Source organism: Polyodon spathula, chromosome 4 (genome assembly GCF_017654505.1).
Source record: "Polyodon spathula isolate WHYD16114869_AA chromosome 4, ASM1765450v1, whole genome shotgun sequence".
Classification (NCBI taxonomy): Eukaryota; Metazoa; Chordata; class Actinopteri; order Acipenseriformes; family Polyodontidae; genus Polyodon; species Polyodon spathula.
In genome coordinates, this window is record NC_054537.1 from 39,984,211 (window position 1) to 40,048,678 (window position 64,468).

General features: G+C 36.4%; 2 protein-coding genes across 5 annotated transcripts; one reads left to right on the forward strand and one right to left on the reverse strand.

Moving 5' to 3' along the window:
• Nucleotides 1-6,685: 6,685 nt before the first annotated feature.
• Nucleotides 6,686-43,309, forward strand: LOC121314531 (serine/threonine-protein kinase MAK-like). Of its 4 annotated transcripts, none has more exons than XM_041247914.1 (15): nucleotides 6,686-6,769; nucleotides 9,438-9,766; nucleotides 15,926-15,980; nucleotides 21,348-21,469; nucleotides 22,041-22,120; nucleotides 23,549-23,681; nucleotides 24,271-24,442; nucleotides 27,060-27,227; nucleotides 28,719-29,018; nucleotides 30,012-30,199; nucleotides 30,674-30,816; nucleotides 30,912-31,049; nucleotides 32,312-32,374; nucleotides 36,387-36,503; nucleotides 42,527-43,309. In XM_041247914.1, exons 2-15 carry the CDS (start codon nucleotides 9,666-9,668, stop codon nucleotides 42,685-42,687), a joined length of 1,941 nt encoding a protein of 646 aa, XP_041103848.1. In that variant the 5' UTR covers nucleotides 6,686-6,769; nucleotides 9,438-9,665; the 3' UTR covers nucleotides 42,688-43,309. The 4 variants fall into 4 exon arrangements, with proteins under 4 accessions (XP_041103848.1, XP_041103847.1, XP_041103850.1 ...); XM_041247913.1 differs by lacking the exon at nucleotides 22,041-22,120 and adding an exon at nucleotides 22,770-22,852; XM_041247916.1 differs by lacking the exon at nucleotides 32,312-32,374.
• Nucleotides 43,310-45,579: 2,270 nt separating this feature from the next.
• On the reverse strand, nucleotides 45,580-55,232 carry tmem14ca (transmembrane protein 14Ca). Its single transcript, XM_041247917.1, has 5 exons — nucleotides 55,130-55,232; nucleotides 50,097-50,181; nucleotides 48,807-48,908; nucleotides 45,951-46,038; nucleotides 45,580-45,864 (listed from the first exon to the last, which is right to left on the reverse strand). Exons 2-5 carry the CDS (start codon nucleotides 50,170-50,172, stop codon nucleotides 45,807-45,809), a joined length of 324 nt encoding a protein of 107 aa, XP_041103851.1. The 5' UTR covers nucleotides 50,173-50,181; nucleotides 55,130-55,232; the 3' UTR covers nucleotides 45,580-45,806.
• Between the last annotated feature and the right edge of the window lie 9,236 nt (nucleotides 55,233-64,468).

Consider the following 64,468-nt stretch of genomic DNA (forward strand, 5'->3'; position numbering starts at 1 on the left):
AATGGGAAAATGTGTGTCTTTTTGTTCACATAAAGTCCGAAAAAAACAACATATGAATCCAAATTAACATGTATTTATACTAAAGTAATACAAAGATGACTACAAAAGATTTAGAAGCGAGTAGTTTTTCGAGATTTACAATTATACTGTAAATACAGTATAATTGTAAATCTCGAAAACAACTCACAAAAGCAAAGTTTGTGGGGAATAATAGCCATGTTCTATACTTTTGAGGCATAAGCAATTAGGAAATAATACTTACTACCCAGGAACAAAAATTGTGTTACATAGTGTAATCATTGTGCTCCACCTGCTGGTCATTGAACATACTGAGGACTGACTTCCCTTTTAGAAGGCTCACAGCTTATCAAATTAGATTTCTGTACGTTCATTTACACAAACCTGGAAAAGAGTAATTTGCTGGTCTAATATGTACAGAATGATTCGGTTAGTATGGGCTTGCTTAATGCAGGGTTTCCCAATCCTGATCCTCAGGATCCCCTGTGTCTGCTGGTTTTCATTTCAACTGAGGTCTCAATTACTTAATCAAACCCTTAATTTAACTAACAATGTGCTTAACTGGACCTTTTTAATTGTTAATGCAAAAACATTAATTATTTAAAAATATCCTTGTATATTTTGTAAACAATTAAATTCTATACCATGTCATTATCACATACCAGATCAATTTATTAATTTTTTTTAAATCATTTTTTGGTAAGGAAAATCAGAGGTGATTCATGGAGTGGACTAGAGGAAGACTATGAAGAAAGGAATCCGAGTTGGTTGACATGAAAGGAAAGGTGTCAATGCTTTATTTCAGAAGATCATGAATGTCTTATATATTTTCGTTTATTCGTTTTTTTGTTTTGTTTTGTTTTTACATGTCAAGGGAGTGGGAAAATACAACTTACGTTAGTGAGACACACCAAGAATAACATAAAGCAATGAGTTTATGTTTTTTTTTTTTTTGGGTGGTGGGAGGGGAGGAGTGTCAGCATTAAGACGTAATTCCCCGAAAATGGACCCTAATCCACGTCGAGACGCGTCACATGAACGGACAGTATATATATATATATATATATATTACACCGTTCATACCCCTGACCAATTCTCTCATATTATCGAATTACAAATGGTATGTTGAAATTTCGTTCCATTTGATATTTTATTTTTAAACACTGAAACTCAGAATCAATTATTGTAAGGTGACATTGGTTTTATGTTGGGAAATATTTTTAAGAAAAATAAAAAACTGAAATATCTTGCTTGCATAAGTATTCAACCCCTGTGCTGTGAAAGCTCCCAGTTTGCACCGATGAAAAAAACTGCCCTAACGAGGACACAATTACCTTACCATTGGCCTCCACTTGTGAACCATTAAAGTTGCTGTCACATTTTCTGGATAAAAAGGAAAATGAAGACCAAAAAGCATTCTACAGAAGTTAGAGATGAAGTAATACAAATGCATAGATTAGGGAAAGGGTACAAAATAATATCCGTGTTTGGATATCCCAGTGAGCACAGTTGGATCAATAATCAGGAAGTGGAAGCTGCATCACACCACCCAGGCACTGCCAAGAAAAGGTCGTCCCTCAAAACTCAGTGCTCAAACAAGGAGACTTGTGAGAGAAGCCACAGAGAGGCCAACAATCACTTTGAAGGAGCTACAGAGTTCAGTGGCTGGGAGTGGAGTAATGGTACACCAATCAACCATATCAAGAGCTCTGCATAACACTGGCCTGTATGGGCGGGTGGCAAGAAAGAAGCCGTTACTCAAAAAGTACCATCTGAAAGTACGTCTGGAGTTTGCCAGAAAGCATGAGAGTGACCCAGCTGTGATGTGGGAAAAGGTTTTGTGGTCAGATGAGACCAAGATAGAGCTTTTTGGCCAAAACTCAAAGCGCTCAAACCTAAAACTGCCCATGCCTCAAGACACACCATCCCTACAGTGAAGTATGGTGGTGGCAGCATCATGCTGTGGGGATGCTTCTCATCAGCAGGGACGGGGCATCTTGTTACAATTGAAGGAAGAATGGATGGAGCAAAATACAGGAAAATACTGCAAGAGAATCTGCTTCAGTCCGCTAAAAAACTGAAGCTTGGGAGGAAATTCATCTTTCAGCAGGACAATGATCCCAAGCACAAGGCCAAAGCAACATTGGAGTGGCTCAAGAACAACAAGGTGAATGTCCTACAGTGGCCTAGTCAAAGTCCTGATCTCAACCCCATTGAGAATCTGTGGCACTATTTGAAAATTGCGGTCCACAAGTGTCGTCCAACCAACCTGAACAACCTGGAGCAAATCTGCCAAGAAGAATGGGCCAAAATCACTCCGACAATGTGTGCAAAGCTGGTGCATACTTACCCCAAAAGACTTAAAGCTGTTATTGCAGCGAAAGGTGGCTCTACCAAATATTAATGTGTGGGGGTTGAATACTTATGCAAGCAAGATATTTCAGTTTTTTATTTTTCTTAAAAATATTTCCCAACATAAAACCAATGTCACCTTACAATAATTGATTTAGAGTTTGAGTGTTTTAAAATAAAATATTGAACAGAACGAAATTTCAATGCACCATTTGTAATTCAATAATGAGAGAATTGGTCGGAGGTCTGAATACTTTTGCAAGCCACTGTGTATATATATATATATACACATACACACACACACAGCCGCAAAAAAAAATAATTTTGTGGAAGATCACTAGATGCCGCTTGCACTCACTTTTTGTCTTTGTTTGTTGGTGTGGTTGATAAATCTTTATGTTGTTTGTATAGAAATAACAGTAGCTTAAACACTGTTTTTGTACACATTTTTAACTTGTGTTAAACATTCCAAGAGTGCTACCTGCAAGACACAGTGAAGAGTTCAGTCCACTAACATTTGTTGGTTGTATACAGAAAAACAATGCAAATGCCCTAGGGTACAAATATCCAGTCCTCATTCTGAATCAATCCAGTATAGTCTAACTCCAGTGCCATTAGTTACAAACAAACAAAAAACACTTTAACTTGGCTTAGTGTCATAATTGATCTAAACACTAAGGTGAGTCATGGTCAGGAGCAACAAATGAAAAACAGGCCCCTTTGTCATCATTTGTATATACCAATATAATACCAAAAAGGTAATTGTGGGTATTCACAGTCTCTTTAGTCACAGTCTTCTTGTGAGCTACATAACTGTAATGCAACAGCCTCCTAACACAACAGTGTACAAAGTAAACATGTGTATGCTTTCTCCAATTTTAAGACAAGCTTTTCAAGAATTTCCTTTAACCTAGCAAGCCTCCTTTAAAGAATCTGGGTTCTCAGTTCTAAGCAAAAAATGTGTTGACTAGATACCCAGAATCTCCCTCTGCTGGTCAAGTTGGAAAGCAGCTGCAGAACCTTAGAAGCACAAAAGCTGTGAGCAAAATTAGCCACTGAACTCTCTATCAATCAACAATATCAAATGTCTCTACCAATATCAAAATCTAGTCTACTGTATTTTTTTTGGCTTGCATGAATGCTTCTTAGAAAGCAGGCAATTTTTCTGTTATCTCTTTTTGATGTTGTGAAGAGCTCTAAACAATAGAACATGAAGAGGGCTTTACAGTCTGGTAAGGCCCACCTTGTGCCATGTAACTCTTGAGGCTTCTATTGCTATTAGCAAATGGATACATTAAGAAATATTCCACAAGTAATGGTTTGCTCAGAATTCCTTCTGTGGTCTGGCAGCCTTCAGGCTTCAGTATCCTAGCGGTATACAATGTTGTGGGTATTTGCACTACCTTAAATAATAACTGAGTACTAAAAATAAATTAAAAAATGTGTTCCCGAGTGACGCATCCAGTAAAGGCGCTCTGTCATTGCCAACAGTGACCGGGGGTTCCTAGGGGGTGGCGCACAATTGGCCGAGTGCCGCCTGGATAGGGAGGTCTTAGGTCGGCATGGCAATCCACGGTTCACCACGCATCAGCGACTCCTGTGGCTGACAGGGCGCCTGCGGGTCTACAGTGGAGCCATTCAGATCTGTGTTGTCCTCTGTCACTATAGATCTGGTGGCTTTGCTGTGGATCCGCAGTGCGAAAAATGAAGGATTTACAGGAACACGTTTCAGAGGGCGCGTGTTTCAGTCTGTTTCCATAGTTGCGGGGGGGGGGGGGGGGGGGGTTGGGGGGGGGGGGGGGGGGGGGGGGGGGGGGGGGGGGGGGGGGGGGGGGGGTCATTGCAGTGGTGAACAGGGATAAAAATAATAATTGGGCATTCAAATTGGGAGGAAAACTGGGGTAAAAACCATTGGCGACGACAATTTTTTAAAAAAGTAAAACAATATCTTTTTTTTTTTTTAAATAATGTGCTCACTTTCATTTTAGAGTAGCATAATCAACATTTTTTATATTTATTTTTTTTATTTTCTATTTCTTCATAACATTACTCTGATCTCAGGCTGTATACAAATTTGACAGCAGGGGTATTTAAACTTCACGCCACACAGACATGTTCGCTTCTCATTGGTTAGTTTCCCTATTTACGTCACGTGTAGCTCCAGAATTAAATATAAAAGTTTATAACATTGCTTACCAGTTTTTTGGGGGTTTTAAAATAAATATAGCACTTATTTATGCTTTTGTAATAATATGAAATCTTAAAAGCAAGATCAGTCATTTATTCCAAACCCCAGGTCTCTGACCGATATATAAAGTAGCTTTAAACCCATGTTTATGGCCACAGTCACAGCATGCATTTTGGAAAAACATGTTTAATATAACATGAAAATAAAATTATTTATAATAAAAATTTAAAAAATAAATTTAAAAATCTATGTTTTTAGTGATTTTTAATTAGCTTTCAACCCAGAACTGTTTTACTACTTTTCAAATTGGGAGCACATGCACAAATTTGTTACTGGGCATTTCATATGAGAGTTTAATGTGTCATATTACATTCTAATACTTTACATTCCACAAAAATTTCAAAAAGCACAGTTTATGTGTAGATTTATTTTGGTAGCAAAAAATCAACATCAGCATCATTCGGCGTTGAATTCCAATATGTATCTCAATATATCGCAATATTATCTTCAGTATTGCAATACAGATCCTCAGTCCCAATACCCACCCGTTATTTAGTGGAAGGTTCAGTACTGTACATACTCAAAGGTGAAAGGAAGAAACCAATCTTTCTTTCAAAAGCCAACTCTAGGTAAGAATGTTCTGTGGTTTTATTTGTATATTAATATTGTTTTCAGTGCCGATACATTGATACATTTTTCCTGAGCAACAGCAAACCCTTCTCCCTCCCAAATATAACGATTTATAGCGGTTAGTTTTTTTTTCATGTACTGCATTTTTGTGCGACAGCCCCAGTGTGGTGGGCTAGAAGAACTGGAGGTAATTCTAGCCATAAATTAACTATTTGGCGACAGCTTTATTTATATGGGTTTATTTAGTTCTCATCACTTTAACTGCACACTGATGCAGTGTCCAAGTATTGGCCTACCTGCCATACGTTTATAGCATTACAATACAGTCTACTGGCTAATGGGCCATGTGTATTTAGCTATTCCATTCAGTTTTATTCTGATTCCGTGATTTCTTACATTATTTACTGTCATTTCATAAGAAATTGCAACACTATAAGAGAAAAAAGGTTCAGGCATAGCTAGGTTAATATTGTGGTTCATGACACACAAAGATTTTAACTGAGTGCATCGTTTCAATATGTTTGATTGGTCTCGCAGCAGTCTGTGTGAAAATAGACTGAATGGCCTTGTCCTGACATATGCCCACAGAGACAAGGAGGTGTCCCATGCGGAAGTGTTACAGCATTTCCAGTAAAGCCTATATTTAAAGTAAAGCCTTCTAAATCAGTGTACTTAATCGTGGCATTATAGTCCCAGCAGACCTATCAGTCTTAGCACTAGCATTAGCAATCTTACCAGTCTTACCAGTCCTAGCAGTAGCAACACAAGGCTTCAGTAGCAGTGAACCAAACCTATGTCTCAATGAAGGTATAAACCTATTCAAAACTATTATCATATTTATAAGTTCTATGGGTGAAGAAATTTCAAACATCATCCAAAGGTGGGTCACTGGCTAAAATGAGTTAACAAAAATTCGTTTTTTGTTTTGACAAAAATGTGATTTTTACCTCAGTAAAAATCTATACCTAGCTATGCCCTTGTACAGTATATTAAAAAGCTAAAACTAGATACTATAAAGAAAATTGTATTATAAAACTAAAATTATACACCAAAACTCCCCAGACATGTAAAGCATCTTATAATATATATATCTATATAGTATATATATATAATATATATATATATATATATATATATATATATAGCCGGTTATTTCTAACGATTGCAGAATATTTTATATTTTTCGGGACGAAATTTTTTGTTGTTTGACTGATACTAGTCAAGTTATGTTAAGAACATTTAAAAATAGACTAGGTACAGTGTTCTGCCGTTATTTGCTAACCGTCACGTTTGCCAACTTCCAATATTTTTTATGTACTATATATTTAAAATATAATCAAAATCTCGCCCCTGTGTCAAGTATACTGTATTCTATGTTTGGCCGCGTTTTCACTAAACTTCTTCCGTGTTTACAGTTATCCCACAAGGCAGCGCGATAAGTCTGAAATACCGTTGCCCATCTGTGGAGGAGTGCCCCGTTGTCAAGGAGAGAGTCACAGCAATTAGAAACGGGGAAGTGTAACACACAATAATTAAGAGCTGCAGTATACAGGCATTGACACGAGTTAATAAAGCTGAAAGGTAAGCGTGCAATATAAATTATATAAAAATAATCTAATAGCTGGAATTCTAAGAAAAAAAAAAAAAGATAGATTTGATACAACAGCGCTGTTCTACTGGCAGGATGTGTAGGTAGTATGTGACAAAATAGTGACCTGTCTGAACAAACAGCTTTCCAGGAAAAAACAAAACAAAGCATGAATAATGACATATGTGCATATTATTATTATTATTATTATTATTATTATTATTATTATTATTATTATTATTATTATTATTAAAAACACTCGTGTAAATTTCGTTATCATCGTAATTTAATTCAATCGAGTTACAACTGAGCAAGAGGAACATACTGTAAATTTAAATAATATAAAACTATTTTGTATTTGTTAATTGTAGGTTCATTTTTTTTTCTATTTGTATTTATTTAAATGGGCATTTTCTGTGAGTCATTTACCAGATTTATGCGGACTGCTTTTGAAATGCTTGTACTGGTAGGTAGCTTTATGTTATTTAAAAGTAATAATAATTATGGATTTATACTGTATTGTTGTGTGTAAGTGTGAGCCCATTCTAAATTTCCTCTGGTAATCATCACAAAAACGTATCAGTTAAAAGAAAAAGGAAAGATAACACCTCCAAGTCTGTAGGCATAATATGATATCAGTAGATTTATTGTCATAAAGCTCTCAAAAACATACTTACTTTCCCTATTCAAAAGTGAGTTAATAGGACTTCACATTTCACAATTTAGAATTACATTTAAACACAAAATGAATATAAACATTCCTGTGTTTTTGTTAGTGTACTGTATGCAGTGACCTTGTGTAAATAATTTGTCCTCAGCTCACTGTTAATTCTAATTCTCCCTAAACCATGGCCAAGCCGATTACAGCTCATAGGGTATTAGTGCTGGTTAGCAATTATTAAATTTTTTCGTCGTCTTTCATTAAAGGAAGGAGTTAACACCATGTAGCTATGTTCATCCATAGTATGTCAGTTGTTAGTTTCATAGTTTCAGCAAATATTTGAAAAATAATGGCATGAAGATAATTCCTTCTCTAATTTACATAATTTGACATACATGTTAATTATTGTATTTTTTTGTGAAAAGACTTACTAATTTGTTAAATGAAGGGTTAGAAAATAACCTTAACCTTCTTGTCTTGAAATAGATCTAGAGAAGGAAGAACTAGTACATTAACAAATGTCAAATCTTTTAAGAATACTTAAAAAATAAGTTGTAACATTTGATTCAAGCATGTAATCAAAAATAAATAAATAAATAAATAAAATTGTGCACAATAAAAGGGATATATTTTAATGATCAGTAGTGAATCTAAATACCGCACCCTAAAATGTGTAAACCTGGCATTATTTAAGCCTCTTTCCACTGTAATTTTTATTGTGTTTTGTAACATTAATAAGGTGATCAATAAATCATCCAAGGGAGAAAAACACCAGCAAGATTAACACAGATGTAAAGGCGGTGGTATGTATACCTGACACACTTAAATGCAGTAATTAAAACACTACTCAGTCTTACAAATGGATGATACATTAGATACAAGGCCATTGTGTCATGTTTCTCTGGTTTTAAACTGCAATACTTAATGTAACATATTCGTTATTGCTCTTCTTACTCATTTTAGAATAATTTTTAGCAAGGTTTACACATAGTTTTTTAGCAATAATGCGTCGACCCAGACTGGCGATAATTGAGATAAGGGACAATCTTCCTGCTGTCATTAGTGATGTCACTGGGACAGAATTGATCAAATAAAATGTTGAAATGTTCTCTTGAAATGCTTAAGCATAAGGTTGTATTATGTTCTGTTTATTTGCCATGCATTAAAAAAAGTGGTATTAGACAAGGAATGTAAACATTATAGTTATTATTGCATTAAAATGTTCTACAGTTGTTAAATAAAATTAACAGTGTAGGTCCTTATCAAACTGTATTTCTTTCATCAAACAAACAGCCCAATTTATTTATTTTTCTTCAAATCTGGTTCAGATATTTATGCCAGTATCATTTCATATATTGTTGCTGCAGGAATACACAACAGATACATTGCTTATAGTACGTCATAGTCTTGTTTTAAACAAGCCTTTGTATTTAAATTTGTTATAAGCATTTTCTTATGAATGGGAGACGGCACTAATTACACAAATAAGAAAAAAAAAAACTGTATACTACTTACACAGTAGGATCACCTAGGTTAAATTAGGCGTCCATGATTAGTTTCACTAGTGTTCACCATTAGTTTGTTTTCTGGATTGATAACTAAATTGAGTGTGTTTTCCTAATAATGCCATTATTTTTACTACCCTTCCAAAACGTTTCCCACTATTTGTTTGTGGTTTATGTGGGAGAGATTATTTTGTTTGTTTTTGGCAACAATTGGTGATCAGGGGATTCTTCAAAAAAAAAAAATAGTGTATTATTTGTGTATTGTTAATTTGAGCTAATTAAAAAGACTGCTAATTGTGTGTTGTACATAAATCAAAGCAACTATTTTACTGTTTGTGTCTTTTAAAATTGATTGCATATAATTTTAAGTAAAGGGGTTACAGGTTACCGTTGTTGCTTTTAACTAAATCTTTTGGCCATTTTATAATATTTTATTCTATGTTAATTATGTAACAGGTCTTGTTGTAACAGTTTTTGCTCTTTTTCATTTGGTAGGAGATTGACAATGGAAAGAGATTCTTCACTCGATCTTCCTAGTCTCTGGATACTATAACTGGGAGAAAAAGTTTCCTCAGCTTGGGGATGATTCACTTGTCAACATTATACCTATTGTAACAACACCATTTATTTTATGACACCTGTGAATGGTAGCTTTTTTTTGGAAAAAAAGGACAAAAAGACATTTCACTTATTTTTATATTGATAACTTTTTTGTGTTGAAAAATGAATCGATACACAACTCTGAAACAACTGGGAGATGGAACATATGGTAGTGTTCTAATGGGAAAAAGCAATGAGTCTGGAGAGTTAGTTGCTATCAAAAGGTATGTGTGTGACCATTACTTATTACTTCTTGTTGTGCAATTTTTTATGTAATATGTAATTTAAACCAGTTGTAAAAAATGCCTTTTTCATGGTTCATAACTTCAAATGGCATTATTCAAAATAGTTTGAACCAGGGGTTAATTTGTGCCAGATTGCACCTGATCCCAGATTTTTTTACCCATATTTTTTTTGCAGTTTTCAAATGATGAACCATATGTAAAACCAGGAATTCCAAAATAGCAAAACTCCTAAAAATTAGCGCTCTCAACAACAACAGTGTTGTTGAGCCTGTTCATAAGATTAGTCGTCCGCGACTGGTATTGTTTAAACTTTAAGATTATGTAAAAACATGGCTAGGCAAAGATCGGCATGCAGCTACCAACACCAACAATAAGGCACAGGAACAAAATCAACTCACTACATTAAGTCTAGAAACAAACATGTTATCCCTTTCTTTTAGGTTTAAGATCTGGTACCTTTTTTTTTTTTTTTTTTTTTTTTACAAATTAACTCCTGGGGTCAGCCAATGCAATTATTTTGCGTTCATAGAAGTTTATAAGGAATGGGAATGATCAAGGTTGCTTGATGTCTGAAAACCGTAATTATGGTTTCTGAAGTTGCTTTCTAAATACCTTTTTGCCATGGAAACCATGTTATTTCCTTATTATAGCATGTTAAGCAATTCAGCAAATATAAATACATTATATTAACATACCAGTTTGATATATGTAAAGACAGCCTTTGTGTTTTGTAATAGTGGACTACTGTATTATGTAATATGATGAAGACAAATCAGAAGAGCTATCAGTAATTTGCATGAATAATAAGGAGTCACTAATAGGGATATTAACTAAATCTATAATTAGTCAAAACAATAATTGTACCAAATACATTTAGGTACTTTATTTGTAAGTTAATATACCTACATATTCTTGCAGCCTTCTGAGCTAATTACACAGTGCATTTCATGGTCTATAGACTGAAATTCTTTACACATTCATTCACTGTGCTATAGAATACCCTGGAATAGATATGGTTTCCATCAATGATTGTAAATAATGCAGAGTTTTCCTGGCACTGTTTTTAAATGAAAGGTTGTTGTGCAAAATAGTACCTTTGATGGAAAAAAAAAAACAGTGAATGCTTACAGTGTAGTGTTGCTGCCATGCTGTGCAAAAATGTAAATTAAATAATAACTTTAAAAAAAGGTTAGTTACTACAGATATTTCACTAGTACCAGTAGTGTAAGTCCAAATGTGTAATTTAAACTTTTTGGAACCCTTCCAGATGTTCTTAGTGAACATAGAAAGTGATTCATTTTGACAACTTCTAGGCCACCGCTGTCATGGTACACTTTGAATTAAATATCCGTTATACACTACCTAAGCTTGTATGTTATTAGGGTGATTACTTTACATGAAAACAGGCAATTTGGCTTGTGTCGTATTGTGGAAATACAGCACTGTAGCTTGTAAATAAGGTTGACCCCAGTCCAGTTGTTATTGTGGCTGAAAGGCACTCGTACAAACTGAAACTGTCTGTAAAGTAATAAATCTAGCCCCAGAAAGTTGCAAGATTGTTTTTGAGATAATGTTGATTTTGCCTCCAGGGACAGTAGCAGCAAAAATGTCTTCCCCAGTCACATAATAAAAGCAAGAGTGTAAAAGGTGAACATACAGTTGCATATTATTTTCAGTCATACAATACTGTGGATGTAGTGTAACTGACTCCGATAAAGGACTGCAAGTCTTAGAACTACACTCAGTGCTATGGTGGGAATTTATTCTGTATTCAAGTAAGTACAAACTACTGATGTTTCAAGCCACTAATTAGTATACACTTCTGGTACATGCAGTATAGGAAACAAATGATAACCTGGTCAGTGTTAGACAACATCCACAATCTAAGCAAACCATGTCACTCTAATTTGAAAGTAATTCTCCTTTGTACAGTACAGAGGATATTATACTTTAAAAAGTGTCATATTCTAAACTAAGTTCAATGGAATTGTTGAAAATTGTTGCTGGATTTTTCAGGCATGGTTTATTTGTGTTTTGACTAAAATTATATATGTTAAGGGTGAAACCCGGTGGTCTGGAGAGTCTAGATTTGCCCAGGCCAATCTAGTTTCACAAAGGACTTCTGGGCAAATCCTGAAGTTACCACTTTTTTTGGAACTCGCCTGCGTCCAATCAGGTGAATGTAGATTGGCCCACAACTTGAAAGACAACTGGGCGAAACCCATTTTTTCAACAGTTTTCGCTGAATTTCAGGGCTAGCCTGGGCGGATCTAGCTTTGTCCAACGCTTCAGCATTGATGCTGGCCGAATCTGGTTGGCCCATGCCATTAATTTAGTTGCGTCCAAAACTTCAACATCAATGTAGTTTTGCCTATGCCAATTATTTGGGCAAGTCTAGTTTTGCATTTTTACACAAAAACCACAGAGTTACTCTTGCATTCTTTTCTTTGTTCACCTTCATCCACTGTAAGGGTACATGGTCTGTTACTAAAGTAAATAATCTGCCCAACAAGTAATACCTGAGCGCTTTTACTGCCCATTTTATGCCGAGACACTCTTTCTCAACCGTAGCATACCTTTGTTCCCTGGGTATCAATTTTTTATTCAGATACACTATTGGGTGCTCTTGCCCTTCAATAACCTGCGACAGTACTGCCCCCAGGCCAATTTTTGACGCATCTGTTTGTAGGATAAACCGCTTTTTAAAATTAAGTACAATTAGAACAGGGTCAATACATAAAGCATTCCTCAAAATGTTAAATGCCTGATCTTCTGAGTCCCCCCATTTAACCATATTCGGTGCCCTTGCCCTGGTTAGTTCTGTCAGAGGTGCCACAATGAGGTAAACTTGGGAACAAACTGTCTGTAATACCTGACTATACCCAAAAATGCTCTGACTTGTTTCTTTGACACCGGTTTAGGCCAACTTTTGATGGCCTCGACTTTCCTGACCTGCGGTTTGACTACACCATTGGTCTGGTCCACTCACTATTAGATTCCTCTATTATCCCTAACTTCAGAATCCTCTCTAGTTCTTCCTTGACCGCGGCTCTTTTAGCCTCCAGTACCCGAGGCTGTTACCACGTCATGCTGACTCCATTCCCTGGCAATGTATTAAACACATCCTTATTCCTGGTTATCATGTCCTGTGCTTCCTTCTGCTGTTCTGATAGTGCAGGGCCCATATTTATCCTTAAGTTTAAGATATTTACAACAACTGCCAACAAAGTATGGCAGTAATGTGTCCTAGTTTTTTCCGTCCTTATCTGCTACCCTTCCTCGCATGCTTTTTAGGGTGTGGTTAAACTGCTCAACTAGACCATCTGTTTGTATTTCTTTGTACAGATCTAACCAAAATAACCTTTTCAGCACCCGTATTGTTTTGTCTTTGCCAAGATGGGCACCAAACAGATGGCTGTGTGCAAGCCTCATGAAAGTAAGCCTATGACTCTGAGGAACGAACAACTGTTCCACTTCAACCCCATCAATTTTAGTCACCTGATAGAGGTCATTTTTACAATATAAAAATTGCCCTCCCCCTTGTTTCTCCCTTCGACTGCTGTCACATTAATTTCTACCACTCCTTCCCTTACATTTGCTAAAGTGGGGTCATTAAATTGATCCCTTGCAAACTGTGAACCTGGTAACGTCCACTTATCTAATAGGACTTGTCTGGAATCTTCACCCTCACAGAGTGTCTGTTCCCCAGTTTCCTGCACGAGATCTTCTTCGCTACACTGTACACCAACCTCTTTCCTGTTTCTTTTTTTGTTCCCCTACTAAAACTTTAGTTTGACCTATGGGGCACCCTCTATGTTTATCAGCTCTATGTTCTCTGCGAGATTTCGTTCTTTTAAAAGAAAATACAAAAAATCCTGGGTTATTAAATGGGAACACCTCTCCTAAGCTAACTGTGGAGTCAGTTTCACTCCTGGGTACAATTTGGTCAGGTTTACCCAATTCTCCTGCTGGTTTGAACAGATGGTCAAAATCTGGCAAGTCCCTTCCCAGTATCATGGCGTGCGGCATGTGTGTGACCACTCCCACTTTTAACTTGTGTACTTTCTCCCTGTATCTCAATCTGCACTATGACTGTGGGATGATATTTCACATCACCATGTATACACGTGATACCAGTTTTGAGCTTGTGGTTCAAATTGTTTGATTTCACATACAATAGGGAAACCAAAGTTGTAGGAGTTCCCGAATAAATGAGAGCTAGTACCACCTTCCCATTTACTTTGTACGCATTACTTCCTACAGCCACACTTACCATACTGCTTATTGCACAATAATCACAAGGTTACTCCTGCCCTTGCCAGAATTTCAGCCTTTAGTCGATCATAATCCTTGGTAGCATTGGACTTGAGATTGTAATAGGCTTTCTGAGCATCTTCAATATGGAATGGTGCAACCGTACCTGCCCACTGTGGTTTTGGTCATGACTCTCAGAGAGCAGCTAGTAGGCCCCGAAGTCATCTCCCGGCATCATCTTCTGTAGTACATGGCTGGGTCTCATCGGGTTACTCACGGGTCAGATTGCTTCTGCCATAGTGAGATGCTGGTCCAGTGCTTGTCATTCACTCTGACCCTTTACCAGGTGAGCCAGCAGCTTCTGTGTGACTTCTTGCTCGGCTGCAAATTGATGTTGGTGTCGCTGTTGGAGTGCTTGGGTTGCCTCCTGTTGGGCCGCACCTCCTGTACCACCATCTGTTGCTGTAAAGCCACTGTGGCTTTTACCGGTTCTTCCAAACTCAGCGTTTTTTTTTTTGTTTGTTTTTTTTTAACTGCAATACTCCCAAACTATAGGGGGCACAGTCCCACAGCTGCCACCGTATGTGGTAGAGTGACGAATGGCCAAGGCAACCCCTCGTAGGAAATTTGCAAAACACAGGCGTTGCAGTGAAACGCCATAGCATACGTTTATACAGTGGCAAAACAAAAATAAACAAAGAAAAACCTACTCCAACAAGGAGTACTTACTAATCACCAGTCCCTATCTAGGAGAGGACAGCTAGGCTGTTTCTCTGTACAGAAAACAATTGGTAATTTTTACCAACTGCACAACTATTCTACACAGTAACAGTTCTTCTGAAGTATAAACAGCTTAGCTGTCCTGTTGTATAGTTTAGGTTCGTGTTCAGTTAGTGCTCTAGTACGAGCTAGGCGTTTTGTTTTTCTTTATTTTCTGTAATTAAAAGTGCAAGTCAGCGCAGCTTCTTTTGAATCCTGTGTGTGGAGTTGTGTTTTTAAGAAGGAAAAAGAACCCGAGTGAGCCTGTGGGGCGAGTCTCCAGTTCAGTGTGTATGTGTGTATATGTGGCAAAGTGGTGAATATCTCCAGGTGAGTGCAGAGGAGTAATCACACAGACAAATGATTTATAGGTGCAAGGGTGTTTATTAATGATTATACTGTCCAGAGCTTTATGGCAGAACCTGCAAACAATAACAACGATGGAAGTGTATCACTCCTGCTTTGTAAAATCCCATGGGTTTGACCTGTAACCAAAAATCCCATCTTTTCTCACCCACACAAAGAAAGACACAGTTCTTTCAGTGCGTGCTCTTGGTGCAAAGACGGTTCCGAAGTGAAAAGTGAGTGATGTCCTGGTTTTAATGCTGGCCTGCGGCTACAGCTCCGGATCGTGCTAGTACTCTTGAAGACAAACAACACAAACAAACAGTGTTATAAGACAGACGAACACCCAGAACACTCACGGTTTACTCACAAGTTATGGGCTCCTTCTAGGTCATTGCTAACTGTCTACAAAGGAACAGATCACTGAAGCTACGCTCCCTATTTATACCCTCGCCCATGACCTCTAGGTTAACGAGCGCATCCGCTCCTCCAATCCTCAGATGCCACGCCATCTACCATCCGGGTCAGTGAGCTTGGGTGCCGTAGCTCTGCCCCCTTCCTAAATGGCCAACTTCCACCTACCCTACGGAATAAATTGTCTTGCCATTTGCTTAAGGTTGCTCTGTTCCTTCTTTCTAGTGCCCTCACAGGTCAGGAAGGAGATCTAACACCAAGCGTCATTCGATCTCTGTCACAGTATCACACAGCATAGATTGTGTGATTTTCATGTGTTTGTAACTTGATTTTGTTTAACAAAGTTTGTTTTTTTTTTTTTTATAGAATGAAAAGGAAGTTTTACTCTTGGGAAGAGTGCATGAACCTGAGAGAAGTGAAGGTAATGATTGTTTTTCATTTTTATTTAAATAATTATTTAACCGTAGCTTAATTTTAGTTGATTTGTGTGATACGCCATATTCCTTCGAATTTAAGATGCCCAAATTTCCCACCCTCAATTTGAGGAAGAAATAAAGCATCAAATAAATATGTATTTACAAAGGCAGAACCTCAATTTCACATATGGAGGAAGCTTGCGTCTGCCTGCCATCACACAGAGCATTACACAGTTCACATTTCCAGTCATGATTATTCACCTGTTTTTTGACCAATTTGTAAACTGTGGTATTGCTTGGCAAATTGAAAAACACAAGGGTCTGATCAGCAGTTCCGATCTGCCCAAGCTGCTACTGTTTGTTAAATGCTGAAATTGTAAAAGCTTCTCTTTGAATTCCTCATTAAGCTAATGACGCTTCTTTGAAAATGGCTGCCTGTATATAATTGATTCGAGATCAGGCAGTAACGTTTTGGTTCGTCTTTTCTTGGCAGTCAGTTATGTTGTTTGTGTATTCGGGCAGTGATGTCTTGTTGCCAATTTTAATACATGCATCACTACTGTGCTCGAATTTAAGATGCAGGCTATTTTTGAGAAGCAAAAAACACTTTAAAAAGTGTGTCTAAATTCGAAGGAATACAGTATGTTTGTTCTACTGTGGTCATTTTTGATACCTTTTTTTTATTTAGTTTGCTTTTATTAATTCCTCCTTTTATTCTACATTTCTATTTCAAATTTTGGATTTTAGAACCGTCACTGCTTCAAAAATGTTATTTTACTTCAATAACACATCAGCACCGTATTTATGAACTCAATTTCTGAGAAACCATCTGCTAAATGAATGAATTGTCTGAACCAGTAGATAAGTATTTACAGTTTGTATTTAGAACTTTGCTTTGCTGGAAGCACTGTTGCTGGGATTCTGAGTTTAGCTTTTGATAAGAAGTGTAATCAGAGTTAATAAATAATTCTCAAATTAAGTATTCCTTTCCCTGGTATGGAAAGCTGATTTCTGTTTGATTACATTTGTTTAGATTACTACCAACTTAACAGGAGAAAAAAAAAGATAATCCAAAACAAATTATGAATAGAAAGCTTAGTGTTTAAAAAGCAAAGAAAATGTATTTACTAGAATAACATGTGTCATTATTAGAGCTTGGATTATCAAAGATATGTACGTTTGTTTTCCTTCTTTAAAGAGTACGTGTGGGGGTTCTAAAAATATGGTGTTGCTACAACTGTTTGAATAATGCATGTGTAGTGTTTCTCTTCATTGTAACATTCTGACAACTTTTTACACTTTTTTATAGTCGGTTTTAAAGCTCTTTTAAAAATGTCCGCTCTAGTGCACTGATTTGACTTTGAATTCAGAAGTGTAAAAAGTTGTCTTAACAATGAAAAAAATTACAGGTGCATTACTTAAACAGTTGTAGCAATACTTGAGGACGTATAACACTATTTTTTGTAACCCCAGCACTTACTCTAATCTATCATATCTAGGGTATTCTGGGTGACTATAGCAAGTTGGGCCCCTGAAACTTACAAAAGACTGACAATAAGTCACCCGTTACAAAAAGCCTGTGGCTTTGGAGTTAATAAATTAGTACACTAATACATAACATTGTATTTTTGACACTTTATTTGAAATAATGTCACAGCTAGTTCATTTTTCACTTAAAGCAATAGATCCTAACCAAACAGATGTTCAAATAGTGTGATCTCCTCATGTGGAATCCACATAGCAAGCAAATACTGTTAATATAGTCTCGTTACAACTTGACAACATAAGTTGTAAATATTAGTTCCTGGCTTTCCTGAAAAGCTTTATAAATAAAAACAGTACAACATGCAAATTGAGATTTAAGAATTATTACATTTTTAGTGAACTATTTTGATACATTTAATAAATACTAGTTGTACAGTGTACACAGGTACAGCTTCCCTATATCTCCCTAGATCTGCCTCCTACTTTGCTGTCACAAAGAAATTAAAAGGGGAATGCTAATGGATTAACCCTAAACAATTTTTTTTAAAAATAAAACCTGCAAAAGTCTAAGCTTCAGTATCTTACTTTTCTTTTTCATTTTCCACTAAATGTCCTGGAAATGAATGTCAACTTCACAAATTGTTTAATAAAAAAATGATTGTAGATTTTCAATTTGTTTTGTGTTCCACACAAAAATCCTGTGGCTTGGAGTTAATAATTGACCACACTATACTATACAGAACATTGTATTATTGACACTTTATTTGAAATAATGTCAAGGCTAGTTAATTTTTCACTTTAAGCAATAGATCCTAACCAAACATGTGTGCAAAGAATGTGATCTCATGTGGAAGCCACATAACAAACAACAAATTCTGTTAAGTCTTCTTACAACTTGACAACATAGAAATTGTATTAGTTCCTGGCTTTCCTGAAAGGCTTCATAAATAAAAACAGTACAACATGCAAATTAAGATAACATTAATTGAGTCAACTATGCTATAGTGTAGCAAAAAATAAACAGTAGAAGACCCTAATGTCTAAAGATGTGTTTTCACAAAGAAATCGGATCCAAGTTGGATTCACCATTTTCATGGTTAAATAAACTGGATCAAAGTTGGATCCAATTTATTTGATGAAAGCATTTTATATATTAAACTGGCACTAGCTATGTCAACAAGTTGAATGTGTCAGTGCAAGAACAGACATAAAGCCAGTGTGTCACGAGGCAACTTTTCCTGGCAATTGTTGCATCAAAAGAGTTGGTGGCAACCAAGTTGCTTCAACTTCTACGTAACACTAGGCAACTTCCAATGGCAACTTTTTCAGGAAACTTAAGAGATGAACCAATGATAAGGTAAGGTAAGTTTGGGGTTACTAAATCTGTTTTACAGTTGTTATGACAACTTTTAAAAACTTAACAGTTGGTAAAAGTAGAAATGGAAGAATAAAGAAAGTTTGCAACTGTCTGCATTGTTGCAGTCTCATTCCAGTCTCTGGAATATGTGTTCCATGTCAGCGGAAATGCAGTCAGCAAGGCTGTTTGGAAACATGTCAGGCATTGTAAAGTGGGCTTATGGAAGAATACCTCAGAACTCCACAAACTCAACGAGAGTGGGTGTCTGTATCCTCAGACTGTAAAGACATATAGACCTTTCCACAATGCACTGGGGCCTTGGATGGCAAACATGTAATTATTGAGCCCCCACCACATTCAGGCTCTCGCTACTTCAATTACAAGGGCTCACATTCACGCTCTCACTACTTCAGTTACTTTGTGGATGCTGAGCTAAAATATGTTGATGTTGGAACAAATGGGAGAATGAGTGATGATGGGGTTTGTGCCAAATGTGGTCTCAGTTCAGCTCTTCAGAGCAATCGGTTAAACCTTCCGCCTCCAGAATACCTGCCAGGGCAAATAGTAAGGTGCCATATACATCGTGGTGGCAGATGAGGCCTTTGCACTTAAACCTGTAGGAACAATTGAATAATTGATTAGTTCTTTTATTAATAATATTTAATTGATGTGTTATGAAGATCGAGGATTTACTATGAACGCACATTCACGTGCAGACGCAAGGAATGTTTAATCATAGTAGTGTTTTATTAAGTACACAAATAATAAACAGAAGTCAGAAAGTAAATGTCTTTGTCTCTAAGCATAAAACACAATAAAACTCTCACTGCCTTAACTTGACTAGCAGCCAATTGAAATATGACACCGCCTGTCTCTTCACATACCAGCAGCAGCAAGCAGGCTCTGAAGTAGCTGGTACCTTGATCATATACACACACCCACATACAATCACAGCCTCAAACTGGAACAATGCAGACACCTTACAATATATCACATTAAGTTATTAATTGTGGCAAAGTGCCTGCCCCTGTGTGTATTTTGTGTTGTGTGTTAATGTTGGTGTATAGTCATTGGTACACGGGATATAAACGGGTCTGTGTAACACAAGTGTTTAAAATTTATATTTAGGCACGAGGATTGCACAGCACTTCACGTGCAAGTAAAAAGTAATAATATGTGAGCACGGGGAATTGCACTTTATTAATTCACGTGCATTTGTACCGAGACTACAGTTGAATGATTGATTAGCAATCGAGTCTCGGTACAGCTGCATAAAAGCAGCATGTTTTCACACACTCGGGATTGTGTGTTCGGTGAGTGGAGAACGGGATTGTAGTTGTGGTTCAACTGCACGTGAATTAATAAAGTAATAAACAGACAAAAATGTGGTAGTTTGAAGGATTATTTAGCAATGTTAAATTTTAAAAAAAAAGTGACGGTAAACAAAATATACAAATAACACATTTTGTATTGTAATTAAGAATAATCACTAATGTCTGAATAGGGATCAATTGATGTCAAAAGGAGAGGAGAAAAGTCGGACGGAAACACCGAAACCAGAAACCCTAACTATAATGCTATCTCATGTTAATCAATTGTCGAGTAAGGCAACTTTAAAAACCTGTTTTATTATTTAGTAATTTAGCAGAGATCTTTAAACATGGCGATTTACATTGTTTGTCAAACATAAGAATATGTTGTACTACATAACAAAAACATTATGTGTAACATTATACACATTCAACTAGGTGGCACTAGGTGACGACAGTTGACCCTCAATTGTACACACTTCACTCTGCTAATATGGGGCTCCACACATACTCTATCCCCAGGCTTCACAGTATGGACTAGGCCTTACCATTTTTTTTTTTAACTCTATAAAATAATTTAACTAAGCTGTAGCATAACTAACATGATTTAACATTAAAAATATACAAAGCATGTATGTAACTACTTTCAAACCATTCGATCAGTGCAATCTCTTTTCGGTAGTCATGTTTTTTCAGTCGGCGTCTAGAGGTCACATGACGTAAATCGGAATCGTGATTGGTTGTTCGACCCGAAGTTGCCAGGAACATTGCAACAAAATCAAAATTATCTAGTTTTGAGTAACTTGGAGGAAAGTGCTTGACAATGTCGCAGGTAACTAGTCCCTGCGACCATTGCCTGAAAGTTGCCTCTTATTACATTGGCTTAATGTTGTGACGTTTCTTCAAAGAAACTGGATTGACTTGGAAGATGTCTTTTCGTGGTCAAAGTTGTTTAAAATTTGATCAAAATTGGATTTAATTTCTTTCACTGTGAAAACACACCTTTAAAGGTAAGCTGTTACAGGCTATTTCTGTTCACATTAATGTAGACAATAAAAAAAAGTTTATTCTAATTTGTATGTGTATTCCATATTCTGTGTGTAATTTTGAAATATAAATGTTTTCGTCTGATTCATTTGTTAGCAATAAAAACAAATGTAATATAAATAGTCCTATTGTTGTCACATATTCTAGTTTCACTGTGAGCTGTTTTATTGCAGTCATTGAAGAAGCTGAATCATGCCAACGTTATAAAGTTAAAGGAAGTGATCAGGGAAAATGACCATCTCTACTTTGTTTTTGAATATATGAAAGAAAACCTCTATCAGTTAATGAAGGACAGGTAAGCTATTGTATTCGGTTCCATAACAATCTGGTACTGGTGGCTAAGTGTTGTCCTTAATTCACCCATGTCACTCATGAAAGAGTTCTGTAATCTTGATGGGGTTGCCACATGAATAAAAAAAAGATTCAACAAATTGAGGAAAAAATGTTTCAGTCAAATTTGGCAATTTTTAATGTTCATTCTGGACTTGTAATCAAGTCGGTGATAGAGGAGATTGTACAGTATCAATTGATATTCCATATTGTATTTTATAGTAATTTACAAAAAATATATATTATATGACCTCCCAGGAATAATTCTTATGATTCACTGGTGTAGCCTCAGTGGAGACATCCAAGGTGCTTACTGGAGACAACTAACAAGTTCTGTTAAATTATTACAGGAAAATTTGCCTGTTCATTCTCATCACATCATTATAACTGTTTGTCTCTTTAATTGATTTAATATGAAACTAATGAGGGTAAAATAAAATCCAAACTCAATTTACAGTACAGTCATATCCAGAGCTGTTAGTACTATAATAAAGTCTTTCATTTTGATCAACTTTTGTTAATTTGTTTCTCCACAGAAACAAGTTGTTTCCTGAGTCAGTCATCAGAAATATAATGTATCAAATAATACAAGGGCTAGCTTTTATCCATAAACACGGTAGGTTGTCCTTTCAGGGTCATCTAAGGGCATTCCCTCTACAGATCCAGAACAACTAAGCAGGAATTATTCTTATACTTTTAAGTACTATACAGCTTTTTTTTATTTTTTTTTGGGAGAACCTGAATGCATGAACACTTTATCCTGACCTAACACAAAGGAATGCAGCTAATAGAATTAAATTTGAGTCAATGAATAAAATATGTTTGCTGCTTTTAAAATATTCTGCAATGAGAAAATATCTTGGAACAATGTAGGTCATTGGATAACCACATGCTTTCTTGTTCTTCGTTGGGAAGTTGGGCATGTGATACCAGGTTGCTGCAGAACAGTATATTAACTTAACTTCATATTCCAAAACATGTGTCAAATTGTATATGCCTTTATCACAATATCTGAACATCTAATCTATATAACTTCTATTATAAACATGATGGCAATCAATACATGTATTTTTGATTTGACCAACTCCAGTGCATTAGATGCACAAAGCTTTTTAGTAATTTTTATAGCCTTTTAGTAACCTTATCTTGAGTTTCCTGCTTATACCAATGGTATCACTAGCTCACCAAGAACATGCTTGTTGGCATTTATGGCATTTTTTTCATTTTTTTTCTTTCCTGTCTTCCTTCTCTCTGTCTGCTGCCAGAGAAAATAAGCTGTTCAGTGAAAATGAAATAAGGAACATAATGTTCCAGGTGCTCTCTGGCTTAGCTTTTGTACACAAGCATGGTAAGATCCTCTCTGCCCTGTTTATGTTGTCGTTGTTTTTCTTTCTTCTGTCTTCTGACTGTGAAATGTTTTCCTTTCATTTCACTGCTACCAATTTATTTTCCAGAAACTATTTTTCACAATATATTTAAAAATGTTAAGGTATCAAGCACCTTATAATTACTGTCTGTCATAAACTTCAAAAACATGTATCTGTCATTAAAAATAAAATGCTAATTTTAAATCATAAGTACAGCTTCTGTTGTATTTGTAGAACTAAAGAAAAAGTTAAATATAAACCAGGACTCATTTAATTTTAGAGTTTATTATATATTTTTTAATGAATTACATTTGATATTGAATAATTATGATTTTACTGAAACCCTTGCATTGGAGGTAGTTCGTACAGTATATCCTTGATTTATTTTGTGATCCGAAATTGTAGAGTAAATACATGTATTTGATATATTTTAAGATTACTGTATAGTGGCCTCTTGTATTTGCCATCTTCATGGCATCAGTTAATCGATTTCACACTGGGTACAGTTAGTTGGTTGCGGTTTTATTTTGCAACAAAACTACATCAGTTAATGTAGATTTCACACATACTTGGTACAATTGGTTGCAAATTGACACAAGCTGCAGATGTTGGTTAGGTTTTAGTGTGTGTATATATATAGATATATATCTTTTTTTTCCATCTTACTTTTCTATTAGGATTTTTTCATCGTGATATGAAACCGGAGAACTTGCTCTGTATGGGTCCTGAACTTATAAAAATTGGAGACTTTGGATTAGCTAGGGAAATTAGGTCACGCCCCCCATACACAGACTATGTTTCCACCAGATGGTAAGTATAATTAAAAGTTATTTGTAAAGAATTTCCAGAATAAATCCAGTATGTCGCCAATCCCCTAAGTACAGGCTATAATACTTAAAGGTGAAATCCCTTAGTCACTACTCCCCTCCACTCTGTGCCCTTTATTTAAAATGGCTTACTGTGAAATGAAATCATGGCACTTTTGAACGGCATTTAACTGCACGGGACCGGTGCTTAAAAATTACCTGAAAGTGTGCATTATATAAATTGGACACACTCAATTTTTTATTTTTTTGTCAATTAGCTTTACTTTTATTGGATTATGCTGGTAATTCTGTGTCCAACTGCAATCTTAATCATGTTGCCGGATGTGGGGGGTGGGGGTGGGGGGACTTTGTGTTCTCCTAGAATTTTTGGAGGTCCAAAACCCAATGCTGTCACCATGTAGACATATAACATTCACTGCTACCCTGAATCCTTTTACAGATTAAAATTAGATCTTGCTGTATACCAAATTTGTCTAAACTTGTTTGCATGATCTATGAAGGTACATTTCTGCTAGTGAAATACAATGTAAAATGGTCTGTGTATATAAAACATGTACTTTGAACTTTGCCAGGTATCGTGCTCCAGAGGTGTTGCTGAGATCTTCAGTTTACAGTTCTCCCATTGACATATGGGCAGTGGGCTGTATAATGGCAGAGCTCTATACTTTACGTCCACTTTTCCCAGGAAATAGTGAAGTCGATGAAATCTTTAAGATTTGCCAAGTGTTGGGAACAGTGAAGAAGGTCTGTTCTGAAATAACTTCTTCCTTCTCTATTGCAATTAAATATAGATATATGTATTAAATACCTTAAAAGCATGAAGAATATTTGCTATAGGAAAATGTTAGGTTATTATCATAACTAGTTCCCTGAAATGCAAATGTAATCATTACCATATGGATATTTACCTCCTGAAGACCCGAACCTGAATAAGATATACTGATGTGCAAAAGAAACGCAACACTCGGGTCTAATGGATTTAATCAAATATTTTAAACATAGATATCAAACAAAGTCACAGAAAATGTGAACAGGAATACAGGTCAAAGAATCATGATAAGTTTTCAGTATTAAACGTGACACTGTCAAAATGAAAACATTACAAAGTTAGTATTGGGTATGACCTGGCAGTGTTGACGCATAGACCTAATCAGCCTGTGGATAGACTGCAGTGGGATGTTCCACCACTCTATCTGTGCAGCTGCACCAGCTGGCTCGGTTGTCACGGTTGTCTTCTGTGGACGGCACTGGTGATTTGGTCCCACAGATGTTCTAAAAAACTGGCCACGGCAAGACCCTGACATTGTTTTCTTGAAGTCGTGCAATTGTAATCCTAGCACTGTGGGGTCTTGCATTGTCCTGCTGGAAAATTGACACTTCCAGATTGGCTTGCAGGAACGGAAAAACTGTTGCCTCAAGGATTTTGTCAATGTATCGCTGTGCAGTAAGGTTGCCCTCAATCTGCGTTCTTGTGTTAAAGGAGATCACACTTCCACCACCCCACTGGTTAGCTTGAACAATGCAGCAGTCAGCATAATGCTCACCAAGGCGTGGTGGGCCAGTCTGGTGACCCTCTGCCTTTCAGGACGTGGCCTGCTGCTCAGAGCTGGTTTTCTAGTTTCTCTGGACTAGTCTGCTGATTGAGATGTTCTGCTTCAACATTCTCCAGGCAGCTTCTCTTACAGACAGGCTGCCTTCAAGCATGCTGATAACAACCAAGCGGTCTTCATTACTCAAGCGGGGTGTGGTCATATCTTTCGCTGTTAATGCATTAATTAAAGACTTTTCAAATGGCTTTTTTAACTCAACTCAAATACCAAACACAGAGCACCTGGTGTTTTTATGAAATCACATGACTTGAGGTCAGTATTTTGTTATCCCAAGGAACAGTACTACTCAAACAATCAACAAACCTATCTGCTCACTATTTAAAATGTAAATAACATTATGTATGTGTTGAATGAGCTATTGATGTAAAATTTAGACTGTTGCGTTTTCATTGTGCATCAGTATATATCAAAGCTGCTCACCCACACTGCTGCATTGCAAATGTCCTTTCCACATGCACCCTGAAATAAAGCCCATGCAGCTGCTATGCCCTTTGTGGAACAGGAAGTGAGCTTTTCTGGAGGGGTCAAGATGGCCAGCTCATAGGCAGTCCTGACCATGTCTGCTATCCATTTGGACAGCCTCTGCTTAGACATGGCTTGACCATGGGACTTAGCCCCATAGCAGACAAAACCATTATTTGGACTGCCTCCAACTTTTCGTCCTGTCAACATACTATGCCAGGGCCCGAACTGGGCAGAGTGTATGGAGCTGTCGCTCTCTGTCAGACTGGAAAGGAAGCTGATGGAAAGCCTCCAATTCTACTGACTGGTTGACATGGAATGTCGAGATCACCTACGGCAAAAAGGCAGGATTGGTATGGAGCGTAACCTTTGTCCTGGCTTTTTAAAATATTTTGCAGTAGAGAATGCCTGCATCTCACTCGCCTGCTTTGCTGTGATAGCAAGCAAGAAAGCCGCTTTGAGCTTCATGAGTGCATTAAGCACCATGTTTAAACTCCAGCAAGTAACAGTGTCCTTATAGGCAGCCAAAGATGACGAGTTCCTTTCAAAAACTGAAGGGTCTTGAAAGCTGCTGCTATCAAGTCCAGAAGTCTCTGGAACGTCACTACCATGAGCTCTCTGAGCTGAAAGAGCTCTGAACAGGCGGTTATTCTCTGCACTCTGTCGTCCGACAGTGGACAGCATGGAACTGGAGTCCAAGCACATTCCTAGATGGGAGGCTGTCTGAGAAGGCGTGAGCTGGCACCATAAGGCCCAACTGTTGAAGGAGGCCGGTGACAAGTTCTTGCAAAATAAACTTGCAAAACATGTCACTTACATAACAAAATAAATGGTAACGAGAGGACAACCAAGTTTAACAAGTGGCAGATGTTTCTATTTTTTTCTACCTCCTGTAACCTCCTTGGATGAACTATTAAGTCACTACTAACAGCTCTGCCACAGCGTAGAAGAATCAGCAGAGTCAGCAGAAAGGCAGAATCTTAAGTACTACTATATTTTAAATGTACCTATTTGTAGCAATGCCGTGTGCGATACACACTCCTGTATATCACTTTGATTGGCTGAGCAAACCTTTATATTTCAATATAGTGTGTGTAATCAGCAGAGTACACACCTGTATCCCTGTATCTTCTGTACCAAACATACTACAACATAGAAATTGTTTTTTTTTTCATTTCATTGTACAATCAAAATAAAAGCAATACAGTAGCCCATGGTTGAAAGAACATTTAAAAGAGAATCACACACATATATATATATATATATTTTTTTTTTTTTTTACTTGACAGAACGACTGGCCGGAAGGCTATCAGCTTGCAGGGTCTATGAATTTCCGTTTCCCACAGTGTGTACCAACAAACCTTAAAACACTAATTCCAAATGCCAGCAATGAAGCCATAGACCTGATGAGAGACATGCTACAGTGGGATCCAAAAAAGAGGCCTACAGCTATCCAGGTATGCTGTACACTTTATTATTGTGTAAATGTTTTCATGATTAAAACAAATAAATACAATTTTAAAAAGTGTAGTTATTCCTATTAAACCTATTTGGATATTTTAAACCAGTTTTTTTTTGTTTGTTTTGCACTAAGACGTTCAACATAGCTGGTGCCAGCTTATACATCAAATATTTCAAATTATATCAAAATCCTCATCAAATAAATTGGATCCAACGTTCATACAGTGTATTTAACCATAAAAGTGGTGCTTCAATAAATTTGATCAACTTGAATCCAACTTGGATCTGATTTCTTTTTAAAAACACACCTTTAGACATTAAGATCTTCTATTTTAAATTTTTTTCCATATTATAAAATACTTGACTAAAAATGAATGTTATGTTGATTTGCATTCTGTACTGTTTTTATATAAGCCTTTCAGGAAAGCCAGGAACTAATACAACTTCTATGACTTTATTAACAGAATTTGTTGTTTGATATGTGGCTTCCACATGAGATCACTCTTTGCTCTCATGTTTGGTTAGGATCTAGCTTTGAGATTATTTCAAATTGTGTCAATAATACAATGTTCTGTATAGTGGAGTGTGATCAATTACTAGCTCCAAAGCCACAGGATTTTGGTGTGGAACACCAAACAAATTGACTCTCCAATTATTTTTTATTCAACAGGTTTTGATGTTGACATTAATTTAGTGGAAAATGAAAAATAAAATTAAGATAGTTTACATATTTGCAGGGTTTTTTTTAAACAGTTGCTTTGGGTTAATCCATTAACATTCTACTTTTAATGTCTGTGACAGCAAGTTAGGAGGTAGATCTTGGGAGATATTGGGAAGCTGTACCTGTGTACACAGTACAACAAGAAGTCTTTGTTAAATTTATCAAATAGATGCAAATTAGATGGAAGAGCAATCTAGCTGGCAAGAGCAAAGTATAAGCAATCTTTCTGGCTGGATTAATTGGCCAGTCAATGGAAATTATTTACCTTAGGTTATTTGCATTATGTGCCAAGAATCTGTGGTGATTCATGTAAGGAAACAGTTATTTATACACTAAATACCAGGTACAAACTACAATAATTGAATTATATATTTTTTCTTATACGGTTTAATAACATGATGTCCCCATACCAATCCCCCACATTCTTATTAATACTGTTCACAAGACCAAAAAGTTTGTCAGGTCTACAACATGTCCTGTTTAATTTATTTTTAGTTTTTTGTCTCTCTTCACCACATCTGTAAAATGGAAAGAAGTACAATTTATTATTTTTAATCTTTCAGATTATATATATATTTATTTATTTTTTTTTTTTTTTTTTTTGCATGAGTGTCGGACAAAAACCACAACTGCTGATAGGGTTGGATTTCTTAATGTTAACGGGTAATCTTATGTTAGTTAGTTTAGTTGTTTACATCTGGGTATTGCCCATCAATTTGAAAATGCAACACTAGGTAGTTGTCAATTAACTGATTGTATCTTTCAGGCTCTGCGGTACCCATACTTTCAAGTGGGACAAGTTTTGGGACAACCTCCACAGTATGTAGAGCAGCAAAATGCCCAGAACAAACCAGTGCAGCCAACAGAGCCGAAGCCAGTATCCCTGTCTAAAACTGAGCCACACTCTCCACCGGAGCCTGTCATCAAGGTCCAGCCCAACGTGAACCACCAACCACTGCAGCAGATTCAACTGCCACAACAGATATCCAACCAGCCTGGCCTACCAAAAATGACCTACAAACAGCAGCAGCCATACCTACCAACCACAAATAACAACCCTCCAGTTGTATGTAAAGACATATTTTTGGAAATTAGATATATGCAGAGAAAGCTTACAGTACAGCACACTGTACTTTAACAGAAATATCACACTGTACTTTAACAGAGCGCAACAGCAAGGAACAAAACAACCAGGAAAAAATACTGTGAGCCATTACAACAGGGTGATACAAAACGTTAGGCTGATTTTATCTAAATTGTTTATTGCAAAGTGCAATGCTAGTATTTTGTATTAATTGGCTTTCAAGTGTTGGTGCAACACACCAGTACTGCACAGGTAAATAATGGTTTGTACACTCAGTCATTATACTTATTGATTGCAGTGACAGGTAAATGATTTGCCTGTCTAAACTCGGATCCCAAAATTAACGTACGGCCCTAACCAGGTGGCAATGTGCTTCAGTTCACAAACTCAATTTAACTGTAGTATAATTAGATCTTCCGATTTTCGTTTAACAGATAAAAAATGATAAAATACCCCCAATACAAAAAAATGGAAATTGGTGTATATCCAATAAACACAGGAAAACACTGGAAATGGTTACTGAATTCATGTTGACTTAATCCCTTTCCCTGTGAAAAAAAAAAATTAAATAACCTACAAAAAAAAAAAAAAAACTTTCCCAGTGCAGTTAGACAATGTCCCTCCTTCCTGTCTTGTATCTCGCATTGATTTGTTCTGAATACTTAAAAAACCCACCCCAACAACTAGGTGGCAGCAAATTCCTACATGTCTACTAGAAGATTGTAACACACTTGAAAATAGCTAAAAATGAGCACCAAAAAATGAAATTAATAAAAACCAAAAAACAGAAGCCCTAAATATAATGCATCACAGTACTTGGCATCTGATGTACACATAATAATGTCCTGAATTATCTGTGTGCATTCTTGCTTATGTGAAACAAAGCCAAGGGCCTGTAGTCTGTAACTACTTTAACAATGTAATATTGTTGACTCATTGCACTTTGCTCATTTGTACTTCTGCTTTCTTAATCAGAAACCAGCTGCAGCAGGCAATGGAAATAATATTGTTGGTAGTAAAAGTGGCCGAAGGCGCTGGGGGCAGACTATACTGAAAACCTCGGACAGCTGGGACGAATTTGATTCAGACATTGGTGTTTCCTATTCAAAAAAGCCTAGTATAGGATCAATGAAGGAAAAAATAAATGAGGGGTCTCTCTTTCGGTAAGTCACGACCTGAAGGCTGTAATTGTGGTAGATTACAAAATACAAGATTCCAGATCAATAATTTTAAAACATTATTTACTTGTCCTAAAGAACAAAGTTCCTGAGATGCCCCCTAAAGTTTGCGGATCAGGTGACACTGATCACCAGAACTATTAGGGCTGTAAAGTAGATGATTAATACCTATCCGATTTTTTTCATAAAATAGGAGATTGTAATTCTTTATACTTTGTGTTACCTTCAACCACCTGAGACACATGTAGTTAATGGTATGAATGTAATGTACATCTTGGAGTGTGTTACGGCGTCTAAAAAATATAAAAGTAAAAAAAAAAAAAAAAAAAGACAAATAAATTCCAAGAACGTTAGCATTGGCCAGACCTTAGTTCTTACTGAACTATTTACACAGCTATTAATGTTGCAAACCAACACATTATATAAAACATTTCCTTTCCTTTCCATCACACTATTCAGGTCTGCAGAACAGAACCCCTCCAATGCATGTGGTACTGGAAACAGAGTTACATCCAATACCACAGCAAACAGGATAGAGTCAGGAATTTCAAACTCATCTTCAGCAAGGCAACACTATTTACGACAATCAAGGTACCTTCCTGGTAAGTTTTGGATTTTTTTTTTTTTCCTAGACATCTTCAATATGCTTTGCTAAATTTTATATATATATATTTTTAATATTGTTGATCTATTTCAGGTGTAAATCCCAAGAACTCTTCAGTAGTAGAAAGAAATAAAGAATCATCCTGGGATCTATGGGGCAATTCTTCAACTTTAATTAGTAAACCACTGTGGCCTATTGGAGGAGGAATGTCAATTAACAGAGCCAATGCAGGTAAAGTGCTGCAGATTTAACTGATTTTTAAAAGGATAGAAAAACGGAGTCCCATCAAGTGAAATTCAAGAAATAATTCTAGCTCTACACAAGCAACCACATATATTATTTATTTTGTAGCAGAGACCCTTATCCAGGGTGACTTACAATTGTTACAAAATATCACAGTACAAAGTATCACATTAGAGTATCATATTACAGATACAAGCAGTTATACAGTACAATAAATCAGTAGCATAAAAGATCAAATTCAAATAAGTGCAAAATAGAGAATACAGTAAATAATTATATCTAAAAGCAAGTTCGACTAAGGGCAATTATATAAAAAATATTTTCTTATATGAGTAAAGTCCAGTATGAGCACATAGTAAGTACGATAAATGGAGAAAGATTTCAAATAAGAAATTACAAAAAACATGAATATGGTTACCTATAAGATTAAAGTCAAACACAAGATACATTAAGAAGTAATAATTAAGAGCAGAATATGGCAGTTCAGTGCAAGTACAAGCTGATGCAAGTACTGATACAATTAGGTGCTATATAGTCAAGAGTTTTGAGGTTTACACATGCTGTCTGAACAGGTGTGTCTTGAGGAGGCGCCAGAAGGTTGTCAAGGACTGAGCAGTCCTAATATCCATGGGTAGGTCGTTCCACCACTGAGGGGCAAGGGTGGAGAAGGAGTGGGCCAAGGAAGTGGGGGGAGCAGAGGGGGGTACAGCTAATCTGCCGGTGGTGGAGGAGCGGAGCAGGCAAGTGGGGGTGTAAGGAGGAATGATAGTCTGGAGATAGGAGGGAGCAGAAAGGTCAAGACAGCGATAGGCGAAGACAAGAGTTTTGAATTGGATGTGAGCAGTGATAGGGAAACAAAGCAGAGAGCGAAGCAGCGGTGTAACGTGTGAGAAATGATGAAGGGAAAAGACAAGGCGAGCAGCAGAGTTTTGGATGAGCTGGAGTGGACGGATGGCAGAGGCAGGGAAGCCTGCCAGGAGGGAGTTGCAGTAGTCAAGACAAGACAGCAGATAGTAGTACACATTTTTTGCTGTAGAGACAACATATACCATTGTGATAATTTTTATGTTGGCATTTAAAAAAAGATAATGTCTTCACTTGTTTATTCTTTGAGAAGTGGGCACTAATGTAGAAAACAGGCTGTCTCACTTCAGTGGATCCTTCTACACATTCTTCTGACTGTATTTCTGTCGTGTCTTTTCATAATCTTTTGACTCCTTTTCATATTTCGCATTTCAAAACCTGTTTAGGGGATGAAAAATCAGCATCAACGGAGAAATTGAAAGAGAATGTTACCTCTCCCAATAGCCAAGGTATTAAACGATTCCATGTATCCAGCAAATTCTACTCTGGCTTGTTATGGTCTTAGGGGATAAAGAGGTAATACTGTTCATGTGTTTCGTCCCACTTTTATTTCCTGTTTTTCATTAAGCACTTTATTTCATGTAATCTAAAACCATTACCTCTGGTATAATCTAATTACCAGGGATCCTAGGAATCTGTTTGCTGCGGAAGAATACGGATTATCGATGCGGTCTGAGAATTTGTAGTTTTACGCTTGGGGCAGGGCAAAAAACATGCAAGCCTTTTTTTGGTTGTTTGATAACCAAATCAATACACTTATCATATATAATCATCAACACAGGCAATTTTAATTTAAATTTACGTAAAACATACTTGTTCAATAAAACTGCTTCCAATGTACAGAGGTCAAGATTGAGTGAGGCGCACTGTCACAGTCATGCTGATAAGTGGCTTGCAGTTTACTTCAGTATCCAGATGTGTGTTGTTGTTCCTGAACAAGCTCTTTAAAGATGCCAAAAACGATGCTGAAAAATCACCCCTAAAGATAGTCAATGAGTTTGGCAGTAGCCATCCAGATGAAAAAAGACTAACTCTGAGATAAACTAATATGAATACTATTTTTTGTTTTTTATTATTACTACACAGAAGTATTTGTAATGTTTAAAGTAAAATGCTAAGTTTGTTTGTATTGATTGATAGCACTGGTGAGCTTGTAACTTCCTTAGAATTTAAATGTACCAATAAATACTTCCTGTGTTAACTGTTTTTCAATAGCACTGCTAGTGTATCTTAGGGGGACTCTATTTGAGCCTTTTATTTATCGGAATTATTATTATTATTATTATTATTATTATTATTATTATTTAATAAAATTACTTTTTATTACTGTTTTACTACCTTTGTTTTCTATCACCATTCCCATTCCTTCTCATTAACTGTCTTCTTTCCTTGGCTTCTGTACAGAAGATAATATAACTAAATCCACTGAAAAGACACCGTTAAAAGAAAAGCCGTATGAACAGTTAGATGAGCTGAAAGGTAATTGATTCACAAGTCAAACTGGTAACTAAATGTTACTGGGGTTGCCTTGTGGAGTCCCACATGACATGGATAATAGGCATCAGGGAGTCATCTTTTATTTTGACATTATAATGGGTGGCTTGCAGAAAAGTAGAATAACTGAAGAGTAGGTACTTTCAGAGTAAACCACTGTTTCACTAATTACTGAAGAAGTAAACAACAGTGTTAAACCTGGGAAGAGGTTGGTTTAGCAGTGGAGTAGGCTACTTTCTTTCACTTAGTATTTTGAATATGATTGAGTATTTATTGAATTTTGAACAAATATTTGATTTTGAAGAGAACAAAAACTGGAATAGTATTTAGAGATCGGACTAATCCTTGACATGTATAGAAGAACAATTTCATCAATTATTTTTTTTTTTTTTTGCGAATATTACATGCACTACAGTCAAAGCAGTTTTTTTAAGATCTGTTTTCTCTTTATATTTGTGTATGCTTTCACAATGGCCAACAGTCAAACACATTACACAAAAAAACAACAACTAGGTACTCTGTCGATTCAGTCTTACACATCTCTGTTCGGGAGCAGTCACATTTACTTACTAACTTTCATAATTTTAATACAAATCACTGCAGTTGTTAAAAACCACCTTGATACCACAATCATGGGGTTTCCATGTGGGTTAATTTACACGTGAAATAGAGATGCCGTGCATGTTTGGGAGAATTACTCGGGTAAATCATGTTTGTGGCCGAAAAAAAGCCAAAGAGAGGGATTGGGTTAAATCTCATTTACTCGTGTAAATGACAAAACACACTGGGAAATCTGCACCCAGTTTCGCATGGAAACCCGCATTTCACGCGTAAATGTTAATGAGTGTGTTTATTCTTAACTATAAATATTGCAAGGGAGCAGGTCAGTTGTTACTGTGGATTCCAAGAGGGCAGAAAGTAGTGACTGATGGGTGATTTTTATGGTTAGCAGTGGTGTAGTTCACCTTAATGATAATGTGAGCGGCTTTCTAAAACGTATTTATTTATTTTTTGTCTGGCCTGTCATGTTGTATATCTCTTGTGGGTTTACAGTTCTGTATAAAACCACTTACAATGAGCTGCGTTATGCCCTTGTTGTAGTATTAATGCAGCTGTTGAGAATACCCTTGCTGCTTAAATGTCTAACTGAATTAATTCCCGTACTTTTTTAATCCCAGCTATGTCCAAAGACAGCGCGTGTCCGCCTTTCACATGAGTAAATCTAGTTGGTAAACTGGATGTCACGAGCCAGCTCAAACAAGTTGTTGATGCCCTCTCAGAACTGACCAAAGAAAACTGCAAATGAACGTACTGACTGTGTGATTTGTTTGCATCATTAATATTTAACACAACAGTAAATCCAACACAACTTAAAAGAAAAGAGAGAATCTCTGACAGATTGAGGTAACCTTCACAGTTGCCAAGTTTGCTTATAATAAGCGGAATTGGGCTTGTTTTTGAGAGTCGCTGGTTGAAACTTGCATAAACAGCTATACTCTAACATGGGTTTGCTTGTTTTGAAAGGCAGTGTCACTTTTTTTTTTTTTTTTTTTTTTCTCGTGAGACTTGGCAACACTGGCAACCTTCCCCGTCTGTCTCACAGGCAGCCACCGATTCCTAAACACCTAATTTTGCTGTTGACAAGAGCTTGTGCAGGATACAGCAGGCAATGGCAATTTTGGGAATGAACTAATGCTGCATTTCAGTCTGTTTCATCAGTATCCACCACCTCCCTTTCAAGAGCCCACTACCTGTATCTGCCCAAGCGTGGTGTTGAAGGTTTTCGCAGCAGTGGTCAGCCGTCCAGACAGTAGGGTTTCTAAATCAATGCCAGGCTAGTACATGTAGCATCACCTGATGATCCCCTGCTGTATTGCCTGAATGAAAGGGAGATATACATAACTTATCTGCCAGTTTTCAGTTCTCTGCGCATGGAAACCACATTTTCACAAAATATCACTAGTAATCTTCAAAAACAGCATGTGTACTTTATGCATAGCTAATTTACGTATCAACCCCCACCTTTTCTATTCATTTGCATGACGTCTGGTGAAAAGCCCGGTTTATGAGTAAAATAAACCAAGCGAACGGAAACCCAAAAAAGCATTTTACACGGAACATTTTTCTCATGTAAATGTCTTGAGTTGAAGAAAACTTGCATGGAAACCCCATGAATGACAAAGTAACTATACTGAGAAAAGAAGTTCAAAACTGGGCAGCTACAAAGGAAAATAAGGGTCCTAGTAGTTTATTTACATTTGACACTTCCCAAGCACACAAAAAAATGGTTTAGAACCTTCAACACCTTACCTAATTTGCATAATTTACTCCTGTGATTAATATTGTTTCTCTAGGACTAGTAACCCCTCTGTAAATCCATTCTTGGGCAACCCAGTTGTACTCTGAATAACTGCTTCTGGAGTAGCGTCACTCTCATTGCCCCATAAGGAAAAGATTGTGTCTTATTTTACTGTTGGTTAGATATACTGTACTGGTTAATCCACAGTCATGAGTCACAATTTGTTTGAATTTAGGACAGGTTCAAAACTAGCAAGAAAATAAGTTGCAGAAATCATCAGATAAATGATTGTTATACAGGTTTTTCAGGTTCAAAATGTTTATAGGTTTACAATTTAGGTAATCAAATGTACATGTAAACAAGTATCCAACCTAATGTTTATATGATAATACTTGTAATGTCAGTATTGGTATCATCGTAATAGAACATAAATGCAAACGGTTAAATTACGCCCTCATTATCAATTATCAAGTTACTCATTATCAAGTTACAGTTGCAGTGCTACTGTTGATAAGGCTGGTGTATATTTCTATTGGCCATTTGTGCTCCCTTAGCTGGTGAGAGATATTTTCACATTGTCTGCATAGTTCAGGTAATCTTTTGCTTAGTTTTATACTAAAATTGTGAAATGTTCCCCATTAAAAATCTGTATTGTGTTTCATTTACAGCACATTTTGGAGGGACTAACTATAATTCTGGAGTATACATCCCATCATTTCAGAAAAAGGAGGTTGGTTCAGCTGGACAGAGGATTCAGCTGGCAACCTTAGGAGGTCCATCTGCAAGTAAGGATTGCAGGTTATTTTAAACTACTAAAGATACCTTAGCTAAGGATTTAATTAACAATAAACTTTTGTTGTGTGTTTTTTTTTTTTTTTTTTTTATTATTATTCTGGCTTCTAATGACAAAGCTTCGGCAAGTTGTTGGCGGAAATCTTGTCTCAATGTAGTTTGAACTTTTAAATACTGAAAAACTTAAAAGATTATTAAAGGTGATTTTAATATTTTTCCTTAATTTCTTCAGTATAATTTACTGTTTCTCTCATGACTATAAAGTACAGCTGCTCTTAATTCAGTATTCACTTAATTTTTTATGTTCAGGTGTGTGTGTGTGTGTGTGTATATATATATATATATATATATATATATATATATATATATATATATATATAAAAATCAAATATACAAAACAACTCAATCTCGCACACAGTCAATATATAAACAAACAACAAAATAAGAAATTACATGAACCATTCATGCCAAAAGAAGCTGAGTAGGGCAACAGGAACCATCATCCATGCCTCCACCTTTACCGACCTCACCCCATTTTAACCTGGCTGTGGTCCACTCCAAATGAACAATATCTCTAAATGTGCAGACTCAAGAGCGGGCTAGTGTTGTAGTTATTGATAGCCAAAGTTACAAAATGTACTTTTTAGCAGCTGTTACGGCAGCAAGTAGAGTTCTACGTTGAGCCAAACAAACACAATCAATCATCGTTAAGTAAAAATAAACAAGGTTCAGCTGGTAACTGAACCAGTCAATTTAGAACACCGAAGCTACATAGTCCGAAAAAGTGACAATGATGGAAATTCAGTATTCACTTATTGACCCGCTATGCACAATTATACTTTCTTGCCTTCACAGTTGGGTACTAGTCCTGAACGAGCAGCACGTTTAACTGTGTTTGAGCACCAATACCAGAAATCAAACAGCATGAAGATGTAATATTGAAGTAAACTATTCCAGTGTTTCTAGTCTGTATTGAATATTACAGTGCTGTGCAGTTTTCAAAAATTAAGAATCCCTGTGAAGTGTGCTTATATGTAATTGATACTCCACCATCTCGAATGCAATTGGAAATATCTTGTATAATTAATTTCTGATGCCAACACTTAGATCAAAATCTAGCAGTAACCTCAAGGCGAGGATGATGATTGCTGAAAACAAATCTATTTCAGTATACGGTAGTCCTTCTATAAAGCTTTTACCTCAGTCAAAACAGAATATTATGCCTAGATCTCATGCATTTTTCCTGCTCCCTTACTTAATTAAATGAATACTACCGCAACTCGGCCACATCGCTTTGCAAAACTGCCCTTTATCCAGTGAGCCAATGCATTTTGCAAAGACAACAACTGAATGTGGAATATTGACTATCACGCTAATGCAATAAATCATCATTAATAATGAATTCACAATTAACTAGGTAACTTAATTAAATTAACTAACAGAAAACCTCAATTAAATTAAGCATTACATTAATTAACAATTAAACAATCCTGCTTCTGATGGACAATTAAAAACGCTTAGATATACAGCATGGTCTGTCAAACTTTCTTTTTTTTTTCAATTATGGGAAGTTAACCTTATCTTTGTAGAGATAAATGAATGTTTATGGAGTATTGTCTTTTTTGGACATACTAATAAGTGAAAGAAACACAGCACTCTATGTATGTACTGTAGTATTCTGATTATATAACAAGTACAATGTATGGAAATTCAAATATGTTAAACATAAACCATCAACTGTATGGCATAATTTGGATCAGTGTGATTTGCCCAGTCATTCTTTTGTTGGATTTGAGTGAATGCAGCATCAATTCTGAAATGAAATAGTTAGTTAAGCTCTAGATCCGTGATCCTCAGACTGAGGCTCACGTACCGCAAGTGGCTCTTTAACGTGTTTCCTATGGCAGTCTGCAGCATATGCTATCAAAGCACTCTGTGTGTATATGTACTTCAGTCAGGAATAATGTAAAGCAAGTCATAAAACTACATTTCCCTGTAAGCAATGCAAATAGAACTTAGTATAGTAGCGCTAAAGTATTAACGAATCAGGATGTTTTTACTATGATCACAAATTTTGTTGCTCATGAAGAGCTGTTGTAGGGCTGTAACTGTGAAGGAATGCAACACAATGGCGATAGTTACAAAACAAAAATATGAAGATTGAATACAGATCTTTGTGAAAAATGAGAAAATGAATTTTTCTTTGTGCAGAGTTATGGAGGTAAATGTGTCTGCTTATTATGCATCACTACACTTGCTCAATTTAAAAAAAAAAATTCCAAACAACTCATTCTAAGATTGACAACGATGTCCCGCCAGTCAGTGAACTCGGAGAACAGAAACTTTAAAAACTCAAGCAGCAAAGACTGAATCAACAATACATGTTTCACAAGGTTTGTAATATAAACCAACAAGTTAGAATGGCTTCCTGCAAATTAATAAAATGAATGAAACACTACGTAGACAGTGAGATGATTAAAGACGGATGATTCTGCGCATGGAAATGAAGTGGCTTTCTCATGGGCACTTGCTAGCACATGTTTTGGATGTATTTAAATCACTCAAGCTCTTCATTATTGGCTGTGGAGAAACATTTCCTGTTCTTGATAATACTGACTAGTTGCTGTTTCTGTTTGATATTACTCAGTTCTTAAAGGAGTTAAAAATGAAGATGCAAAGCAAGAACAAAACAGTGTATGAACTGCACTCTGTGATCACATGTTCTTGCAAGCTGCAGTTACTGCACAGCAGTGTCAGTAAGGAGAAATATCCTCCCCCCCCCCCCCCCTCCCCCCAAGTGCAAAGTCCTAGACCAAAATCCTGGTGCTACTGTTTCTACTAGTCAACAGGATTTATATGAGGTGCTGAAAGAACTTCGTGCCTATGCCACTGGATTCCAACATTAAGAAGTGTGCCAAACATTTGGTTCTTCCGTTCCACTTAGAGGTGAACGAAATGGAATAAATTTGCTCGGTACTGCCCAATTGCTCTGAACTGGAGTAGAATTGAAGAGCTCTGACAAACTGTCAAGATAATTTCGTCAAAACAATGACATTAACTTTTGGAAATTAGTGAGCCATCGTCCGCAAATCTCAGAACTAGCCAGGCAGTTTATTTTCATGTTCACATCAACGTACAGATGTGAAACATCCTTCTCTGCACTTTTACGGATTAAAAGTAACAGGTGAAATCAACTCAGTCTCCAAGAGTGCCTCCGAATTGCCGTCTCCAGCATAAAGCCCAACTTCACAGCACTCGTTGTAGAGAAGGATTATAAGATTTAATAGGTTTTATATCAAATCATCATTAAATGCCTTTTCCTTGTGTAGCTTTGCAGACAGGGACTGGGAAGGAAGGACAAGATCTGGCCTCTTTGTAGTTCAAAAGACCCTTTTGGGGCTGGTGCCTGATTCTATCACATAGACAAGATAACAAACAGGTTTATTTTATGGCATAGAAAGCAGTTATAAGTTGCTTGGCTAATTAAAATACTGATTATGATCACAGGTGCAAGTCTCAAGCCTGGGCCGGCTTGATCTTCAAAGACTTCGACTGGCAACTCCAAGAAGGGGGGGGGGGGGGGGGGGGGGGGGGTGGTTTTATACTGTATTTAAACCACTGTATTATTTCTGTATTAAGACTTTACCTAAACTGGCTTTAAATGTTTTTCAATTGACAGGGAGTCCTGTAGGGTTAAACCAACAGTATTGCATTGTTTTGTTTTTAAGATTCGTCCGTGCAGTTCGTATGTGATTACGTTCTGTACTGTGTATCGCTGGATTCCCTTTTTGTCTCAAAATTAAACTGTTTTATTGAAAATCACATCAGAGGACTGGAATTACTATTTTTGAGAAATAAACCTTTAAAATGTTACAGGAGTTCTGGTAATAAACACAATTCTGAATAAATAGGATTTTAAGATTTTTGTTGCTACAATTGTAGTTGATAAAATAATAGTACTTGGTCAATCATTTTTCTGTGATATATGATACAGTACCAGTCAAAAGTTTGAGTACCAGGTTTTTCATGATTATCTATGCTTTTAACTGTATAAACTTGTCAATAAACACTTTATATTTCATTATATGATGCATGTACTTATATAAGCTGATAATCATAAGTGAATTGCATTCAAAAATGTAATTTTTAAATGAAAATGTAAATCTTGTCAATTTCAATGTAATGGTCACCCAAAGCAAGGGGATTTCAGTCTGAAGCCCAGGTCAGTTAAAAGTCTGAAATGTGTATAACACGGTGTTAGAACACTGGCCTAAGTATAAAAGTGTCTTTGTTAGATGTTCTCTGAGTTAACTAGCATGTTATCTAATTAACCTTTTGTCCCCAATTATTGTTAACAGGTGAGGGTCCATGATTACTATAAATATAGGTAGCATAGGCACAAGTTTGTCATTCCTGAATGTAAGGGAGCAGAAAATGGCAAAATATGCTCAGTTAAGCAAAGAAAGTCTGTAATTACTTAAGAAATGAAGGTCAATCTTTAAGACAAATCGCAAGAACTTTGCAAGTGTCTTTAACTACTGTGGCAGAAGACCATCAAACGATTTGAAGAAACTGGCACTCATGAGGACCGAACAAGGTCAGGCAGGCCAAGGGTGACCTCAAAATCAGAGAGCAAGTTCATTTGAGTTACAAGTCTGCGAAACCGACGATTAACTGCCCCTGAAATACAAGCTCAGCTAAATGCTACTAGAAGTACAGATGTTTCAACATCAACTATTCAGAAGAGATTGTATGAAGGTGGCCTAACTGGAAGAATTGCTGCAAAGAAACCATTGTTAAGAGTGCAGAATAAGAGTAAGAGACTTGCCTGGGACAAAAACACATAAACTGGACGTTTGAGGAGTCTTATGGACTGGAGTCAAAATTTGAAATATTTGGGTCCAACTGCCGAGTATTTGTAAGATGCAGAGAGGGTGAGCACATGAGTTCTGCATGTGTGGTTCCCACTGTCAAGCGTGGAGGAGGTAGTGTCATGGTCTGGGGTTGCTTTGCTGGTGACAGAGTTGGTGATCTTTACCAAGTCCATGGCAATCTTAACTAGCATGGCTATCATAGCATACTTCAGAGGCATCCCATTCTATCAGGGTTACAGCTAGTTGGGCAGTCCTTCATTCTTCAGCAAGATAATGACCTGAAACACACCTCAAAGTTGTACAAGAACTATCTGGCGAAGAAGGAAAGTGAAGGACAACTCAATCTAATGACCTGACCTGCCCAGTCTCCAGACCTCAATCCCATAGAACTTGTATGGGATGAACTGGATAGAAGAGTCAAAGTAAAGCTAACCACAAATGCCCTACGTCACTGGGAATTGCTGCAGAAGAGCTGGGAAGACATGTTGGGTGATTTCCTGATGAAACTTGTTAACCGAATGCCTCGTGTTTGTGAGGCGTTATTAAAGCAAAGTGTTTCTATTTTGAGGAATCCAAGTTTTAGAGATAATTTTAAATTTTCTTAAACATTGCTTTGATACTCCTTATGTTTTGTTTTGTATATTTTAACATGTGTTTTCAAGTATTTACAGAAACTTATACGACGTAAAACATTGTCAATTATGAAAAAAACCTAGTTTACTGCAAGTGTACTCAAACTTTTGACTGGTACTGTGTGTGTGTGTGTGTGTGTGTGTGTGTGTGTGTGTATATATATATATAATCACACTACATAAATATGAATGTATAATACTACAGTAAAGGACTTAATGAATTCACATTACGATGTGTTTGCCATTCTTCACCTGGGTGTATACTGAGGCTCTTTGGGAAATGCTGATCGCTAATATGGCTCCTGAACCACTGAGGTCTGAGTACCACTGCTCCAGATCTTTCAACACTAAAATCACCCATATTCAAAAGCAGGTGGAGCTGATTTCTGAGCTGTTCAACTTGTCACCTTTAATAAAATTTCCCAAAAGAAATTGCATAGAATGCACATTTGGGAAGTCAGTGTTTATTTTAGAGCTAATTCGAATTTGAATTTGATTTATTTTTTGCAGATCATGATGGGTGGAAGACCAAAGCAGCACATTCTCAATTTTCAGGCACAAGTTTCAACACAGCTGGAAAAAATTCTGGTAATCTCTTATCCCGAGCTCCACCAATCCAACCTGTGCATGGAAGAATAGACTGGGCAGCCAAATATAGTACCCATCGGTAGCATAACTAATTATTTTTAAAAGTATTTTTCAAAGTTTTCTATGAGGACCACTTCTAAAATGTTTGTGGTCTGGCAAAGTGCAGACCAGTCACCTTGAAGCCAGAAGCAATATCTTCTTATGTGCATGTGAATCATGCAGAGGCTTCCAACTTTTACTACTTGAAAGTGAGATTGTTTTCTACGAATAAACTTTAATAAACAATATTACATTTTGTTTGTTTTTGTTTGATAGTTTTTGATAAATACTGCTGTAAATATGGAGGAATAAAAAAAAAAACATTTAGTATCTTACTGAAGACACGTAGACCTGTGCAAGCTAAAAATGAAGAGCTTGGCCTTTCTTGGTAATCATTTTAAACATTATTAAAAAAAAATAAAACCGAGCTCTCACAAGTGTTAACAAAACAAAATAACAAACAACAATCTGATGTACCCGAGTTTGTAGAGAAATTACTGGAGTTTCCTTCTGAGCTTTTTTCGTTAGATTTAGGTTTTACATTGGTTGGCCCCATTTACTTAAGTATTCTAATCAGATAATGGTTTAGGACCTGCATGAAATAAATTGCAGTGGGCTGCACAGTTTCTTATGGAGGGGTATCTGGATCTCAGAAAGTAGTTACTAGGGGAATATATATATATATATATATATATATATATATATATATATATATATATATATATGTATGCCAGAAGTAATGTTTTAGCATATTTTTTCTCATTTGAGTATTTATATTTTTGTATTTATTTTTTGATGATTAGTAAAAATGTAATTGTGCAACAATTTGTCTGATGAGTTTATTTCTGAACACATTCACAATGACAGGATATTGTGAATGCCTATTGTCACACTTCAACATATGCTACCAAATGATTTTTGTAAAGCAACAAATATAAATGACTCAAAGTTTAATTGTCATTCCCTGTGTTTACAGTAATTATGGTGTGTGGTACAGGATAATGCATTTAACATGTTTAAGTAAAATATTGCTGTATATTAGCTTATGCTAGAAATTTACAAGAATGCATGAATTATTTTGTGATTTATGGGTCAACAGCAACCAAATTCATATCTGTCCATAAATGTATGATGTACAGTATATACCGGATTCTGCCGAGTAAATGGATAAAGCTGTCAAGGCAAAAGTGTGTGATGTATTTTTCAAACTGGGCTGCATTTCCTGATTGACGGACACATTTGGTCAGTTTAAGTTCAGTCGGTTCCCCAGCTATTTTGAAATAATGTCTGTGTCAATGTGTGAGCAGAAGGAGGAGGGTGGCATTTTACATACATATAAACAAGCACTAGTGCTACATTTCTACGTTAGCTTAAAAACCATTAGAAAGACCACAACAATCAGAGCAAAAAATAAGTCAAATCAAATTCACCACAGCTGCGATCAGACAAAAACAAAAACAACAAAACACAAATATAGTCTAGCTAAATGTGTTTTTTTTTCTAAATATTAATGTGTCCATTACAGTTATCAAAATGTATTTGACAGAAATGAAGTCTTTGATAATTAATCGTTTTATGTTTTTAAGTTTTATTTAAAACATAATAGTACTCGCTGGAACCGGATCCTTGATATTTGCATCTGATTTGTCGGTTCCAAAGCAGGAACTGGGTTCCCGATTTCAAAGGAACCAGTTTACACATCTCTAGACCCAACATTTTTATGCCAGTGTCACTGGAAATAAGTCAGTGTTTGCCTTTTTGAGCGTTTCTACGCACGCGCGAATCTTAGAACTTAAAGGCAGGGTTCTGTGGAGATTTGTCCAAGATTTTACAGGAACATTTTGGAGATTTTGCAGAGATTTGTATTTTTGTAAGAAACTAAAACAGGTATTGCAGACCATATTGTTTGTTTAAAAATGTGAATTTTGACATCTACATTTATAAATACATTTTATTTAAAGTAAAGCGCTTGCTGTATTTGGATGTGCAGTGTGGTTTTTAGCAAAAATAAATATTTTAAAAACATTTTTAGGTCAGTATAATTTATGTTTATGCAGCGTTAAAATCACTACTTGCCAAATGTTTATTTCATTTAAAAAATGTTGTCATATCATACTATGGTGTAAGAAATACGCGTTTATTCTATGTAGGCTCAAGTTCAACTAAGTTATTATTTAATAATAATATGCTATTTAAAATGCTTGGTTGTTTTGTATTTTTTTTTTTTTTAAATAAATGTTATGAGGAAGTGGGTACAAACACTTATTGATACAGAGAATACAGTTTTTGACGTTTTAATCAAGTTTCCTTGTGGGAATATCTAAACCGGTTTTAATATATACATAAAACGTATACTTTTTAGTGAAATATGGTGTTTTAAGAGATATATATACATAGGTCATTTGAGAAACGCACAAAACGATTGGCTTTCCATACTTTCATACAAAGAAACACGCAGACTTCATATATATGGACGTGTATACACAAACCGGTATTATGAATGATAAATTAGAGTGCAGTACCTACAGATCGATGCTTGTGATGCGGTCTGTTTTTTGTTTTTTTTTGGATTGTAGCGTAACAGGAAAGCATAATCAATCAGAATGCAGAGTCTGTATCATCTGATCCGAAACAGCCGAATGGCTCCACGTCTTCGTTCTCTAAACCAAAGATAACCCAAACCGTGAATCACTCAATGCACACAGCAGTTTTTTCTATGCGGTGATTAGCATATTTGTGCATGGTTATTAAGAACTGGAAACTAATGGTGAAAATTTTACTTTTAGCTAAAAGTTGGTGGGGGGGGGGGGGGGGGGGGGGCATTCATTTAACCAGGGAGTTGACTCTGCAGTATCCGGTAAGTGTGTTTTATACTGTCCTATACTAATTAACAAAGAACAACATTGCCATAACAGAAAGCCACAATGTATATTTAGTGAACTTTTATTTTTTTTTTTATTTTAAACAAAATTCAGTTTCACCACAGCCTGATCAGTGGTTACAGTACATACATTCATATACACCCCCTATTACATTGAAAAGACACTCATTTAACCTACTGTTAGGCAAACAGAATTTTGGAAAGACCCAATACACGATTTTGTACTGAAATCTGTACCGGAAACACCAGAAAAATATACTAAAGGCAAACTATGATATTAAATTACGGCTGATGGGGCTTTTGAAGCATCTTCATTCCGATTCTCCCCAGCATCAGCACACTACAAGAAAAAAATAAGTGTTTAGAAAGGTTTCTGTGTTTAAAATAAATAAATAAACAAATATAAAACTTATACTTGTACAGTACCTTGCACCTGCAATGAGACCAGCTGGCATAAATTTTCCAGTGTTAAAAAATCTCATTCCCATGACTCCAGTTAAGGTCCCTGATGCAACTACAAAGCAAGGACACACATTAGTATTGACATTAGTATTGCTGAATATAATACCTATTCTATTTATTTGTAAACTGATATGCATTTTATTAAATGTTGGAATTTGTATCCTACATCGTAAAGGTATTTATTTTGTTTATTTTTTTGGTACAGAGATGTAAAATGCATGTCACTGTAGGAATTGTGTAGTCTTGCCCTTCATTATAATGTACCTGGCCCCTGGACCCCAAATTTTAAAAAAATAAAATAAAAAAATAACAATATAAACACACACTGTCAAAATCCCAGTCTGTACGCACTGGATGCCACCTCTGCAGTGAAGTCAACTCTTGTCATAAATAGGCGCTGTGTAACTGCATCCGAAACAAAAATAATTTTATGTTGCAGCAAAGCTGGAACCTACATAGATCGTTTGAAAAAGGCAGTATCTCTGTTATGAATACAGGTTGTGAAAAAGCACTCTGTTTTTTGGCTTGTTCAGAAACCATGCGGCAAAGTAAAATTGATTAAAGAAAAATAACAAAAGCTCAGATTGGGATTCTTGCATGTTGGATTAAGATTTGTTGCACTTTGAAATGATTCAGGTTTTGAATAAAAGTTCAGCTTCAATTCTGGATTTTAGCTTTTTGCACTGAGTTTTAATTCTTTAACAAATAGGATAAAGCAAAGGCAGAATACTGCATACATGAGATGAACAGGTACATGTAATTCTATTTTTATTCACAATCTTATCTCATTAACTTACTCCAACAGCGTATCATTCATTTTGATTGTCCTTTCACTATATCGAACCCCTCGATATAACAAACAAAAGGACTGGACCCAACAGGTTAGTTATAGCGAGGGTGTACTGTATATATTTTCTTGGCCGATTTTCATAGCCGATGGTTATCTACCAATACCAGCTGGATACCGATGATAACAGTGCAGGTAAGCCATTGTAAACTACTACAACAAGACATATGGCCAATATTTAAACTGTTTAATAATTATACGTTAACAAATTAACAAATATTGTTTACTTGTATTTATGACAAACACGAACAGGTATTGTTTACTTGTTGCATTTACTTCAGATAATACAAAGAATAGCGTTGTATTATACTGTAGTATACATTTGTTTTACAACAGTGTCACACAATAACATTTAGCATTTCTACTAGTAAAAACACTTCTGTAGAGAATTATATAATGTGACATTAACTTTTACAACAACTTGCTGTCAAACATTGCGTATTATAACTTCTACCTGTACTGTACAGTAAAAAAGATTATTTAGGATTAAACCCATTTTTCTTTTTTTTTTTTTTTTTTTTTTTTTTTTTTAAAAGCATCACAATAATATACTCACAATTCATTGTTAGTAAGCGCATCTGACCAAACATTCAATTCTGTGCTAAAAGAAATTCAAGCATGAATATCAGTGCAGATCATGCGAGCGGAGCGGAGCAGGACCATATTGCTAGGAACGTGGAGTGGAGTGGGTAATGTGTCTGAGCTCCAACGCCCGCTCAATCTAGGCGATTTATAAGTGTATTGTAGCCTACAGCATATAACTCAGGTAACCAAAAAAAAGTATTATAGCTCCTTCGTTTCATTTAAAATTTAACAGATTTCATGTAGCGTTTAATAAAGTTGGTTAAACTTCTCTTTAATCATGTCTTTGCTGAACTGCTTTTAAAATTTTATCATAAATTTCAGTAGGCTGATCAGAAGTGACTCGCCCTCTGTGTGAAACTACCAGTAAACAGAACACGTGAGTCTGTTTCGAATTTATGATATTTAGTTACCAACATTCCCCTCAGCGGCACATACAAAACAGGTAATAATCCACAAATAACAACATTGAAGTGGGAATAGTGAAAAAGTGTGGGATAGCAAGATAAACATTTTGGAAGCGATTTACAATAGCAGTGGAACAAAGCGTGAGTGGAGCTGGCTGGAGAATTAGAAGCACTGGAGCGGCGTGCGAGCGGAGCGGACTGGGGACATAAAAGCCAAGGAGTGAGTAGTTTGAAAGAGGAAGAGAGCGAGGTGCAGAATTTATGAGCGCACCACTCCACTCACATGCTCTGTATTGGTGTACATTACACTATGCAACACAATTTTTGTTCCTGGGTAGTAATATTTCCTAATTGCTTATGCCTCAAAAGTATAGAAAATGGCTGCTATTCCCCACAAACTTTGCTTTTGTGACCAGGACAGTGATATTTCAAAATATCACTATTTCCAATGGGAAAACGGGCAAATGTGTGTCTTTTCGTTCACATAGGTAAGAAAAAAACAACATATGTATCCAAATTAACATGTATTTATACTAAAGTTATACAAAAATGACTACAAAAGATTTAGAAGCGAGTAGTTTTTTGAGATTTACGATTATTTACGACTGTAAATACAAATCTGTCCAAGCTGGTATGTCTTTTGTTGCAACTTTTTGTATATACAACTGAGAAAGAAAACCTGTACAAAAGTTGTTCTAGATAAAATCACAAATGTAAGCATGACTATGCTTACACTTGTAGCGTGATTGTAGAATTATGGTTATCATGTATGTGGCTGTGTAAAAAAAAATTCCCAGTTTGATGTCATGACAGAAAATAATAGCGCATGCCCTAACGAACTGTGATTAGAAAATGGAAAGGCATGATGGGATGCACATCACCTAAAGCTGTGAATAGACAGCAAAATCCCATTCTAAGATTAGTGTACAATTATGATATTATTATGCAGAAACTGTTCAAGCACAGCTAGACAACTTAGCTTACCTAAAGACATCCACACATTCTTTGGATCTTGAGACATCTGATAGGCACCCAGACCAGCTAAACTGCCAAACAGAAGGCCAGCAGCTAAGGAGGGTACACTGCCTGGAAAAAAAGAGTTACAGGGTAGGTTTTAAAGCAGTGGTGTACTTAATATACTAAAAAGAGTCTTAAGGTTATAGAGTTAGACAATCTTTTCATAAGAAGGTATTTGTTCATGCGTTCCATGTTTTAGAGACTTGACGGGACAATATGTTTTAGTTGTAACGTATATGACTGAGTGTTAAATTTATGACAGAATAGATTCATAAATCAAACCTATTAAAGTGGTATATCAGGTAGTATACATTTGTCATCATCTAAGATGATGGAACACTGGAAACCTTTTGCTTTAACAGTTTCTGCATGAATAAACAAACACTTTAAAGGCAATGTCTGACCGACTATGAATGATTTGATTACCCCAGTTATTTAATTGTAACATGCATGGGCAATCTTACTGTATATTATATAATAATATATAATGCTTTTTTCTTATTATATATTATATAATAATATAATATACTCCAAACATTAGTTTTGCTTTTTATTTAAAAGCTTTTCTATATAATTTGTAAGAAGTAGGTCCAATATTCAAGATATTACAAGAAAACAGCTGCATGAACAAACACGTTTAAGGGCAATGCCTGACTGATTGTGAATGACATGACTAAAAAAAAAAAAAAAAAACTATTAACTTTTGATTTTAAGATTGGAAGTCTTGTTTTAGCTACAATAGGAATATGTTTTAGTATGGTAATTGTTTACTTTAACGAAGAAATAACTGTTCAATCGGTGTAGCCAAAAAAAAGATAATCACAATGTCAAGTAGCACTGGTGAATGGTGCTTGTAGAGATAAGCTTCCTGTCGCTAAACAACAGTCTGTCGGTTACATGAACTACTTGCAAATTTAAATTAAAAAGGCTATTCCTAATGATGAGTGTAGTGAAGTGGTGCTAACAAGTAATTTGGTGAAGGAATATGAGAAAGGACTCAAGACAGTAAAACAAATACTGTATCAGACTACTGAATGCCCTTCTTACCTGAATTTGTAAGCAGTGCAAACCAATTAGTGAAAACAATCACATCTGTGAATCTAAGGGGATATATATTTTATTATGGCTTGTGAAAATAAAAAAAAAAAATAAAACAATTTGAAAATTGCAAAGCACAAAGATGTGATATATGCATATGAATAAAAATCTGCTTTGTCATTGCAATGGTCAATCTTGTTTGTCGTCAGATTACTGTACCTGCTTTCACATAACCAATAATGCCTCCTGATGCAACCAGAGCTGCATAGCCAAACCCAATCCACTCTACAGACATATTGGTAACCTGAAATATACAAAGAGAAGATTATACATTTTCTGTTGACCAATCAAAGTCTGATTCTTGTGGCAAGTGCTGGATGTAGTAACTAGCTTAATCAAAAACTAAATTGAAATACTAACATGAACACAGAATATTTTGAGTAGATAAGGAATGGGGAGAAAATGTAAATCAGTTCACGAATATTCAAAAGAAAGCCAGTGTTCTGAAGTATACAAAAAGCCAAATAGCAGACGTGGGCCAGATGCTATTGTGCTGGATCAATTCAAACGTTTCTGAATACGGTTCTCGAGATCGGTTATGTAGTGTGGACACGGCCAACGATTACATATATTCCAATAAAATGTAAATAACGTAAAGCATATTTCTCACTAGAATAATCTTCTGCAGAACATAATTCTGCAGCTGGCTCACAACAGGTGGCCTATCAGCTACATCCACATGTATAGAATGTATAGCCAATTACAATAACACTAGAAAATTAACATTGTTTTTAAACAAATGCAACCCTAATGACACATACAACAACATACTGTTACTGGTAGAATAGGTACTGTACTTGTCTGCCCTTTACAAGTTCACAGGGCTAAAACAATAACAACTGCATTACAGGAATTGTAAAGGCATTTGTTTCTACAGTATAAAATATTCATATTTAAATATGAATAGGTTTTAATATGTTTATTTCAGCAAGGCAAAATGTGTAGGCCTATTTTATTTTCAACATGTAAGTTATCTAGATATTTTAATGACAGACCCGACTCAAACACATTTGCAGTAGGCTATCTAAATGCTATTATTACTTTGATTTCTTTAATAAATGCTAAATTTACTACAGAGAAAATAAAATAAAATAAAAAAAAAAACTGTTGCTTAGTTATTTAGATTACACTATTTGTTTATGTATAACTAGCATGCAGCGTGTGCTATCAAAACTAAAGTTGTTTTTTTTTTTATTCATTGCGTCATATGAAGAATAAAATTAGGGCTTGTCGGAATATTATTAATTCATTTAGCAAATGCCTTTATCCAAGACGACTTCATACTATAGCTTACTCTAGCAATTTATTGTTTGTTTTGATTTTTCTTTCGCTTGGATTACAAGTTAGCTATCGAGGGTGCGCTAGGGTGACCAGATAGCAAGAGTGAAAAATCGGGACACTCAGTTGGTGAGGGGAGGAAAGAAACCTTGTGAACTACTGCACAACGGAAGAGACGCAAACTACATTCCTTTCGCTGTAAATAGCTCTTTTTTTTTATTCCTTTGCCTTCCAGTGTGCACTGCGCTTAGGCAAAAACAAAAACTTTGAGAAAAGTAATTAAAAAAAATAAATAAAAAATACTCCAAAGCGGTTAACTTTCTTGTTTACTGTTCAGATGAAAACAATGTTTTAAAATCAGTGCACCTGTACTGGCTTTTCTGTGACCTGCTGTATAACTTGGTAAAGCTTGACTTACACTTCCAACCAATTCAGTGGATGCAGATGTGCAGTCTCAATGTGTGGGCAAATCCACACCAGACAGAGAATCTCGGCAGCAACTGTTGGGAGATGTTGCATGCTTGCCTTTTAACAAAGGACAGCACTCTGTTTTAGTAAGGAAGCAAGTACCACTATTTTAAGGCTTTTATAGAGCTCTGAAATATTTGTTGTATTTAATGTTTAAACAGGTCAGCAAAATGTCTGTGAATTCCTAATTATAATCTTAATCCTAATTGGATGATTTGACCATATGCATATGATTGAATCCACTGTTTTCCTCCCACTGCGTTCTGTACTTGCACTGTCTTTATTGCTTTTTAGTGACAGGCTCGTCAACAATACCAGCCATCATGGCACTTCACCAGTAAAACTGGAAAAACAATAAGCTGTGTGCTTTGTGAAGTTTTGTGCTTTATTTTCTGTTTTAAAAACATTTCTGTAATTTTCAAAGTTATTTACACACCTCCCATACAGCGTTGCTATGGTTATGTTATGGGAGCAAGCTAGAGTGATTTCATTAGGTGAAGTTAAAAAAAAAAAAAAAAAAAAAAAAAACGTCTTCATTGCTTGATCTGGCCGCACGCGTAATTAATAGAAATCATGCTGGCTGGTCTGATTTACACTGGGTTTTCATGATTACGCCACTGTGGCAAACAAAGTGAAAATTAGTTTAGCCACACAGAAAAAATTTTTTGCTTGTGACAACGTGGCGTGTGGCTAGTGGGAATGTAGCTGTATTACAGTCCAGGTCTCTTGGCAAGCGCAAATTTTCAGAATCATATCATTCTGAATTAAAATATTTATGTATAAAATACAGTACTGTACCAACAAAACCAATTCAGTACATCTTTATTATATTTATTTTAAAACCCAGTCTTTTCAGATATGTATTTTTGATATTGTATCTTTGTGTTCCCTGAAAAAAAAACAGACAAGGGTTGGAATGGGTCAAAATGAAAATCATATATGCATTACACGCGTTACACCTTCACTTAAGTCAAAATTTTATAGGGTTGGGTAATGAAATTAGAAGTTTATTACATTAACAATGTTTGTGTTATATTAAATGACTCAAACACAAATGGATAATGTAAAATGGATTACAGACTGTTGCAGTGCAGTGGATGTGATTTGCGAGGTCTGCTCAGAATTTTCAATACTGGTAAATTATCTTTATTTTTGTTGCGGTTTTATTATGATTATAGTAGAGTAACAAGTAGTAAAATTAGATTTAAAAGTACACAGCAGCAATGGTTATTTCACATGTAAAGTGTATACTACAAACAATTCCTAATCAGATTTTTTTTTTTTTACTGAATTATGCTTTTTTTTTCCCTATTTGGTCAAAGGGGAAAAGCAGAAAACAAATTGGTAAAGAACTTATTTAATGTAAATGTATAATCCTGACAAAAACAGTAAAACAATCACTCTATGATACTGAAAATCTATTGTAACTTTTTAAATTTATTTTAGTTTTTTAAATCCCCAATCCCCGCTTTTGAATTCCTATGCTCCTTTTGATGATTGCTACTTCCACCGTAAAAACAAAAAAAAAAAATAATTTCAAAGTACAGTCATTAAAAATTCAAAAATGAGGGTCAGGGATTACTTTCGCTTGTTCTTTACATATGACTTGTCTTTTTTCTGTACAATACATGCTGTACACTTTTACAATACAATGGCCTCTACCCTCAAGTGCCAGTATTTCAGTGTTGTGGTAAGGAATTTTGTTTTTTAGTACTTTGTTGGAAAGTCGATGCAATACAACAGGGAAATTCGGTGAGCACACATTCACCCTGAAATCCATCAATTTAGGATTTAATCGGTAAAATGGAAATGCACTAAAGACAGGGAGTAACAGGCAGATGATGTTACTCCCAGCGAAAAGCTGATTAAAAACGATCGAATATCATCTAGAAATACAAGGTAACAAACAGCTTTAAAATATAACTTATGCCAGGTTTTACTAATGACAGGAACCCCACTGAAAAGCATCTCTCTGGGGGAAAAGCGAAATTGTATATTTGTCTTCTAACCATTAATCCTGTATAAATACATTTCTAAAATCTCAGAAGAGTTGTTATTTTGTTCCAGATGTTGTTTATCTTAGGTGTAATAAGAGGTATGCATGTCTGCATGTATTATTGTTTAAATATATATATATATATATATATATATATATATATATATATATATATATATATAGATATAGATATAGATAGATAGATAGATAGATATTAATGAGAGAGAGAGAGATACAAATTCTGGTACCCATTTATACAGTTGGGTAGTTATGCTCCAGTGCTTAAACAGATGAGCCACAAAGTGTTTCATGCAAGATATTTCATTATGTTTTTGAGGTGAATACAATTACTGTTCAAACACAACTCTTGAATGCATTGGGTTTATGTCTTACATACGTTACATGTCTTGGCACATTACTAGCCAATAACATTATGTGGCTCTGTACTTCTCTCTGTTGTCAGCATGTACGACTATATGTAGGTACATGTATTGTAGTAGGAAATAGGAATATTTTGGGACAGTTAAAGTTGCTGGCCAATAAAAGCCATTATCACAATGTTTAGTGTCTGCGCTATTTTATTGTGCCTATAACTCTTTAACTACAAAAGGTTACAGGTGCATGTCATACATGAAATAAACGTACATGCACAAGACTCACACTGTAGTACAAATAACAAACCACAGAATTTAGAATAAAACCTGTTTTACTGTTTATGCAATTTCTTTTAGCATGGTCAGCTCAAACCTCAAACTGGATAACAAATAAAGGAATTATGGCCATATACACAAAAGGGACCAAAAGCAACCAAAAAAATAAGAAAATGAACAATTGAAAAATATGCAAAATGAAAAAAAGTCTAAGAGACAAATACTAAAGACAATACTAAGAGTGAGATGATATCTATTTAAATAACCATTAAAAATACTATATTTAAATTGTTTAATTAGTCTAATCAATTATTTATTTATTAGTATCACTTCGAACTCCTAAATGAACAGTTAATGAGATAACAAGACAAACAGTCTGAATTGTGTCAAGGAGGAGTGTTTGTGTATCACAAATGTTACTTAAAACTTCATTAAACGTCCCTTACTAAGAATTTTTGGTACCGACACGAGTATAGAAACCACTGTTGCATGATGAACTGCGCATGTGTAACTGTAATAATACCATATAGCTTCAACTATTCATTTAAAAAAAAAAAATTAAAAAGACAAGACATTCATAGTTTTTCTAACTTCACTAATGCAATGTATGTAACTGTACAGCGAAAAAAGAGCACATTGTTGTCAATTCCTTTACAAACTCACCTAGAAACTATCATTTGACAACACCATTTTTTTTATTATTATTATTTCTGCTTTTTTACTTGAAAATAAGCGATATCGTTCCATATTGTAGGAAGTACTAATAGATATATCATATAGTTCAATTCAACTGTACATACCTTACAGTGCCAAAGCTGCGTATTGTAAAGTCAAGACCTCTCTCTGTCCCTGTGCAGGAAGACTGGAGGCACAAATGGCAACTAGAAAAAAAAGAACAACTAACAACTTACACAGAGTTTTGTGTTTGTCACGACCTCATGGAGTTAGGTAAGTGGATTTATACTGGAGAGGAAATGACTTAGTGAATTTTAAAACAATAATCGCTGACCCGCAGATAGGGTGGATCTCCTCCTTTTAAAAGATAAGGTGGAGGTTTGTGTGAACTTTGTAAAACAAACCCATAGTTGACATGTTATTAACTACGGAGTCGCTTCTGTTGTCCAGCAGCTTGTTATAAAACGGTTGCTGGTCAAGTAAATATAACATGTTAAGTCCAAATTGCTAGAAAATAAACAATAACATTTTAGTTTTCTAGTTTAAAATACAGATTAATACGGGCAATAGAAATATGACTCCCAGCTTTTCAGGAATTATTAGGGTTGCCAACTTTCCAGTTTCTCAAAAACGTACACTACACCTATCGTCAACATTTTTGGCATCACCCATAGAATTGTATTATGTCGGTAACAAGACATTTGCAGGAAGAAAATGAAGACTATAATTCAATGTAATGTAACGGCTTGTAGTCGCTGTTCCCAGCGAGAGAACAAGAGACGAGATAGTAGTGAATGAGTTAAAACTGCCTCCGACGCTGTGGACTCATGCAATTAGCCTGCACGGGGCTCCAGTAACACAGCACGGGAAACCAGCCAGTGGTACTCCACAGACTCATAGTTTCAACCAAGGTTACAATAAGCATCATTTGATTAGAGTATACAACACATTACATATAAAACATAATTTACAGAGCAAATCCCCAGCACCAAAGTGAATGGTTTTGTATGTCTAAGAAAGACCCAAGTAAAGATTTCAATAGTTGCAAGACATAGTTTAGCCTATGTATATTTATTTATTCTGTACTTTAGGTATTGCATATTATTATGCGTTGTAGATTACTGTTAATTTAAAATGTGTTATATAGATTGTGTATTGTTATATGTAACATAGTATTTTAATGATAGAATAATCCCATAAATCGCCCTGGATAAGGGCATCAGCTAAATGACTTAATTATTATTAATATGATTATTATTATTATTATTATTATTTCTGAAACATACCTTTTCTTCCTTTCCTCTTTTGTTTTCCGGTCAATACTTCTGATTGGAGACTGTACAGACCCCCTTTACAACCGGACACCTGGCAGCCCTAGGAATTATACTATTTTGATCTTAATTGACCAACAAATATATACTAGTTATAGATAACAAGTTTCATTTTGTGTGAATTCTGAAATGGATAAACCACATCCATGCATGGAGATCAAAACACTGACAGTCACTGAATGACACCAGCAATTGAACACATGCCAAGGATAGAGCATGATTATTGCAATTGGGCATGTTAAACCTTAGCGGGGAAAAAGCTGGTATAATGTTAGAAAATGCATCCCATACTTTTGTAACGACCCAGGTCTGCTCACAGAGTTCTAGAATGTTCTTTGGCTTACAGCCAAGTTAGTTGGTATTGCCGGTGTTGAGTGATGCGAGAAGCGAGAGAATTTCCACCAATCATGAGCACAGGTTCCAGAACAGAAGAGACCCCATTGCAAGGAGAAAGGGATCAATACTTTGCAAGAGCAAGGGATGGGAGGTGGGGCAGATCATGCATGTTTGGGATTGGTTGGTGATGTGCTGGGGTCATGGATTAGACAAAGAGATATAGGGAATGAGGGCATTGGTGTGAAGGAGAGCAGGGATTAGAGAGCTAGTGATTTGACTGCATTTTAGTTGACGTGGCACACGGCGGACAGTGTGTAACACTACGTGACTCAACTCTTGCTGTAATACTCGCTTTAAAGCAGCATGCTTTACTTGCCGAGTATATAATCCCTGCCTACAATAAACCATTGAATTCAAGAACCTGCAATAACTGTGAGAGCCTGCTTCATTTGCCACCCACCACTGCTTTGTTATTCAGAAGTGGGATAATGGAACAAAAGCTGAGGTTGATGAAGACACTGCAAGAGAAGATGGAGACAACATCGCCGCCAGGATGGGTCGAGATAACGGGATGGAGTGGACTCCGAGAGATGGCTGCGGTGAGAGCGGAGAGTGAGTGAAGGGCACAGGACACACCGATATTGGGACAGGCTGATACCAAGGGTCAGTGACCTCCGGAGATGGCTGAGGGACCAATATGCCGAGATACAGGCTAATGGGAAGCAAGGGACAGTTACAGGAACCAGTCAGTGCCATGACGCCAGTACAAACAAGGACGAATTGGAACTGTGGCACGCATAATTGACAACACAGGAACTAAAATGGCCAACACGACGGATGTAAATAACTGTGGAGGCGGGACAAAGGCCAAGTACGACTGTAAGGCTGATTGGCAATCTTTTCTCATGCTGTTTGAGCTGATTGCACAGCTGGAGAGGTGGCCTGAGAGAAAGCACTATGGTTAGCTGCCAGTCTGATAGGAGAGGTCTTGCCTTGCCTCCTTGTGATAATTCCGGAACAATATTGGACTATGGGGTGTTGAAGAGAATGTTGTCATTAGCATTCCCTCTAAGCTTTTTGGATACTAAAATACCTTACCATTTTGACTGTAAAAGGGTACGTTATCAGTGGGAAACCTCCGGCCACGAATTAACACTTATAATATATTATTTTTGTTGCATTATACAATTTTGAAACAATATTCCAACACAATATATTACTCTAACAAGTTCAATTAATGTGGCACCTCTGCCGACACGGACACTCAGTAGGAAAGCTTATATATATATATATATATATATATATATATATATATATATATATATATATATATATATATATATTATATATATTAATTAAGCATATATTTACTTTTATGTCTGAGATCTTATCATAAATGCAGCCCTGTCAGTAGACTGCATGCTTAACATATATTGTTTTATACTACTGTATAAAACACAGGCTTCTGCCCTGTCTTCAATTGTAACCATCTTTAGGGCTACTGATTTACCATTTTTGGGACTAGCAAATTCAGTTTTTATCAACTTATTAATAATTGAGTATGGAATTTGAACATAAATATAATGTTGATAGATAAATAAGTAAATTAATCAATATTACCACAATCATTTATATTTTTTAGTAAAGCCAAGAGTTTTATAATAAGACTTTTGTTGCTGTAATAGTAAGTAACGCACCTGAAGATGCTTCAAACCTGTCACATTTATCAGTGGCTTAATGCTGGCGTTAAAATAAGCAAGAATAGCCAAGACCTATAAACCTATAAAGGGGGTGGGGGCTATAAAAAAGAGAAACAGTAGTTATATTACTGAATAGTATTTACCATTGCCACGAGTCCTCACGTGACACTAACACTACCAAAAACAGTAAGTCTTTCAGCATTAAAGTTGCACTACCCTAGGGTAATTAAATAAACAGTTTCCATGCTGAAAAAAAACACACAAACAGCCATACATATACACATTAGTATATTAAATCAGTTTACTGCGCTCTCTCTCTCTCTCTATATATATATATTGTAGTTATTTTTTCTAGACCTGTCTGCAATATTGAAATTGTTCAAACAAAATTCTTTGCCTTGGGGGGGCCGTTGATGCAATGCACTGCAGAATCATCTCAATTAAGATCTTTGACGAGTTTCTTTTCAATAAAAATCAGATTAGGCTTGTTACACTTGTAACTGAAAATGCCAATGTTAGCTTAAGTAAGTGCCAGAGATTTAGAAAGCTGACTGCACTCAGGAAACTTCCAACTCTTGTAAACGAGAGGGTGGTGCCTCCACATCTAGAAACAGTTGCTTGAGCAACTGTTGCCTTTGCCTTTAGAAAGCTCTTATCTATATATACCAGTTGTTTATCTATCTTATCTATGGATACCAGTTGCTGCTGAAAGAGCGATTCTGACAGCCACTTTTCATTGCTGGAAATGTGGACAGAGTAGGTTGCTTTGGCCAATCCATTTCCATTCCGAGGTCTTCTGGAAGCCTGAGCTGCATCCTAAGACATTCCCACAGAGTTGTCTTCTTTATCAACCACTACTAATAGCTTATTACTGTGTCCTCCTGGCTCTTCTAAATAACAGCCATTTCCTAATGCTACCTTCATGCTGTTGGAAGAAAAAAAAACTGTCCAAAGTTCTTTGCTTCTGCATTTTCAATCTAGATCCAAAGTATTGCTATTGCTATCACTTTTTTAAAACAGTATTAATAGAATAGCACTGTATGATTTGCCTACATAGTTAAAAAGGGCTACCTGCCTATACAATGTAAATGAAAGTGTTTCTAACCATATGTATGCTACTGCTGCCTTAAAAATCGTATATTTATAACAAAATAGCCACCTAAAATTGTTCTTTGTATTCAGTATGAACATATACTATTTTAAGTAACTACAATGCATTTCACACATACTGGGTACAAATCTCATTAGCTAGTTATTTAAACAAAATGTCAATTAATATATAGAAAAACACAAGAACATGAACCTGACAAAATCAAACTCATAAAAGTAAACTGATGTCTATGAATTCTTACCATTGTGTCTGGTTCATTTACTTCTCTGCATTCAAATGACGTTACTCCAGCTCTCTAGACGCCTGCACAGTTGAGTGCGAGTAGTTTGTTTCATGCGTGATGCGTAATTTGGAGTGATGACTTTAAACATTTTTTAAGTGCCCAGGGGGAAATTTATTTATTTATTTATTTATTTTAATTAGGGGGGATTTAGGGGATCTACAATGAGAAACTCGTTCACTCATTAAAGTACACCCTAAACCAGGTATGGGCAAGCTTTTAAGCCTGAGGGCTTGGAAATTGTATGGTGGGATATAAAAGGGTTAAATATAACACGATGTATAGCCCCTTTCACACTGGTAGGTGATTATTATTATTATTATTATTATTAATCTCAGCAGTAAGGCCATTCTAAAATGTACAATATTACTAGTTTGTCTAATGGCTTTTAAAATGTAAGTAAATATATAATATTAAACCGCCTAAAAAGCCAGTTTCATAACTGATATGTATAGTTATGCTGAAAAAAAAAAAAAAAAGTTAATCACATTAGTTTATGTGATATATCACCGCAGTCTCGAGATAATACATTTTTTGTTAAGCCTGTAAGGGATGTGTATTTGAAAGTGCAATCCTTGGACACAGTAGCTAGTATTGTCACATTTAAGTTGTTTTGCAACTGTTATATTAATATTGCAAAGAAATTAGAAATAGTACTGTGACTGGGTACACCCTGCCCCTGTGTGTGTATGTATTATTTTGTATTTGTGTTGTATTATTAGTTAAAACATATTGTTTAGTTTTTGCTAGTTTTATTTTGCAGCATGGATTGGGTTAAAATTCCCCATCCATGCTAACCTCATGTAGAATGTGACCGTCTCTAGATTAATTCATTTATTGCTAATTTGGAGATGGTCACATGTATAAAAACCTGCAGCTGTGGCTGAGTGAGGTGGTGAGTTACAGAGAATTAAAACATAAAATAATAACAGTAAACTAAAGGCCTCAAAAGTGCTGTCCAATTGAGAAGTTGTAATGAATGCCACAAATATAATAAACCAGTTTATTAGAAAGTTGGTGTCTACATGTACATCAGATGTCACGCAGATACTTATTAGATGCCGAGATCTGAAAAACTGGGAGGTCTGAGTACTAGCTTAGTGCAAGCATTCTCCAGAACAGGAGCAGAGAGCAGTGCACTGAGGGTGGCATTGCCCAGTGCCTCCTCCCCTACACCCACAGTGAATGAGTTCTTAGCATCTTCTGGAAGGGTGGTCCACAGTGGTTGCCACCCCGTGGTGTCCTTCCTCCAGTCCCAGCCTGATAGGCTTGGAAGCTTAGGGTTGGGAGTTAGGGCCTGTTTCCAGCAGTTGGCTTGGTAGCTGGCCTGTTTGATGTGGTGCTTGAGTGCTGCCTGTGTTGGTGGTATGTTCTGCAGGTTCCTTGACTTCTGCGTGAACAGTTTCTTCCTGGAATCATTTACCTCCATGGTGCCACTCGTGCTGTCATAAATCAACACCACAAACCGTTCCAGTACTGACATTGTTGGGTCACTGATGTCACTGCGTATGAGTAGAAGGTCTTTGAACGCCTCATGAAACCTTTCCACTTGTCTCAAGCAGTCTTCTTGCCTCTCCCCCAGAACGCAGAGACAGTGTCACACTCTGTGAGTGCATGGAAGACAGAGAAATCCTAGAATCCATCGCAGCAGCCTAGGATACTCAATCCATCCTGTCAAATTACTGCTTCTTCCATCACTGTATTGAGCCATTCGGACTCTGCCTCTGCAGCCCGTGCAACAGTTTGCAAGTTGGGGGGTTCAAAGGACTTCAAAGTAGCTGATGGCATATTTATGTACTTTAGCGGCAGAAAAGCAACTGACCTTGTGGAGGAAGTGGTTTGATTGATGATCAACACCCCACGGTCAAGTACTGCAAACTGCAGCTGTTCAAGACAGACCTACATGTGTGCCAGATCAGCTAGCTGGAAGACTGGAGAAACAAACTCGTCCATTCGGAAGTTTTCCATGAAGGCCACCAACTCTGCGAATGCCAAGCCATAAAGATGAGCATCGGGAACCTCATCAGCACCTGTGCTGTCAGCAGCTCTTGCTCTATTGTAGAGTTTCATAAGTCATTTGAGGTGGTTCTCAGCTTCAAGGGCAATCATGTCCCCAGGTGCAAGCTTGGCCAGCAGAGCAGTGTCTTGTAGTTCCATTGCACACCTCCGAACCCTTGAATTAGTGTCATAGGTGGAAGTTTGGTGGAGGCCTGCAGAGGCAGCTGGCTCATCGCAGAGGAAGCATATGGACTCTGTGAGGTCAACTTTGCCATGGCTTGAACATGTGTGCACAGCTGTTGTCATCCATGCCATCCCCATCATTGAGTCTTTCAGTGTCAATGTCCATCAGCATGTTCCAAAGTTCTTGAAACTCACTGAGGCGACCTGCTAATGATTTGTAGCCACTGCCAATGGGTGCCTTGGTTGATTTAGCTGGACACTGCAAAGCTTCCCCAGTCTCATTTTGACAAAGCACACAGAGCTCCCAATTAGTAAACACCAGTTGGCTTGGGGTGCCTGGTTGTAGGTGTAGTAGGGTCTGGCAGGATGTGTCATTTTGCCATGGTGATATAAGAAAAGATGGAACCAACACCAAAGAAAAACAAGTTAGGGTACTAATAGTTTCTACTCAGGCTGCCACCAGTAAAGACGGTCTGCAGGAGTGCTGAGGTGCTGAACATGCAAAGGAGATTCATCTGCAACGTACAAGCGTATCATAACGGCTTTATGAGTCTCCTCCCTCTACTGAGGCTGAAGCCACTCCTTACATACCTGTAGCCAGGGGGTTGATGGAATAATTGACAAGTCAATCAATCACCCCTGATTACATTCTCACGAGGACAGAAAAATAATCACAAATAATGGAGGACAGGTTTTTTTGTCTTATGGTTCCAGATAGATTACCTTGCAGAACATGGATCTGTTAATCACCTAACAGAAATGCTGACATCTCTTTTTTCTTTTAAATAAATTTAGTCATTGTCAATGTTTTTTTTTTTTTACCCGGTTTTCTCCCCAATTTGGAATGCCCAATTGTTATTTGTATCCCATTTCACCGCCGCAACCCCCTGGTGACTCAGGAAACGGGGGCTGGAACACGCGTCCTCCGAAACGCCAATCTGTCATTTTTTGTATTTATTTAGAAGTACAGTATATGGCACAGCTATTCAGTTTAGTACTACTTTGTGCTAGCAATAATTGTTTAATTACACACACCTGCATTCTGAACATATAATTAATGGACCCTAGATTGAACAGTAACACAGATAGGTGTATACACATTTTCTGAATTTGCAGGCAAACCTTGAAAGTAAGCAAGATGTCAAATATATATTTCACAACAAGCAATTCCAAAAAAAATAAATAAATCCTCACTGAACAGATCATTATCAGAGCTAAAAATATATAAAATTCAAGGTTACTGTATGGCACTGAACAAGTCCAAAGTCATGCAAAACAAATTCCATCGTTGAAATTCCATGTTCAGTTTTTTGCATTGTGGGTGTGGGTTTGTGTACACACACACACACACACACACACACATATAATTGTACTATATGTATGTGACACAGATATCTTTGAAACTGTACACTACCTTGAACTCCCCCCCCCCCCCCACTTATCTTATCTACACATCATACTCCACACTGTTAAGGGAAAAAAGGGTTTAATTGAGAAAAAAAAAAAAATATACTAAAAATACAAAACTGAAAGATTATAATTGGATAAGTCTCCACCACCCTGAGTTAAGACTTGGTGGAAGCACCTTTGGCATCAATTACAGCTGTGAGTCTGTTGGGATAGGTCTCTACCAACTCTGCACACCTAGATTTGGCAATATTTGACCATTCTTTACAAAACGTTTCAATCTCTGTCAAGTGCCTTGGGGAGCATTGATTGACAGCAATCTTTTGTTCCTTAGCCACTCCACTGTAGCTTTGGGTCAATGTCATGCTGAATGGTGAACTTCCGTCCCAGTATCAGCTTTCTTGCAGAGGGCAGCAGGTTTTCCTCAAGGACTTCTCTGTACTTTGCTCCATTCATTTTCCCTTCTATCCTGACAAGTTTCCAAGTCCCTGCCGATGAGAAACATCCCCATAACATGATGCTGCCAGGGATGGCGTTCTTTGGGTGATGCGCCGTGTTGGGTTTGCACCAAACATAACGCTTTGCATATAGGCCAAAAAGTTCCATTTTAGTTTTGTCAGACCACAAAATTTTTTGCCCCATTGCTACAGAATCTGTTTTTACTGTGTTTTTTTTTTGCATACTTCAAACAGGATTCAAGGTGGGCTTTCTTGAGTAATGGCTTCCTTCTTGCCACCCTACTATACAGGCCATATTTGTGGAGTGCTTTGGTATTGTTGTCACATGCACACTTTGACCAGTCTTGAACATGGAAGCCTGTAGCTCTTGCAAAGTTGTCATTGGCCTCTTGGTAGCCTCTCTGATCAGTCTCCTTCTTGCTCGGTCATTCAGTTTGGAGGGACGGCCTGATCTAGGCAGGGTCTTGGTGGTGCCATACACCTTCCACTTCTTAAGTCTTGACTGTGCTCCAAGGGATATTCAAGGCCTTTGATATTTTTTTTACACCTATTCCCTGATGTTTGCCTTTCAACAACTTTGACCCAGAGTTCTTTTGTAAGCACCTTGGTGCTCATGGTTGAGTCTTTGCTTTGAAATGCACTACCCAGGAGAGGGAACCT

Excerpts from the sequence above, each read along its gene's own strand:
- tmem14ca (XM_041247917.1), bottom strand. The coding sequence starts at position 50,172 with ATGTCTGTAGAGTGGATTGGGTTTGGCTATGCAGCTCTGGTTGCATCA. Across the intron at positions 48,909-50,096 it reads TATTGGTTATGTGAAAGCAG|GCAGTGTACCCTCCTTAGCT; the intron begins GTACAGTAATCT and ends CTTTTTTTCCAG. Across the intron at positions 46,039-48,806 it reads GAATGTGTGGATGTCTTTAG|TTGCATCAGGGACCTTAACT; the intron begins GTAAGCTAAGTT and ends CTTGCTTTGTAG.
- LOC121314531 (XM_041247913.1), top strand. The coding sequence starts at position 9,666 with ATGAATCGATACACAACTCTGAAACAACTGGGAGATGGAACATATGGT. Across the intron at positions 27,228-28,718 it reads AGAGGCCTACAGCTATCCAG|GCTCTGCGGTACCCATACTT; the intron begins GTATGCTGTACA and ends TGTATCTTTCAG. Across the intron at positions 30,200-30,673 it reads AATGAGGGGTCTCTCTTTCG|GTCTGCAGAACAGAACCCCT; the intron begins GTAAGTCACGAC and ends CACACTATTCAG.